This window comes from Trachemys scripta, chromosome 1, assembly GCF_013100865.1.
Source record: "Trachemys scripta elegans isolate TJP31775 chromosome 1, CAS_Tse_1.0, whole genome shotgun sequence".
NCBI lineage: Eukaryota > Metazoa > Chordata > Testudines > Emydidae > Trachemys > Trachemys scripta.
Window position 1 is genome coordinate 236,823,165 of NC_048298.1, and position 72,089 is coordinate 236,895,253.

General features: G+C 41.0%; 2 protein-coding genes across 3 annotated transcripts; one reads left to right on the forward strand and one right to left on the reverse strand.

Moving 5' to 3' along the window:
* Nucleotides 1-1,158: 1,158 nt before the first annotated feature.
* On the reverse strand, nt 1,159-48,360 carry SEPTIN10 (septin 10). Of its 2 annotated transcripts, XM_034758091.1 has the most exons (11): nt 48,224-48,360; nt 39,742-39,859; nt 38,367-38,562; nt 35,288-35,474; nt 20,923-21,084; nt 20,033-20,129; nt 19,266-19,434; nt 13,701-13,769; nt 9,871-10,003; nt 3,264-3,454; nt 1,159-1,922 (listed from the first exon to the last, which is right to left on the reverse strand). In XM_034758091.1, the coding sequence occupies exons 1-11, from the start codon at nt 48,251-48,253 to the stop codon at nt 1,913-1,915; spliced, it is 1,362 nt and encodes a 453-aa protein (XP_034613982.1). In that variant the 5' UTR covers nt 48,254-48,360; the 3' UTR covers nt 1,159-1,912. The 2 variants fall into 2 exon arrangements, with proteins under 2 accessions (XP_034613982.1, XP_034613983.1); XM_034758092.1 differs by lacking the exon at nt 13,701-13,769.
* Nucleotides 48,361-48,510: 150 nt separating this feature from the next.
* SOWAHC (sosondowah ankyrin repeat domain family member C) lies at nt 48,511-51,695 on the forward strand. The gene has a single exon (XM_034758090.1). It carries the CDS (start codon nt 48,678-48,680, stop codon nt 50,379-50,381), a length of 1,704 nt encoding a protein of 567 aa, XP_034613981.1. The 5' UTR covers nt 48,511-48,677; the 3' UTR covers nt 50,382-51,695.
* The last annotated feature ends 20,394 nt before the right edge of the window (nt 51,696-72,089 follow it).

Sequence of the window (72,089 nt, forward strand, 5' to 3'; positions counted from 1 at the left end):
CTTCTTTATTACCCGTGACCTGTCCGTGACTTCTATTAAAAGTATACATGCCTTAAAATCTTAGCCTTAATGCATACAGTATGCATTGTGATGGGGGCATCAAAACAGCAACAATGAAACTAGAATGAATATCCTAGCAATCACTACATGAACAAAATAGTCCTTTCAGAAGGGCCCACTTAATGAGTATATACGGAATTATGGTAAATTAAAAAGTGTTCCACCTAAACTCTTATTTCCCACATGATGATTGTAAGAACAGTAATTGCTTTCTAATGCTTTGAACTCTATTGTACTGTTAGGCATGCAAGTACACAAACTAGAACTTATCCAGTACCTTATCTTTCAGGGTAAGTGCACACAAAGGCAGTTATGGACTTTTCCAAACTACATTTCATCTCCAATTATAATACTACTCCTTTCCATTATTCTCCTCCCCTCCTATCAGCTTATCTCATCTTTGTGTGCATCATTTCCTCGGTCTAAATAAACTCATAAGGGCCAGAGCTTGAGCACAGTAACAGTTTATGAACCAGTCTGATTTCTTGAGGCAATGCGTCAGAACTAAAATTTTATTTTGGCCAATAAATCATTTGTTTAAGAAAAATGTTTGAAAAAACTGCAACTGTATTACTTTTGTTTATTTTTAAGAGTAACGTGAATTCTTACCCTATGTGTCTAATACCAGCACACACAAAAGTAGGATTTAAAGCAATTTAGACACATTTCAGCAAGTACATTTTATTTCAGTGAAGTTATGTATTAATATTTTATTTAAAAAATAGTAATGTACAAGTCATCTTTAGAGAATTACATTGTCTATAGATTATTGCAGATAAATAGTTATTGGGGACTTTTAAAATATAAGAATTGTTTTAAACGTGCTTTAACCTAAAGATGCTGAAGTTAACAAAAGGGAAGTTTAGCCATCTGTTCTAGTTGTATGACAATTTTAACACTACAAAGCTATGGTTACTTTCCAACGTTTGTTTTTAAAAAACGATTCTTCAACCTATTCTGTAAGCCACTAAACAGTTTGTCTTTATGTAGTAAAGAGATACAAATAAAGTAAGGCTCCAATTCTGGAAACACTTATACACATGTTTAACTTACGCACGCAAGAAGTCTCATTGAAATAAATGGGACTAGCCATGTTTGTAAAGTTATTTATGTGTGTCTTTAATAGCCCAGTTTATTTCAAAAATGCCCAGCTTCTGAACCAGTGAATACATGTAAAGAGGCCAAAGACTGAAAAGCAGATGAAAGTGGATTAGATTATTTTTAATGACTTGGTCTTCAATTAGTAATGTCAACTACAAATATATTAGCATGCAGCACTGAAGACCATGATTCCTGTTCATTAGAAAGCTTAGATCACAAAATCAGGACAGTGTTTCTATAAAAAACAAACCATTGTCAGCAAAATTAATAAGTGGTTATTTGAGCAGATTTAAATATTTAATACATTTCAAAACACTTCAGAAGTTACATTAAATGCTGTTTAGTAAGGAAACATAACGTATCAAAATTACTTTCAAAAGGCTATAATATATATATATATATTCACTGAATACTTCTGTACTACAGTATTCATATTATGAATGAAAACTGTCTACGATAGAGATATTTTCTTTGGTACAATGCACTTAAGTGACTTGGCCATATGCTCCTAAAGTATAAGGGCATATCAACGTAGCTGCTTAATGGAAATGTTCATTAAATTATATTAATGTAACAGTAACTTACAATACTGTATGCATATTGACCACATACTTTTCTTCTTTAACTTGCAGTAGTAATGGCCATTTTCCAAATTCTTGTTTGGTAAGAAATACAGAAGAAAAAGAAAAAGTATAGGAAACCATAGCTGACTTGTATAATTTTTAACATTTGCTTGCCATAATCCTCTGTATTACATAAAGCTGGAAATGAAACAGAAAAATACATTAGTAAATACAGAGAAAATGAAAAACTTTATACTCAAGAATTATTCATAATGGTACAGTTAATAAATCCATTTTCATGTACAATTCTTACAGAAGAAGACATGAAGGGAAAAGAAAGTAGCTACATTGTTTATAAGATGCAATTTTGAGAGGGTGAAGTAGAAATAGAAAACTGATGTATACACAGAAAAGGTCAAGCCTGGTCTCGGTCCCGCATTCATGGAAATGTGTGTGCCCATATAACTTCTAAAATTACGCTTAGCAGTTGGCCAGTGACATGCAGCTGCGTATCAGGTCAAAATTGAATTTTCAGTTTCAATAAGACTGACACAAACAACAAAGCAAACAGTTATTTACAGTTAAATTGTAATCCACCATCAAGGAAAAAAATGATTAATTTTATGATGTTTTTGTCACACTCAAAGTTAAAACATATTTTGTGTGCATCAATTTTCTTTGTGAAAACACATTTGTTTTGATGAGTTATTTGGGAGTTCTGCTTTTTAAAGGATTCCTGTAACTCCACAATTTTTTCAAGTTTTCACAAGACAAAAGTCAACTGGCTCCAAAAGTGAAAAAATGTGGGCCATATTCAGGATACAGCACAATTGTATGACCATGTTACAAAATCCTGAAAATACTTGTTTGTAATGTATGTGATGATACAATCACAACTATGGCAGAGCAACTGGTTCCTCAGTGGAGTGGAGGTATTGGAGGATTGCAAGCCAATGAGTGCCATTGACCCAGCAAAGATTACTGGTTAGCACTGGCAAAGATCCACACTGGCTTCACTCTTTACTAGAAAATAGCATAGCATCTGATAATACAAAGAAGAAAAGAAGAAATGCAAGAAAAAAAAGTAGTAATCATAAAGATCAATTCTACAACTTTTGAAACTAACACATACCCTAAACCCATAAAACTCGACAATTGCATCCAATTGCTATTTCTGGAATTCCCTGTGTGAGATTCTGTCCCTTTCTAACTTCTCCCTCTCACTCTGTTCCTGCACGTTCACAATTTCATGATCTCTGACATCAAAGCACAGGAGTTCAAGCCGAAAACCTGGATCCCTTATTGAAAAAAAGAACTCTTATAGAATATACAGCAGCTCCTCAAATCAGTCAACATAGCTAAGTTATTTGAGACAATGACTCAAGCATTATTCATACTTTAATTCTCATCATATAAAAAATAACATATTTACACTGTTTACTAAAATGACTGAAGTTTGGTTATGAATAAATAACTCTGAAATGTGAAGACTTTTTTCTCTATTGATATCCTAGACAGACTGCTAGTATGAGCACTTACTTTTTACGGTCCTTGTCTTTTTTCAAACTAACGCTAGGTGTAGATGCAAATGCCTGTGCTTGAAGTAACTCAGTAGCAGCTTTCCTCTTATTGAATGCAATCATATCATCTTCCAGGAGTTTTCTTTTTTCCTCCAGCTTCATCCTCTCTTCTTGGTGAAGTCGCTTAAGATGTTCAAATTTAGCCTGCAGCTGTTAACCAAAGCACAAAAATTGTATTTCCAACTAGTGACACACGGTGGTAGCCTTGCCATAGGAAAACACTCACTAATACTCAAAGCAAACTTTGTAAGCTACATAGATAACTTGCATTTTGTTATCATTGCAGATTTCTTACATATATTGAGCTCTTAAAACACTGATTCATAAATCAAACATAGGGGCACCATAATCCTGTTAAAAAAAAAACTTAAAGAAACTTTCAGAGTACAATCACATATTTATATGCATTTGCATTTACAAAAAATGCTTAAACAACCATTTTTTCCCCAAACAACTTTTTAAAAAAAGGCATTTAGGATGACATGTATACAGATTTTAATTCGTATTAAAAATTAACAGGGAGACACATGGTTCAGCAATTCTTTTCCACCACTAACAGGGAGTAAATAAGCACCAAACCTTCTTATTCTGGATGATCGATTACTGCACTTAACATAATGCTGGAGCCTATAAATTGCAAGAACTAAATAGGGCACTAGATTTGAATCAGGAAATATTTTCTGTGGATCAAAAATTGAGGCATCCACAGGTAACATTTCCAAAACTGAAGAGAGGGCACCTTTATGGTTCAACAGAGGAGTATCCAATCATCACTGAGCTGAGTAAAGAAAAACAACAGCTTGATATAAACTGGAGTTGTGAAGCTCTTTGATATTGGAACCTCTGAGAAGAGGAAAAGATTAGTAGAGCATTCAAAAATTAGGAATTGTTGGGCAGAATATCCCTAAAACTAGATGATCAGAAAGCCATCAGATGGCTGTATATGTATGTAGCCCAGTGTCCATGACTACAATTTGAGTAGTTGGAGAAAAACTATTTGTTGTATTACAAGAGTTAATTATTTATCTGCAAGAATTGTTCTCTGAAGAAACACATTTTAGGCTTGTCTACACTAGCACTTTTGTCAGCAAAACTTTTGTTGGGAGGGGTGTGAAAAAAACCACACCCCTCACCAACATAAGTTTCACCGACAAAAGTGCTGGTGTGGACAGTGCTATGTCAGCAGCAGAGTGTCTCCCACCAACATATCTACCGCTGCTCATTGGGGATGGTTTAATTATGTTGGCGGGAGAGAGCTCTCCCACTGGCATAAAATGGCTACACAGGAGACCTTACAGTGGCGCAACTGTGCCACTATAAGGTCCAGAGTGTAGCCTTAGTTAGTTTCTCTTTGGATCTGTGCAGTTACAGATCCAAGTGAACCACTGCATGCTCAAAATCTCTGTTGAAGCTGTCCATATGGACTGCAGCACTTGGGAGATTAACAAGCAAGTAGTGATCCTGTAGGTCGGTCAGTCTGAGGAGTATTTAGAAGTAACTGCAAGACTACTGTCCTAAATTGGGCAGAATTCAGGTACAGAGAGTAATTCTGCATAAAGAGCTCCAAACACCAACCTTGCATATAAGAGAGATAAGGTAGGTGAGGTAATATCTTTGACTGGACCAACTTCTGTCAGTGGAAGGTACAAGTCCTCAGAGCTACACAGAGTTCTCCTTCAGGTTTGGGGAAGGAAGCAGTGTCTGAGAGTTTGTTTGCACTTACAAAACTGCAACTGTGCTGCTGTGGCACTTAGTGAAGACCCTACCTACACCAACAGGATAGCTTTTCCCATCATGTAGGTACTCCACCTCCCCGAGAAGTGGAGGTGGAGATACACCAGGAGGTAGGTTGGTATAACTGTGTCGCTAGGGATGTGCAGTCAATGGTTTCAGGTTTTTTCCCCTGTATTGAAGAATGTTCTCCTAGAATATTTTGGTGGCCCTTTCCAGAATGCAATCTACTTCTCTGGTGGAATGTCCTTGTTTAGGGAAGGTGGTTTTAAGTGTGTTTAGATGTGCAACCTGGACTTTCTCTTTGGAGCAAATACTGTGGTATTTGAGTGGCTGGCTATAGACAATACATTTTTTGGTGCGTCTGGGGTGGTTGCTGGATCTATGGAGATAAGTATGGTGATCCGTGGGTTTCTTGTACATAGAAGTTTGTAGGGTTCCATTGTTTAAGCTAATCATGGTGTCCAGGGAGTTGAGGCTGGTGTGGGAGTATTCTACGGAGAGTCTGATGGATAGGTGGTGGTTGTTAAAGTTGTGATGAAAATCTATGAGGAAGTTTAGGTCTTCTGTCCAGAGGATGAAACTATTATCAATGTATCTCAGATATATCACTAGTTTCATGGTGCATTTTTCCAGAAATTCTTCCTTGAAGTGACCCATGATGAGGCTGGCATATTGGGGAGCCAGCCCAGTACCAATGGCCATTCCCATAGTTTGGGCAAAGTGTTTGTTGTTAAATGTAAACTCAAAGCAGCACCAGACCCTACCAGAACAACAAACGCAAAACCTGAAGACATATCTTTTCACAGCTACAAAGATCAATACCTCCCATAAAACACCTTTCAAGATCCATGGGTTCTACACATGCTTATTACATGTAGTGTACATCACCCAGTGCATCAAATGCCCCAAGAATCACTATGCTTTCAAAAGAGTTCACACAGAAAAACAAAAAACAAACACCATATCACTGTGGGTGAACACTTTTCACAAAGCAATCAGTTCATATCTTATCTTTTAATACTTGTCCTCAAAGCTAACCTGCATAACATCTTAAAAATGAGAGAACATGGGAACTTAAATTCATACTCTGTTACACACCAAAAACCATTGACTTCACAGGGACTCTGCTTTTATGGCTTATTACAACAATTTGTAACACACCACATTGCCTGCTACCCACCCTTAATTGCCCACTTCAAACCCTTTATGCATAACAATCTAACCCCCAATTACCCACTTTATTTCAAGTGACCACTTCAAACATGGGTTACCCCTTCTGCTTAACAATATCTGTCCCAACTTGTATTTAGCTCAGACACTCTGCTTCCTTCCCCAGACCTGAAGAAGAGCTCTGTGTAGCTTGAGCAGTACCGGGTTGACCATGGCGCCGGGCCCACACTAAGAAGGGGCCCTGGTGTCTGGACCATGACCCCACCTCCCCTCCCCACTCTGTCTGTGCTCTGACTCAAGGTCCCACCCACCGCTCTCTCCTCTTCACCTCCCTCCCTCTTGCCTGACCCGTGGGTGTGGGGCCAGTGGCACAGCTGGGCTGGGTGGGCTCTCAGGGGTCATGTCCCAGGGGTCTGCTCCACTTGCAGGTGCAGCTCTGGCTCAGGCAGTCTCTGTTGCCCGCCACCTGTGGGGCCCTGCCCACCTCCCCAGACCGAACTGCCCAGGACTGGTGCAGGGACCAGGCCGGTCTCAGCCAGTGGGTGGGGGGCAGCGCAGTGGGCTGGGCTGGGCGGCTCCAGGCAAGTGGGTCCTGATGGAGCCCAGCCCAGGGAGGCTCTGGCCTGGCTGATTGTGCCATTCCCAAGGAGCCGGAGTGATCCCTGACTGGCCCCAGCTGTGCTGCAGGCTCAGCTATGCACAGACGGTCACTTCCCAGCGGCTGAGGCCGGAAGGCAGGCAGGGTGTCAGGGAGGGGGTCTCTGGGGGACCACTGGCAGTGGAGGGGGGTCTGTGTGGGATACTCCTGGGGGAATGAAAACCGGTCCCCCTGCAGATTTCTTTGCTTCCCTTTAGAAAATGACGAAGAAGCAAAGGGAAGCGGGGGGAGTGGGAGGCGGGGCAGCTGGGAATGCCCATGGGCTTAGTTTGGGTAGGGTTGCCAGGTATCAGATTTTCAACTGGAACACCTGGTCGAAAAGGGACCCCAGTGGCTCAGGTCAGCACTGCTGACTGGGCTGTTAAAAGTCCTGTCAGCGTAGCGGGGCTAAGGCAAGCTCCCTGCCTGCCATGGCTCTGCATGGCTCCCGGAAGCAGCGGCATGTCCGCCCTCCGGCTTCTAGGTGTAGGGACAGCCAGGGAGCTCCGCACACTGCCCCCACCCCAAGCAACGGCTCTGCAGAACCCCCTTACCCCCACCTGGATCTCTCCACACTAAGTCCCTCTGCACTTGGATCCTGCTGCCAGGCTGAGCCTGCCTGTCCACACCTGGTGTGTCTTGCGCAGAGGAGCAGGGCCCCAGAGTGTTTCTGGGGCAGGCCTGGCCCTTGCGTTGTGTCAGAGTCAGGTGCAGCCTCACTGCTGAGTCCCTGTCCCGGGATGGGGGGAGGCTGCAGGGTGATCTCCCACCTCCATGCAACCAGTGGCCTGTGCTCCCCACTGCCATGCTGGAACTTCCACATTTATTTATTGACAAAGAAAATTTGCAGAATTTTAAAATATTGTGCACAGAATTTTTTTATTTTTTGATGCAGAATTCCTTCATGGGGTGCTGTACAGCTGTGATGGTGGGACTGTGAGGGGGGTGCTGGGAAGTGGGGTGGTCTGGGGGGTTGCTGGGCATAGGGACCAGTGGGAGATCTCAGCGAGAGGGCGGTGGGCATAGGGATCTGTGGTGGAGGTCTCTGGGCGAGCGGGTGCTGGGCATAAAAGCGGGGCACTGGGCAGGGGGGTGGTATGGCACGGGCCCACCCCTGGGGGAAGGGGCATGCTGGCAACGCAGGGCTGGGCAGATCAGTGCGCATCTGGTGCCTGCAGGTTTGTAAACAGAGCCCTTGTGCTGGGCAGTGTGCAGCGGGGCAGATCCCACCATGCCATGCTCTGTCTCATTGCCCCCAACTGGCCCCTCCCTCTGTGGACCGACCCTTCTGCCCCCCTGCGCCATGCCCCACTGCTCCCATGGGAGCCCACAAATATGTTTGGCGCCAGGTCCGCAAAAAGTTAATCCAGCCCTGAGCTTGAAAACTTGTACTTTTCATCAAAAGAAGTTGGTTCAATAAAAGATTATCTCATCTACACTCTCTCTCTCATATCCTGATACCAACACACCTGCAACACTGCAAACTATCTTGCGTATATCAGAGAAGCAAACTGCAAAGGTATGTTGTAGAGGCTGCCTTAGACCTACCTGAATGTGCCCTGAAACCCATTGGTTGCTGAACACAATATATCATTCATATCCTGATCTGCTTGGGCAGTCCTATGCTGGGAAGGAGTTTATGATCCTAATCTTATCCAACACATCACAAGTAAAGTAGGGCAACTTGTGAATTAGTTTGATCCTATTTAAAAAATAAAATTAAGACCCTCTTGACATTCAAAGTGTGTAGCTGAATTCCTTTCAAATGCACCAGCATCGCAAGGAAAAATGCAAGGTTAATGGACCTGCGATGGAAATCAGAAACCACTTTAAGACAGGATTTGAGGTAAACATGTAGGCCCATCATATGGAATGTTAAATAAGGAGGCTGGGGAGAGGGGTAAGAAAATCATTTTGCTAGCACGGCTTGATGGAAGACAATCCTCTGAGGAATTTCTTGCACTGACAAATGCCTCAGCTCTCAAGAGATCCATCTACTTCATATCTTTATTAAGTAAGGATCTAGAAGCTCCAGTATAGATTTCTCATTAGCTACTACAACTACCAGAGAGAGCCTGGTAGTGGGTGAAAGTAAAAAGATATTCAAAATCCTTCTCAGGAATTTGATACATAGTGTATGCCTGCTTTAAAGTAGGTAGGAATTGAAGCTTGGGTTAACTCAAAGTCCCTACACAGCTCCAGAATACCCTTATTTATGGGGATAACCACACATTCAGCTGTTTGGGCTGAAGAATATTGAAAACCTGCAGGATTTCTATAGAAAACTTGCAATTTCTTTTGATTAATTTAAAAGATATGCCAAGATACTACTGCAATGGTGGACTTATAAATAATATAAACAGGATATTTACTAGTTTAGGCTTCATCCACCACTCCCTCCCGCACCCCCAATGCATCAAACAAATTATGTCCTTTTTTTAAAAGCACTCCACAATTTAGCTCCATCCCTTCTAACTCATTTTACTGCAACATTGACTCCCACTTTAATTCCACGAATAAGGTCTCAATCATCCACGTCTTCAACAAGCACTCCTGTGCTTCTTCCCATGCTAACCATGATGTATGGAAAATGCTCCCAATCAAAATCTGTAGTCACCACCTTATCTTCTTTCAGCTCCCGCCTCAAAACTCACTTCCGCCATAATGCATACAGAAAATTGCAATCTGATCATGGCTACGCCATGGTGAGCTGTGATCATTGCTACAGAATGGCTAAGAATGTGCAGACTGTTATGTTACCCTGTCTCCATCACTCTGTTCAAGCCCACTTGTGTTTCTCTTCTCCATCTGTCCAGTCCTTTAACTGTAAGCTCTTTGAGGAATGATATTGTCATTTATTATATTTCTGTACAGTGTCTGGGCACAATGGAACTCAACCTAGTTGTGTCTTTTTTAGCTCTAGTGCTATACAAAAGTTAATAATGAATAGGTATGATAGTAGTAGTGATTTTTCTAAAATATTCCAAACACCTGTAAATTAAAAAGAAAAGAGAGGCATACTTGCCTCTCGCTCAGCTTCTTTCAATATTGCTTCTTTCTCCTTGACTCTCTGCACAAACATCTGTCTCATCTCCTCCTCCTTCCGCTGCAATTCGCCAAAGAACTCATGCCGCTTAGCTTCATAGGTCTCCTGTAGACTGAAGTCCAGAGAATTTAGTCTCTATCATATTGTTTGTAAGATAAGGAAACATAAAGGAAGCATGTAAATACAGTTTGGCACATTACTTCAACAAGTTGTTCAGCTCATGTACAAATCTCTCGAATTTCTCATATGCAAGTAATAAACAACCTTAAATAGAAGCAACTACTCCCTATACCTTTGTAGTAAACATGCCTGGGTAGATTAAAAAAACTGACAAGAAGCCCTTTACTGATCTGATTTGAATCACTTCAAATTACAGCAGTTTAGGACTATTACAATTATTGAAACATGGAGTAGGAACACACTCAATCTCCAATTTGCAAAATGTAGAGTTTACAAGAAAAGGAGGTGGCAGGACACCCAAGATGTTGGAAAAGGATAGGAGTTCTCTCATACTTGGACAGACTGATTGTAATCAATGAAAACTTAGCGTCTCTGAAATGTTTCATCCGAGATGCTACTTTGCACATAACAGCTGTTAGATTGATTATGCCCCTATAAAAAAAGCTAACCTTGGGGAAATAAGTGAAGTAAGAAGGCTCAACCTGAATGAAGGGAAATAATGTGACCCTCAAACAAAATATATAGGATTCTTTATGTGATTTCAAAATTGAATATCCGGGATCGTCATGTGGCTAAAGGTGATATCTGATTTTACAAGTACTTTGATATCCACAATATAGGCTTATTTCTTGAAAAGTCTGAATTTCCTTAACAAAAACATTTTTGTTAGTATGGTTTTAAAAAAATTAGTTTCTTCACACAAGATAACACATTTGAAGCTTACCATACTGGTCTTTGAAATTAGTAAGAGGGTAACAACAAAAAAATAGTTGCTATCAAGCAAACACCTGGACACAAAACACAGAAGCAGGATATCAACAACAAAACTGTTAATCAGATCATGTTTTATTCCTGTACCCACACCTCAGTTCCCATCTTAAAAAAAGGATAACCTACCTATCTTTGAGAAATGTTTTGTCATGCTTGAATGAAAAATGCTCTTTCCAAAAAGTATCTGAATAAAAGTTTTGTAAGACAGCAAAGTCTACGATAATTGAGTTTGTGGGCCAGATCCTCAGCTGGTATAGATAAGTCCATTTATTTTACACCAGCTGAGAACCTGGGCCTGTCTCTTACAGGAAATAATGCTGATGAGTAGTTTAATAAAAGGATCTTTAAAGTATTAGAAATGATTAAGGATAAGATTGTGTCATGAAGGTCACGGATTCCATGACTTTCAGAGACCTCAGTGACATTTTCCTCTTCAGCTGTGTGCCCTGGGGCAGCGGGGCTGGAGCTGTCAGCTGCTGGGGGGCCCCGCAACTCTGAGCCACTGCAGGCAGCAGGGGCCCCGGATCTCTGAGCCGCCAGGGTGGCAGCTGGGGCCCTGGAGCAGTCAGCCACCATGGCAGTGGATCCTGGAATTCCCCTCTTCCACAGTGGGACTTAGACTCTCAATCCCCTCCCTGGGGCTTGGGCTTCAGTCACTCTCTATGCCAGACCCCCCCATTATTTTTAGTAAAATCACAGACAGGTTGCGGGCCTGCGTGAATTTTTGTTTATTGTCCACAACCTGTCAGTGTCTTTTACTAAAAATAACCATGACAAAGTCGTAATGTTGGCAATGATGTCCCTCTCTGTTCTGGTGTTACATGTGCCCTGTTTGCCTTCTTTAATATTATTGTTCTCTTTTCTAGCTGCATCTGGCATCTTTCCTCAGCTATCAAGAGCAAGGTTCATGGCTTCCTTCCAGGCTGCTGAAACACTGAATCAACATCTTTTTATTCATTAACTTATGTTCTTCCTTTTTGGCACATTAACAGATTTAAATCCTGTTCAGCTGTTACCACTCAAAGTAATTTTCAGTGTAAAAAGGTCTGAATCAGGAAAACTAAGAACTTGCTGATGTAGATGTCACAATAAACTGAAATAGTTTCACCTCTTGTTATTTGTACTTAATTCTATGACAGTGGCAGGAAAGCTCCCCAATCCTAAATATCAATCCATTTTGAGTCAACATAACAGGAAGTATGACATCACCGGTGCTGACAGTCTATTCACTCCATTTCTTTCTTTCATCCTTCTATGAAAGTTGTGTTGCTGAATGTTTCAATTATTAAATCAGATATAGTTCCTTCACTACTTTTTTTCCTCCACACATTCAGCACTTTGTTGCTTACTGCCTCACAGACTGTTGGGTGGTGGGACTGCAACATCCTTTCAGTAGGGTAATGGCAGAGGGGGTTGATTCACCTCTTCTTACTCTAAAGCTCTCCCCAATTCACAGGTAAGTGTTTGACACCATTGGTAAGTTAATCATTGTGACAACACTACTTTCCTTCCTCTTCTCCTCTCCCAATGTGGAATACAAGGATTGTAACAAAAGTAAGTTACTGTATCTCAGGATATGTCTACACTATGCGGTAAGTCGACCTACGCTACGCAACCCCAGCTACGTGAATAACGTAGCTGGAGTCGACGTACCTTAGGTCAAGTTACCGCAGGGTTTACACTTACCTTACTCTTCTTGTGGGGAGTAGAGTACAGGGGTTGACTGGAGAGCGATCTGCAGCTGATTTGGCAGGTCTTTACTAGACTCGCTAAATCGACTGCCGGTGGATCGACCTCAGAGCGTCCATCCCCGCTGTAGTGCAGATCTGCCCTAGGTACTGTGTGTTTTTTCAACCAAATGAATAGTCCATTTTTTAAAAAAAAGGTCATGGTAGCAACCATTTCAAGTCTCTAAGTATAAACCAGTTTAATAAAAGAAAAGGCTGTTGGGAAGATTAATGAATTTATATTTGTCAGATGTTTTGATACTATGCTATAATTTCAGTTCCTAGACAGATGATTGTTGTTGACCTGCAGCTGGGGTATTTTTTTGAGCACATTAAAAGTTTCAAATATAAGTCATCACTTGAAAAGCTCAGATTTAGTGCTGGAATGGTGAAAGGTCACCGCATCAATAATTTTATGAGACGAGACCAGGTCACTTCTTTAAAAATAAAAATCACCACAATACCTTAATGAGCAAGTTGTCGCTATCTTCTTTCAAATTAAAAGAAATAGAGAAATTAAGGCACCGTTCCTAGAAAGTCATTCACTTAGATATATGTTGAAAATTATATTTATAGGAATAGTTCCGCAGAGAAACATACTGGCTAAAATGGTACGCATCCATTAATTCACACAAAGAAGTCTGCCTTGAAGATACCAGATTTACCAAATAATCACTTATAAAAGCAGTTTTTTGTTCTTTTTTCAGTTTGTTTCTAAAATATAGTATTCTTTTGAAAATCACAATGACAAAAACAGAGCATGTAATAACTTAAACCCTCCCCACAATGTTTAATGTCAGCAGAACAATGACCTAAAATGTGCTTTATTTTAAGAGTGGTTTATATTTCATCAGAGTTTAAGTTGGCACTATACGTATCTAATTAATTGTGTATACTGTGGTCAGTTAAATGCTTTCCAAAATGTACACAACACTGGCTCTGACGTGCTTCGTATAATGCACTCCAGCTTTAAAATGAAAATCTAATACATGGATAGTATCACCCTTTCTGTAAGCGGGGTTGTTGGGGGAAGGGAGTTTGTGACAAAGGCATTTATGTACAAATAAGGTAAATAATTTTTAATATTTTACTAATACACTTCACATACTTCACTATAGCACTACTACCTACCTTTCTACAGAAGCGTGGCTGTGAGATATAGACTTTTTGCTATCTGTGTAACCCTTTAGTAGGGGGACCCTAAAAACAAAGGTGCAAATCAATCAAGTTTTGCTCATGTTCAATGAGCTTAATTTAAGCAGGCTTAGTAGGACACTTAATATTTCTTCTCACAAAGATCAAATGTACAAGTTGATAGAAATATAAAGAGAGTGATCCAAATAACCTACCTTAAGAGTGATTCAGGTAACTTACTCCTCAGATACATTCTATTAATAAAACCCTCCATTTGACAGAAAAGCTTTAGAACTCTTCAGTATCAAAACCCAACAGGAGTTAAGGCACTACAGTTAACAGTCTCAAGATTTAAATTCTGAAGATGATGGCAAGGTGTTTTCAGGGAGTTCTTTGACTGAGACTCACTATCTCAGAGGTTTCCTAAAGCTGACAATAACGGACTTTCAGAACGTACCTAGGCGTTTACCCGAATAAAGGTTTGAACAAGAGGCAACCTGTATCTAAATGACTGGTTTAAGGATGGGGTTTAAGATCCTTTTAGCGATAATGGCTGTCATGATTTTATTGTTTTTATTCTTTATATATACAAGCAGCATAGCATTTTAAGCATTTTAAAAGACGAGATATAGGAATTCCCATAGTGGATCAGACCTATGATCCATCCAGTCCAGTATCTCATCTATAAGAGTAACCAGCACCAGATACTTCAGGAGAAGGTGCAAGAAACCCCACAGTAGGCAGCTGAGAGAGAGTCTGGCCCCTATGACAGTCTAATCCTAATCCCTAGTAGTTAGAGATTGGTTTAAACCCTGACACAAGAGGTTTTATATCCCTTCCAACACTTCCTTTTTTAAACACTAACTGTAAACACCGTATCAGTGGTTTTCAAACTTTTTTCATTTGTGGACCCTAAAAAATTTCAAACGGAGGTGCAGACATCTTTGGAAATCTTAAAACAGTTTGCAGACATCCAGGGGTCTGCAGATCACAGGTTGAAAACCACTGATCTATACGGTTAGCAAGAACATCCAAACACTCTTTGAACCTCACTAATTTCTGACTTCAAAGACATCCTGTTTTAATGAGTTACACCATCTAAGCATTGCAGGGAAAAAATACGTCATTTTATCAGTTTTGATTTTGTCGGCTCTTAATGTCACTTTATTTCCCCCTGTTCTTATGTTATGGCCTGGGACAACAGAATCTACCAGTCAATCTTCTCTATACTTTTAGAATATCCCTTTTTATTCATCTTCTTTTTATGGTAAACAATCCCAATCTTTCTTCACACGAAGAACTTTTTCATGCTCCTAATCACTCTGTTGCCCTTCTCTGAAAACCCCTCAGAACAAGGACAAGTGCCTGCTCTGAAGAATTTAAAATGTAATCCGACACCATGGCTTAAAAAAGGATGATTAATCCAAGGAATAACTGGTTGCTCCAATTTTGGGCATTCTGTTCCCTTTAAAAGAAAATTGGCTGGGAAGCTTGTAAAACCCACATGTTGTGAATGTAGAAAAATAAAGAATAAAAAAAGATTAACTTCAATCCAAGAAAGTAAACAAACATCCATTTTACAAGCTGTATGTATCTTTCCCCACCTATGCAAACTAGTAGCGTATATTTTCAATGCTCCTGTGACAGTCAGTTTTCTTCCACCAGAGGATAAACATCTCCTAAGGAAAGAATTTAGGAAATATCCTGGAGTAGGCCCTAACACAGCATTGGGTCAGCGAGCAGTGGACTGCAGGAGGGATGCTTATTAGCTATCAGCTAGCCTCCTACCACCTGCCAACATAGGAACTAAAGGAAAGACTCAGGGAGGTACCAGCCTGGAGTCACTTCACTCTGGACTCTGCCTGCACACACTTCTATCTACAGCAGAGGAGAGAAGAGAGGAACAAACACTTCTGCTAGATCAGGATAGAGTATAATAAAATTCCACTCATAGATTTCCTACAAATTGATGAAGTACAGGTAATGATCATTTGTTAAAGGGTATGTCAGCGGGTAGTGATTGATCTATCGGGGATCGATTTATCGTGTCTAGTGTAGACGCGATAAATCGATCCACAATCACTCTGCCGTCGACTCCTGTACTCCACTGTGGCAAGAGGCGGAAGCAGAGTCGACGGGGGAGCAGCTGCAGTCGACCCCTCGCCGTGAGGACGCGAGGTAAGTCGACCTAAGATACGTCGACTTCAGCTACGCTATTCTCGTAGCTGAAGTTGCATATCTTAGGTCGATCCCCCCTATCCTCCCCCCATACTGTAGACCAGGCCTAAGTGGTAAATGGGCTTTAGGACAGTAATTTAACATTAAAGGTTCCAATAGCTCTGGTCAGTATACTTTCTGCATTAATGGCCATATATAAATGGGGGGCTGACTATCACAACTTTTACTCCAAGGAAATTGCAGGTGTTCTACACCTGTCAGAATCAGGCTCTGACTGATTATGATTGGAAGCAAACAGAAAGACACTCACCTTTAAGAAAAGCCTACGTAATTTAAGTTACATGATACAAGTAGTATCCTGGTAGATTTCTGGACTTTTAAATTGCAGCTTGCAGATCTACTCAATCTTCAAACAGCTACCATACAATTATCTCTCTCTCAACCTCTCCTCTCCTCCACTCTACTTTTAAATTCTAAATCCTTCAACAACTTGATTTCCAGACTGGTAACAGGTTGGCTATTTTCAGGGCTAGTAAACAAGTGTTCTAACCACATGACCAAACCAGTTACGTTTGACTTCAAGTGATGAACCAAACACCCTGCAAAGTGTTAGATGATAAATTCTAGTTTCTAAAACTGTATACCACACATCTCTGTTTAGATTAATGTTTGTTTAGTATACATCACTACACTTAGTAATACCCTTTTGCGATAGGGCCTCACATGTGAAGCTTATCTCATCATGAACCTATGTGATTCATCTGATCCCTCTTTTCATACAAGTATTCTTTTACAAGGCACATGTATAAGATTTGTTGGGTAGCCATCCTTAATTCAGATTAATACAATCTAAATTACAACTAGCTCCATTTAAATCCCGTGGGGATTAGGATATAGTGGTTTGTTAGAACTCCATTATAAACAAAAAAAGTCTGGAATGCAGCTACAAATAAATAACAGTTAACTGTTCTTATTACTAAGCAAACTCACAGAGGACATTAGATTAGGAGGACTACTATATTTATTGGCCTATTTAACCATGAAACATTGTTATCTTTGCTTTCCCAACCCTAATCCTGTTACACCCACTTGTACCTTAAGTATGTTTCTAACTTTTCAATTTGGAATTGGGACCATTTCTTTCCAGGTTTTCTGAGAGGACCTAGCATGCTTTGGGGCACAATAATAATTCCACTGCCTTACATGCAATGGACACTTATCAACATAGTTTTTCATACTAGACAATTTATGAAAACCAATTATGGTTTTCTCTGCCTATGACCTCATCAGCAGTCCTGACAATACAAGACCTATTGCTGTTGCCCTGCAAAAGGAACAGTTTTGGACTAACATTAAATTCAAAATGAATTATCAATCATTAATTAGTGGCAACTATATGAGGGTATGTATTTATTAAATCATCAAAATGACATACGTGCAATACCACAAAGCTCTTGATGGAGCAAAGCCAGCATATCATTCAAATATAGCAAAATTCTGATATTTTACACTGACTGAGAAACCAGTTGCAGATTATCAAATTTTGCAAGTGAACAAACAATTATAAAAAGTCAGGGAAACTGACTTCACTAGATGTACTTTGTTCATTTATTGAGTACAATTTAATTTTAATTATTTGTAGTAATACCTTACACTGCTAAATAGTAGTAAATGTACTATAGTATATTTTGTAAAAGTGTTGGCGTTTTAATAATTTTGCAACTCACTTTGTGAACACATTTTTGCTGAGAAGTGGCCAAGATGGTCATTTTTCTGAGAAATGACTGGATTTGCAGTTCAGTAAAGTGGGAATTATTGAGGTTCTACTGTACTGTCTCTGTGGGGCAGAGCCATCCTTTTCCCCATATTGCTGATGGATTTAATTCCAATTAGTAGACTTTCTGTAGTTTATTTTATGATTTGTGTAGTAGTTCCATCAAATACTTTATGGATAATGTTACATTATTGGGCAGGCTGTACATCAAATGAATCCTCTGAATTCTCTCTTCTCATTATAATGTTGTGTAAATTTTCCTTCAGACAAACCAAGTGCCTTCTCTTTTAGGCATCAATGTAATTCTCACTGTGATACAGAGCACAGGGAGAATTGCATGCAGATCCCGCTTGCCTATTTTTGTCACAATAAATCAGTTAGTTAATTCCTCTCTTTAAATTCTTTTACTGTACCTAAGAAGCTTTGTAGCTTCTTCTTGGAGATAAAGATGAAAACTGAGAATTTACGCAACTAGAAAAACTATTCTAAAACTAGTTGGAAAATGCGTTACTTTTTAGTATTAGTAATAACTGGGTAAAGATGGGCAGATATAATAATATCAAATAATGAGTCAGAGCATTAAAAAACATTTTTAAGTTCCAGGATATTTTGCTGTTTTTTAATGTATATTCCATCCAAGAGTTGGCCACCACTACTGCACAGCAGTAAATTGGCACTTCACAGATTTCCATTCTCAATAGAATTCGACTACTAATTATAGACTTGGAGGAGAGAAAAATTGGCAGTTCAGAAGTCTATTTCTGGAAGAATTCTAACACGCAATGTGCACGTACAAATGAAGCAGTCATACATGTAGAAAGAAGAGGCTACATAAATAAAAAAAGATCAGAAAGTTAGAAAAGATAGAAAAATTGGGAAATAGGAATTATGAGGATTTGCTGTGCAAAGTGCGATTATACAAAAAAAGCCTGTTTACAAGTAAGCGCTTTCTTTTTGCTTTTCATGAGAACTTTTGGAATCCACCCTTAATTCTATGGCAGGCTATTTGGAGATTTTCTGTGGCATGAACAAATTTCTAATCTTTATGGGTAAAGAAATGTAAAAAGTTAAAAGTAGTACCAGTGATTTTATAGGATAGAAGTTATTTATTCAATTATTTCTGACCATGGAGTCCAACCACACTACCACTTCTACATCAGATATCAATAACAGATGAGACAAAACAGCAAAGTTGGAAGTATAAGAAAAAGCCAGGTTATGCTGGAATTGGTTTCAACGGCAAGAAAAAAGAATAGAGAATAGTGTACATATATGTAGAAGAACATGGGCTGCCAAATGTGTTTTTGCAAGAAATAAATCAAAATCCTCAGTTTTGGAACAAAGCATCAGTGATCTATGAGAAATACAGAAATAGTCTGTACTCCTCTAAAATAGTCACATCACACATATAGTATACGGTGATGATGACTAGATAAAAATATTACAATTTCCATGTATTACTGATATTTCCTTCAGACAGCACTATTTGTTTCTAGTGGTGGGTTAAAGAATATAATTTTTCATCCTTTCCCTCAGACTATAAAGGATTAGGGATCATAATGCAGGGATGAATGAACTCAACATTCAAGCTAAAGGATTCACCCCCTTACCTGACTGGTTTGTTTTCAGGGCCTGTGTCTCTGAAGCCCATCTCTTCCAGTTTGCAGCGTCTATACAGCTCATAATGCCGTGCATGAGTCTGTTCTCTCAGGTCTTCCATATTTGTGCAAATAAGCATCTCACGAAGCTTTACAAAGTCACAGTGGTTCTCATTTTCCACTATTCAAGTAAATAATAATAGTAATATTGATCCATGATATACAAATGACTATACCGTAGAACAGTATTTTGAATAACCTTGGTATTTTCTATTCAATTGGTTGATTAAGTTTTTTGGGGGTAAAATGTCCCTAGTTTCTTTTACCCAGTTGCTGCCTCATGATTTGTGATACATAATTCAAGCATTAACTATAAACATTGTTTATCAGGCTCCATTATTTTTCTTTTCATGACTCCCTATTTGAATCTACAAAAGAAATTACTTTCTTTCTCCTCTGTTCTGATATAATAGCCTTGTAACATTTGGTAATGTCAGCTACACCTTTACAATGCAATAACATAACTAATCACCACATCCAGGATTTGATGGCCTGATTTTCAGAGTTGGTCAGCACTCATAAATCTCATTTGTGTTGATCGGACCTGGAAGATCAAGCCATGAATGTTTTGGATCAGTTAGCCTATCGATCTGGCATAAGAAGCCAGCATCAGCCCACTTAATATCAAAACATAAACATTTCTGCATCTTGAGTGGGTTTTAAAATGAAAACAACATTCACATACTTGTGAAAAATACTATTCAAAATTCAGATTTTACCTTGTACAATGCCCCAAGGGTACTGTCGAGCTTTCACCATTTTGTTTCCAATCTTCATTTCCTCCATACTCCCCACTACAGCAAATGGTAAATGTCCCTGTAAAATAATCAGAACAATTCAGTCTTATTTCCCAGTATCCTTACATACGAACTGGAAAACAACATTGAAAATTAAATCAGAGAAACAACAAGCATTTGGAGACAAATAAACATATTATAACTACCAGTCAGTTTCACATAGCGAATCCATTTAAAAAGAGCAATAGCTAGTCAAATCCTGGCCTGCTAGTGCACTAAAGGACTTTGGAGCTTCAGCGGAGGGCTGCACATGTCACAAGGACTCCTGGTTCTCAAATCCAATACAGTCTTCATAGATTGCTACAATAAATGGAGTTTGAGGTAGTTGTCCCTCATGCATCAATTTCTATTGGAAAAGGCCAGCGGACAGTTGCGCTATTTGGGATACAGTCTTCCTCAAAGCAGAACAGGCATCTTCAGCATCCACCAGTGACAAACATGAGGCCATTACAGGAAGTGCAGGGCTTGAGGCCTGAGATCTTGCTCATGCCACAAGCTCAGACAGCCATGAGGCAGGAAATGTTGCCTCAACACTGAATGACTGCTCCACAACCAAACCTGAAGTACTGCTAACTGGGAAGAAAGTTATTAGATTAACACATTTTGGGGGGGAGGGGACCCAGACTAGATGAGTGTTTCTAAATTTTTCCTTAAGTAGCTCATAAAAAGACAAATGTAAATATCCAAATGCTACAAATACAAAACCCTATTGCCTCAAGAAGTACATGCAAGAAAAAGCATGAAAAGTGGTAAAGAGGATACTTTAATACCAGAATATCAAACATTCTTTCAAATGTATGCAACATACTTACATTCATAGTGGCATTAATTTTAGAAATGGTTTCATCATCTGTTGGAAATTGGTATATCTGGACTCCATTGCTAACCAATTCACTCATGAGTTTGATTTTAAACTTCTGTAGTTCAGTTTTAGAAATGGTGTCTGCTTTGGCTATGACTGGTATAATGTTCACCTATTAAATAATATAAACAACATGAGATGTGTAAAGGCTTTGTTTTCAAGCCTGTACGTTTTATATGTTAAAATATTCAGTTTCCCATAATGTCTGAATTAATTTCTAACAAGCTTTCCAGTGACTCTTATGTGAATGGTTTCATTCAAAAGCCAACAAACTAATAATAAACACTGTGTACATTTCCAAAGTGAATACTTTGAACATCATAATCAAGCGGTAATGTATTACCTAATAATCCCACCAAGCCAGAGCTGATCAGAGAACAAAAGTGAGTAGAAGAAAGGTATTATAATCCCACTAGAAAGAAAGCAAACCTCCATCACCATTCAAAGATAACCATAAGGAAAAGAATAGCAACATACACACAGCTACCAGCTACAATATATATAATTTTACTAAGATACTAAATCCAAAGTTAAGAAAAAATTATATTAACACTGTGTACACTAGCTATTTTCTATGCCTATAAAACAGCAAATTTGCTGTTTTCTCCTTATTGGGACCCTAAAAGTCTGCTGTGCTGTTAGATTCAAATATTTAACTTTGCCCTGCTAGTATGTTGCACTGCCAACCACAAAACCTTTTTAGAGAGACAAGAAGAAGCACTCTGTGTGGCTCGAAAGCTTGTCTCTCACCAACTGAAGTTGGTCCAGTAGAGATATTACCTCACCCACGTTTTCTCTCTAATTTCCTAGGACCAATACAGCTACATCACCACATAAAACCTTGTCAATTTAATATTTAACTGATAGGAAAAGCATGAGATTTATACTGATGGTTGTGGAACATATTTTATATGGCAGAAAAAATTAAAAACCTTGATGTGGCAAAACTGAGAACTCAAAAGTTAAGAAATGCCAGAATTAAGGTTACCTGTGCATCCTTAATTTTTCCTCCCTATGCATATACATTATGATACAGTCTTTAAATACATGATCACATACCATTTCTTCCACAGGACCCCTGCCTCATTCAGTACATAGGATGGACCTGCTCTAGGGATGAATCTGGGTTGTGTAGTAAAGGAAGGTACTACCTGATTTGCCGAAGAAGCTGGAAGGTATGTAGACAATGAGGCAAGGGACTGAGGGAAGATAAAGGATTATCTTATAGTTAAGGCACTTGAACACTGCCCTGGAGAACTGGAGTCTATTGCTGCCTCTGCCACACAGTTCCTATGTAAGGCTGGTTGAGTCACTTAAACCAAATTTTTCACAAGAGGTCACTAAATGTTTCCCTCATTTTCTGAGACCCTGTGGTCTGATTTGGAGAAGTGCTGAGTGATCACAAGTACAACGGAAGTCAATGGGAACTGTGCTTTGAACACTTTTAAAGTGATATACAATGCTACGTATTCTGAATAATCAGATCCCAAGTGTCAGACTGGGTACCCAAAATTAGTGGATACTTTTTACCTTAATTTCTCTGCACCTCAGTTCCCCATCTCCAAAACAGGGATATAGTCCCTCATCTGACCTGGGTGTTGTGAAGATAAATTGTTTGTAAAGCACTCAAATATTATAGCGATGAGCACCATAGACAAGCCCAGGAGGAAATTAATAATGCTGGATTTACAGCAAGGTCTGAAAAGCTTGCGGTAAGTAAGGAGGCCTGGAGCCACACATTGAACAATGAGGAGAAAACAAAATATTGAATACTTACTCATTAAATGATCATTCTCTGTTCTGTGCACTGAATGAGACTATCCTAATTAGCATATGATATTGTTGTGATTTTGTCACAGAGATTGTGAAATCCTGGAAATGGCTGTAAAAAACACATTTGATTGGGCCCCCAGACTGAGTGATGTTAACGACCTGATGCACAGGGTCATGGTGAAATTCATGTCTGGTTCATGTGCCCTTCTACAGATGAAGACAGAGGATCAGACGAGCCAAATTTAAGTGGCACTATGACACCGTGCGCCAGGTCACAACCCCCAGAGCTGGGCCCACCCTTATAAGACAGGCGCTGCCACTTTGGGGTTAGCTTGCTCTCCAACACCCCCACTGGGTCATACTTTTTAGCAGCCCTATTATACCCTTGTACATGCTGATAAAGTGAAAACTATATTTTGTGATTTCTCCATGATTTACTGGTTTTTCCACACGCCTCTGCTGTGAAACTTACTAAAAACATTCCTGCCAAAATCAGTCTGAATCATAATACATATGCACAAGGGAGAACAAATTAAGACTGCACAGGCAACCTTAACTCTGGCATTTCCTAAGTTTTGAGAGCTTGACTTTGCAAACAATGTGCTTTTAACTTATGGTATTTTTGACATAATTTCTTATAAAAAAATTGGATAAACAAACTCCATCATGTGACATCACATTGAAACCCACATCAGCAAGTTTGGACTCTTTGGCTCCACCACACAGACCTCGGCCACTTGAGCTAATGGAGTAACCGAGAGCAACCGTAGGTTGTCATCTTCTATGTGGACCAGCACTAAATAGAGATGGGACATTTTGCCAGTCAGTTTCAAAGATGTTTGCTAACAGCATAGTAATGGTGAGACTCAGGAATCTTGGGTTCCATTCCAGGCTCAGGAGAACAGTGCACTAAATTGGGCACTGGCTCTTCTATCCATTCCCCCCAAATTTGGCCCTTCTGCCATGTACCATCCAATCTGTCCTTGTCTCTTTCCCACCTCTGGCTCTTCATCCCAGTCCCATTCTTCCCATCTAGCTAGTTCCAATCTCCATGCCTCAGATTTCTGATTCCATTCCCAGTCTCCTTGCCCAACAAGCCCTTGACTCTGGACTCTCCAACCCAGTTCCAGTCTCCCCCACACCAGTCTCCTTGCACAGAAAGTCCCAGTTCTCCTTCTCTCAGCTCCTCATCTCATCCCACCAGCCTGGAGTCACCCCGGCCCCCGGCTTGTAGTCCCAGTCTCTCTCCCTTAGCTCCTCCTCTGATCTCAGTGTCCACCTCACATTCTTGTCCCAGTTTCTTCAGCCATCCAGTCCCAGTTCTCCCCCTGGCTCAATCATATTTGCCCCCTTCCCCCCACTGGTTTCCAGTCTCCTCCTTCTTGTCCAGATAGTACCAGTCTGCCACCCAACTCCTTATCTGATCTCTGTCTTCCCAATGGTCCCCAGTCCCCACACACTCCCATTCCCCTTATAGACAACATCCATACTCCCTCTCAGGTCCCACCTCTTCTTTCTCTGCATTCACACGAGGTAATTTTCTCCTCCATGTTGCCTGGGAGCCAGCAAGGGGGTCAAGGAGAGCACAGGAGAGAGAGGCTCCCTGCTCTCAGTTTCTGGTCCCAGACCCAGCCCAGCCTGCAGCAGTCCAGAGCTGCAATTGCAAAGAAAGTACTGCTTAGCCGCAGGCTGCAGCATGACCAGCATAGATGGAATCTTTGGAGAATTTAGCTACCAAGTTCAAGCAAGTCTCTATTGAGCATGTGTAAACTATAATTTTTCAAAGCTTTATCACTTGGCTAAATTTGGGCAGATTTTCACAAGGAAAACAAAAAGCAAATTTTTGATACAAAAAACAACCCCATGCTAAATTTCAAGTCCCTGCTCCAAAGCATAGGGATGCTAGAGATTCTCAAAGAAAAGGTTGCCAGTATTTTTAACATGTGCTAAATGTAATTTTCCTTGGCCTCATTCTCAGAACCAGCTGACCCATTGTGACTAATGTTCTCTCTCTCTCTCTCTCTCTCTCTCTCTCTCTCACACACACATTCACACACATACACACACCCTGAAGCAGATGCCCAGCATGCAAAATTTCAGCCCACATCGTTAAAGTCTGGCAAAGGTAAAAGCATCCAAAAACAGTTTTATAATGGGAAGTGTAGGGCAACCTAATAAGTTGGAGCTATCAGCTCCATATTATTTACTTACACACACACACTTTTTAAAAAACACAGCAGGTATGGCTTTTGAAGGCCATTAATTTATAATGAGAGAGACAAGGTGGGTGAGGTAATATTTTTTATTGAACTAACTTCTGTTGATGAAAGAGACAAGCTTTTGAGTTCTGTGACGTGAAGAGCTCTGTGGAGCTCCAAAGCGTGTCTCTTTCACCAACAAAAGTTGGTCCAATAAAAAGTATTACCTCACCCATCTTGATATCCGTATATCCTGGGACCAACACAGCTACACCACCACTGCAAACATTAATTCATAATGTAAGAGTAGCAGGTATCTTTCACATTGTGGCAGTGGATGTAGTTAACCAGTTTGTTGGGCATTTGGCCCGACAATTAAGCCAGAACCACTCCATAACTGGTTCCCTATCCTGGCCTTGCTAAATAGAAAGTATTCCTTCTATGAGACAGGTCACCTCTTCCAATATGGAGTTGTCTTAAACCCTACTCAGCAAGACCTATGAGGGTTTGGAGGGCCCACAATACTTAGTAGTACAGAGAGCTAACCTCAGAATAGCTAAATACGTTCAATAATCATAGAATCATAGGACTGGTAGAAATCTTGAGAGGTCATCTAGTCCAGCCCCTCCCCCATGGCAGGACTAAGTATTATCTAGACCATCCCTGACAGGTGTTTGTCTAACCTGCTCTTAAAAATCTCCAATGATGGAGATTCCACAAACTCCCTAGGCACTTTATTCCAGTGCTTACGCACCCCAACAGGAAGTTTTTCCCAATGTCCAATCTCAATTCCCCTGCTCCAATTTAAGCCCATTGCTTCTTCTCCTATCCTCAGAGGTTAAGGAGAACAATTCTTCTCCCTACTTCTTGTAACAACCTTTTGCATACTTGAAAACTGTAATTATATCCCCCCCTCAATCTTCTCTTTTCCATATTAAGCAAACCCAATTTTTTCAATCTTCCCTCATAGATCATGTTTTCTAGACCTTTAATCATTTTTTTCACTCTTCTCTTGACTTCAATTTGTCCACAACGTTCCTGACGTGATGACCAGAACTGGACACAATATTCCAATTGAGGCCTAATCAGCACGGAGTGGAAGAATTATTTCTCGTGTCTTGCTTACAACATTCCTGCTAATACATCCCTGAATGATGTTCCCTTTTTTTGCAACAGCGTTACACTGTCGACTCATATTTAGCTTGTGACCCACTATGACCCCCAGATCCCTTTCCGCAGTACTCCTTCCTAGGCGGTCATTTCCTATTTTGTATGTGTGCAACCGATTGTTCCTTCCTAAGTGGAATACTTTACATTTGTCCTTATTGAATTTCATCCTATTTACTTCAGACCATTTCTCCAGATCATTTTGAATTTTAATCCTATCCACCAAAGCACTTGCAACCCCTCCCAGCTTGGTATCAGCTGCAAGCTTTATAATGTACTCTCTATACCATTATCTAAATCATTGATGAAGATATTGAACAGAACCAGACCCAGAAATGATCCCTGCAGGACCCCACTTGTTCCACCCTTCCAGCATGACTGTGAACCACTGATAACTACTTTCTGGGTACTGTTTTCTAACCAGTTTTGCACCCACCTTATAGTAGCTCCATCTAGGTTGCATTTCCCTAGTTTGTTTATGAGACGGTCATGTGAGACAGTATCAAAAGCTTTACTAAAGTCAAGATATGCCAAGTCTACCACTTCCCCCTATCCACAAGGCTTGTTACCCTGTCAAAGAAAGCTATCAGGTTGTTTGACAAGATTGGTTATTGACAAATCCATGCTGACTGTTACTTATTACCTTATTTTCTTCTAGATGTTTGCAAATTGATTGCTTAATTATTTGCTCCATTATCTTTCCGGGTACAGAAATTAAGCTGATTGGTCTGTAATTCCCCAGGTTGTCCTTATTTCCATTTTTATAGATTGGCATTATATTTGCCCTTTTCTAGTCTTCTAGAATCTCTCTCGTCTTCCATGACTTTTCAAAGATAATCACTAATGGCTCAGATATCTCCTCACTCAGCTCCTTGAGTATTCTAGGATGCATTTTGTCAGGCCCTGGTGACTTGAAGATATCTAATTTGTCTAAGTAATTTTTAACTTGTTCTTTCCCTATTTTAGCCTCTTCTGATCCTACCTCATTTTCACTGGCATTCACTATGTTAGAGATCCAATCACCACCAACTGTCTTGGTGAAAACCGAAACAAAGAAGTCATTAAGCACCTCTGCCATTTCCACACTTTCTGTTATTTTTCTCCCTCATTTTGTAACGGGCCTACCCTGTCCTTGGTCTTCCTCTTGCTTCTAATGTATTTATAGAATGTTTTCTTGTTACTCTTTATCTCTCTAGCTAGTTTGATGAATGACATATATCAAATATATCAAAGGACTGCAGCACATTGGACTACATTTGTAATGGTTATGTCCTGTTTTATTTTAAAACCCACCTTTCTCCTATATCAACAAGCAAACAATTATACATTTCACAAAAGCAAACAGCAGATGTTGAGTCAGATGTAGTTTTGTACTGTGAACTGTCCTTTCAAATCCTCTGATTACTTGTATACTGTGTGTTCATGTTCCTGCTGTTAGAAAGAATTTTAGCCTAAAATATTTTGTCTTTTGCAAAGCACGTGACTTTCCAGTGAAGCCCAGAGAAGTATTTAGCCCTGAGAAAGAATTATCCATTTTCCAGTTTCTTAACTTCACAAGTTTACACAAATGCTCATTTCTCCCCTACTAGTGATTGTTTTTATTGCCTTTAGGCACCAGCAAAAGGGGGAGCACATGCATAGATGAGCAAACGAACACACAAAGTTGATCAAACTTTGAGACTCCTCTTGAGATCTCCCACAAGGCTACATTGAAGATTGCTACGGAGCAATGGGATCAGCAATACCCCCAAGGCAGGTTCACAAAGAACTAGACTGATGGACTTGCATAGAAGCCCTCAGCAGTAACCCACCAGTATAATACAGCAGAACCAAGTTAAAAACAAACAACAGCAGCAAAGCACTCCTTAAAAAGAAGCTCATAAAAACTTAAAAGATCTGGACTTAGTCTATGAGAACAATTACCTGTTTCCATGGAGGTACATTACCCTAGCTACAAGAAAATGTCAGGAACATTTTATATTTCTTTTATCATCATTCTATCACATTTTTACCATAACTTAGTACCTAAGATAGCACTTTCTATCTTTGCAAACATTAATTTTCCTATGATCATTGAGACAAGAATTCCTCCAAAATAAAATGTGTGTAATGGACAGATGGTGCACACGCCTTGTACGTGACAAGGTAAGAGAAATCTATTTCGAAGTCCAAACTACTTTTTCAGAAGCTCATATACAATTGTTTTTTAATTCCACAGAAGACTGAAGATTTACTCCACAACAAGCAGGGAACACAAACCCACACTTCTTACCTTTGAATATACTAGAGATAGTGAAATCTCTCAATACAGGGAATTCATAAACTGATTATAGAATGCTTACATTGTCCACAAAAAACAACCTCAAACACAGAACGAGAGACTGAAAAGACAAAAGCTTCCTAAATTATTGTGAATCACTTCTATATATTACCAACTTTCCTAGGTAAAGATAAAGCAATATAACACTGCTGATATTGATAATCTAGGCTCTAAAATATCATATTAGAGAGGTTCCAGGTTGATTATTTTCTCCCTATAGCTTTAGGAATGAGATAAGCAGTTATAGTTTATGTCAGACTTTCTTTTAAATGCAGTTGCATTAAATAATCAGCATTGGTTCATTTCAACAAGTTTTAACAAAATAAAGGTGTCTCTAGCGCAGTGTTTCCCAAATTTGGGACGCCACTTGTGTAGGGAAATCCCCTGGTGGGCCGGGCCAGTTTGTTTACCTGCCGCGTCCGCAGGTCCGGCCGATCACGGCTCCCACTGGCCGCGGTTCGCTGCTCCAGACCAATGGGAGCTGCTAGAAGCGGCGCGGGCCGAGAGACGTACTGGCAGCCTCCCACCCAAAACCAAGGAACTGTTTGCACAATGTATGGTAGAGAATGACTGCTGATGAAGTAACTATAAGACTAACAAAACAATCAGCAGCACAGACTGCTATAATAGTTAAACAGGTCTACTTTAAACCATTATAAATACACTGCGTCCAAGGCTAAAGCAATAATACTCCAACATTAAGCATGTAACAGGATACATTTATATTTACCTTAATTTATCTGCTAAGGCAACACTTGTTTTTGTCAGGATTATCTAAACTCTATTATTTGCAATTTTAGTAGCTTTATTCAAAAATATATTTCTTGTAACCATACACGGGTACAAATTAATAAACGGCAATAAAGATACACCTCTACCCCAATATAACGTGACCCGATATAACACAAATTCTAATATAACGCGGTAAAGCAGCACTCTGGGGTGGGCGGGGCTGTGCGCTCCGGCAGATCAAAGCAAGTTCAATATAACGCGGTTTCACCTATAACGTGGTAAGATTTTTTGGCTCCCGAGGACAGCGTTATATCGGGGTAGAGGTGTACCTTAAAAGGCACGGTTCTGGACATCCAGAGATGTGTTACAGAATTATATTTTTAGTTACATCAGATCAATCCATATTTAATTAAGACTGTTTAACTGAAGGCTGTACCCCTTAAGTTTCCCATGTTCCCTGAGAAACTGTTCCATATTCCATCCACCCATTAAGTAAGGAACTTCCATGTCTTACAGGCCATAGCCAGCACTCAAAGACTGATGGGCTCTTTAAAATTTGAAAAGCAAAACAAAAAAATTAATCTAACCTTAGAGCTCACAATTTTCCAAAACTAACCGCAACTGTAGGTTTCTGGCTTAAGCGCCCTCACTGTTTGGTGCAAAATGCAGGGATTTCAATAATAAAGGATAATCTTCAAGGCATTAGCTTAATTGTTATCTTATGTAAAGTAGGACTTCGGAGTTACAAACACCAGAGTTACGAACTGACAGGTCAACCACACACCTCATTTGGAACTGGAAGTATGCAATCAGGCAGGAGAGACCAAAAACAAAAAAAAAAAGAAAGCAAATACTATACAGCACAGTACCGTGTTAAATGAAAACTACTAAAAAAAATAAAGGGAAAGTTTAAAAAAAAGATTTGACAAGGGAAGAAACTGTTTCTGTGCTTGTTTCATTTAAATTAAGATGGCCGCATTCTTCTTCTGCATAGTAAAGTTTCAAAGCTCAATGTTCAGTTGTAAACTTTTGTAAGAACCATAACATTTTGTTCAGAGTTATAAACATTTCAGCGTTACAACCTCCATTCCCGAGGTGTTCGTAACTCTGAGGTTCTACTGTAGGCTTGTTGGTACCAACTCGTTGCTTTCCCGCCTAATGTCTTACATCTCAAGTATGAAACGCAATGGTTTTATACTACCAAATATGTGTCTAGCTAATCAAATCAAAACTTCTAAAAAATCAAATGAAAGTAATTTTCATCATCTTCTCCTGGTTTTGTCTCTGCAATATCCATTTTTGTATGGTGAGTGTGCTGTTCCAAATGAAGCCTTTTTTTTAGTAATTGTGACAGAATGTACCCCTGTATTTCCACAGTACACACTATTGTAATAATCTTTGTACAAAATACACTTTGTAAGGTATCATTTGAAAACTCAATTTGCTGGTCATTATTGTCCCCTGGTAAAATATGTGAGACAACACTGTATGTGAAGTTTAAGATTCCACTGTACAGTGTTAACAACACATGTTCCAGCCAGAAGTTGGCAACCGGGTCTGTCCTAAACAAAGGAATGTGTGCTCTGCTTAATTTGCATTAAAGCAGTAAACAGAGTCATCAAGCAGGAAGGGAAACAAAGGAAGCTCAAACACATGAGGAAAAAAGAGCAAGGAACATTCTTCCCCAGACTTTAGCGGGCCGGACCACCACTTCCCACAGCTCCCATTGGCCGGGAACGGCGAACTGCAGCCACTGGGAGCTGCAGGGGGCCATGCCTGTGGACGGTCAACGTCTGCAAAATGCCTCACAGCTCGCAATCAGCTTACCCTAATGGGCTGCATGCGGCCCGCAGGTTGCCCACCACTGGTCTAGATTGTACTCAGGTAAGTCACAGTAATGTCTTGCACTAATGCCAAAGTATTTTTGATGAATTACATTCCTTACCTCCATGCATAATTCCAAAGACTTTCTTTGCCTTTTTACTTCTGCCACATATTTTGCAGGTGATTTTAAGTGTACTATATACAGTTACCTCCAAAACAGTGTTTGTGCTGAACCCTCAAATATATCATCTTTGCTTAATTTTAAGGAGCAAAATGTTCTGCTACACTGAACTCCATGAGTCCCTTATTCCCACAGTAAATCTGTTCTGAACATCCTGAAGACCAAACTTTCAAATACATTAAGTGAGAACAAGCCACATGTCATTTCTCTCACTTAACAGTGACCTGTCAATATTTTAGCAAAAATGAAGCAAAAATACATTTGTGTGCTGAATTGTCTCAAAGGGTGTGGTAATGGTGAATCATTCTGGGTGTAACTAATTTTAAACCACATTTCTTTCCTCTCAGTTCATTTTGGGTTTCCTGAACTTGAGTTGGGCTGCTCAACTCTTGTGACTCCCCTCACACTGTAGCTACCACTGGTAGAAATATGCACCCAACTCATAGAAGCTTACACATTTTAAAAAAAAAATTCAAAATGTTTGTAAGTCTATAAAATTGCCATAAAAAAGTATCACCAATTTCTTGACCTAAGTTTTTCTATCATTTTATAAAGTACTCCTAATGAATCAGAAGCTAAATTCATATAAGTGCTTGGTCAGAAATGCTCTGCTGGCATGAAAAAACAAAGAAAATATCTGATTCTTCAAAACTTTAGATAAACCATCTGAATATGAAGACAAGTGAAAACCTGGTTTGTAACATACCACATTATTACTTCTTACTTCAAATTACAAATGAGTGAATTTGCATGCTATGATCAGTACAAACAGCTAGAAAATTCATGTACACTTAAACTGTAGAGGTTCTGTGCCAAAAAGAGTACATAAATAAAAAAAAGTTTCCATCCACTTTATATTCAAATTTTTTTAATGGTATTTATTTCTAAATAAAATAAGAACTCATTAAAATACGTTGTTGATATAAAGTTCAAAGCCACTTACCAACTGCAAATATAATAGAATCAAGGACTGGAAGGGCCCTCTAGAGGTCATCTAGTCCATGCCCCTGCATGCATGGCAGGACTAAGTATTATCTAGAACATCCCTGACAGGTGTTTGTCTAATCTGCTTTTAAAAATCTCCAATGATGCAAATTCCACAACCTCCCTAGGCAATTTATTTCAGTGCTTAACCACACTGACAGTTATGAAGCTTTTCCTAATGTCCAACCTAGACCATCCTTGCTGCAATTTAAGCCCATTGCTTCTTGTCCTATCCTCAGAGGTTAAGGAGAACAATTTTTCCTCCCTCCTCCTTGTAACAACCTTTTAGGTGCATGAAAACTATTATGTCCCCATTCACTCTTCTCTTCTCCAATCTTCCTTCACAGGTCATGTTTTCTAGACCTTTAATCATTTTTGTTGCTCTCTGGACTTTCTCCAATTTGTCCACATCTTTTCTGAAATGTGGCACTCAGAACTGGACACAATACTCCACCTGAGGCCTAATCAGTGTGGAACAGAGCGGAAGAATTACTTCTTGCTTACAACAGTCCTGCTAATCCGTCCCAGAATGATGTTTGCTTTTTTTTCCAACAGCGTTACACTGTTGACTGATATTTAGCTTGTGATCCACTACAACCCACAGATCTCTTTCTGCAGTACTCCTTCCTAGGCAGTCATTTCCCATTTTGTGCAACTGATTGTTCCTTCCTAAGAGGAGTACTTTGCATTTGCCTTTATTGATTACTTGTTTAATGATTGAAACACACAAATCTCTTTTCATAGCTCACAAGACAGACTACTACATCATACATAGTACTTGCAAAGAAATCACAGCTATAGGAACACACACAAGGATGATTCATTTTACAGCATTTTTAGGTGTGCTGGCAGAGAGTTCCAAAGGCATCAGGCACTACTTTCAATCACCAATTTAATCCTTGGCGTGAACCATCCATCATATAATAGTTTGTATGAAAGATGATGTACTTTTTCAAGATCTATCTCAAAATGCTTTACAGATATAATGAAAGACTACTACTAGGAAAGGTGTGTTAGCATTGACTTTGTTTACATATTCCCACATTCTAAAGAAAAATATTTGGAATCAAAACTTGTTCTACTATACAAATTAAAAAAAAACGTCAACCCAGCTAGTTGAAAGCATTTAATGTTTAAAAAACTGTTAGTTTCTCTTACTACAGTAACTGCAGTTCTCCAAGATGATTGCTTGTACTGATATCCACTCTGTGATGAGCAATAATTCATCCTTAAACTCAAGTGGGGATTGAGAGGTCTCATTTGAACAATGACTGTAGGATTCTTCTACCAAATTGAAGATCTAATCTAGAAGCTAAATCCAGTAAGTAATTCTGTACAAAAGTACAGAGTGAATTCCAGGTAACAGTATTTCGTATTTCAGTGACAGAAACTGACATAAGCAGAAGAGGCCACCTTAGACCTGAATGAATGTGCTCCAATACCTATCATTTTAATAGTCACTAATTCATAGGAAGAAAGTATATAGAATCTAATTCACTTGGATAATCTGAGTGGAAACTAGCTAATTCCCAAAAATATCACTGTGTGCTACCAGGAATCCCAGTGGTTTATTGTACAGTTTAGTCCTGTTCAGATAGTGAATATCCTCTTCACTTCCAAACAATGTGGTCTGGTCTCTTTTTGCAGTGAATGGAGCATTAGGAAAAATACCAGTAGATAGAATGTTTGGTTTAAATTAAAATCAGAAACCACCTTTGATAGGAATTTGAGGAGGGCATGTTGTTACACCACCTTAAGAAATACCATATTCAGTGAATCAACCATTAGTGTCTGAATACCTAAGGTTGAACTGATGCAATTACCACGAGGTGAAATGCAAGGTGAAAAGGTGGTTCTATTAACTGGGCGAGCACGACATTTAAATCACATTATGGAATAGAAACCAAAGAGGTGGAAATATACAAGACAGACCTTTTAAAAATGTCTCCCCTGTAAAATGAAAAGAGTCCTGTGCCAGTGGGTAAAATGCCAAAGTCACTGGCAGGTATACTCTCACTGAGCTAAAGGTGAGCCCAGACTGTTTAAGGTGCAGCAGGCAACCCATAATAAAGGGAGTAGAAAACTAGCAAGGATTAGACACTGTCTGTCTTGCTCAAATGAAAAATCACTTTCATTTCATACAGGAGGGATTTCTAGTGGAAAGCCACACAAATCTGCTTTCCAACAGAGTTTTCTGGACATCTTCAGAGCAGTTCCAGTCCAAGCTGTTCAGTCAGCTAGCATCCTAGGCTGACAGACTCCCACATCTTGTATCTTGTCTTAAATAAGACTGAGTGTTCTTTGGGATAGGGACTGTCTTTTACAAAGTCTGTAGTGTTTAGCACAGTGGGGCTCCCAATCCTGATTAGTGTCTCCAGTCATTATAGTATTACAAAGAAACAACAATAGTAACAACAATCTTCTGAATCCCAGGCTGGTGAGCCCACATTGACCGCTAGGGCCAGCGAGCTAATGGGCCATAAGGATAAAACATATCTTGAAGAGGATCTACAGTGCTAAGACAAATAGGGGGTTTTGAGGGAGAGGGATTCCAGAGCGAATCACAGACTCTATTCCAGATGGCAGGGGTGTTATCCCTCAGGCATAATCTCCCCAGGATATGGATCAAGAGATACATGCAATAAGAACAGCAGCAAGAGTCACCAGCTAGGAGCTACAGAAAAAGAAAAGGAAACACACCAGATGCAAAAGAGTTGCAGAAGAGGCTAGTGCTATGGAACCTGTCCCAGTTTATGATCAGGCTACATGGAAGCAATTGACTTCCAGGAATACTGCTCTGGTGAATTAGACACTAAAGGAATCCAAGGTAGAAGGGCCCTGTCACCAAAGAGACAGATTTTGTCCAAAGAAATCTGCCACAGAATTTTTCATTTTTGTTAAGATGTTTTTTCAGTTTTGCCTAATGCAGAAGTCTCCCTCATCCCTTTCAATGAGCAAACAAAAAAAGCTATGAGTGACATGATATTTCTTGACAACATAATATGTTGACTTTACTTTAAAAAGTTACAGTATTAACAAGACCACAAATAAAGAATTGTAAGAGAGAGGCAAGATGTTGCAAAAAATAGGAATCTTTACAAATTCATTCATTTAAACTGGTTTCAAACAATCTTACCTTGCTGTCAAGATTCTTCATGGTTAACAAATCAAGCGTTTTAAGGGAATGGCCTGTAGGTGAAATAAAATAGAGGCAGACATGGATGCGAGTGTCATGGTAGTTGTATAAGGAGCGTTTAATTTTCAGTTCTTCCTGGAGGTAGGCCTCAAATTGTGCATCTATGTAATCCACTATTGGCTGATAGCTGGGGGAAAAAATGTGGTGTGTTAGCAACCAAAGATTAATTTCTCTCAGATAGAGTGGGACTAAAAAAGGGAATCCGTGTTATGCAGAAAAATATACAACTACTTACTCCTTGAGGAATTCTGTGCCACTGAGCAATGCAGAATTTTCAGAAATTAACGTTGTGCATGCAGAATTTCCTTTCCCCCACAGAAATAGGCTGCAGTGCTGCTAGCTATCACTAGGGGCCATTGGACTCAGCAGAGGCCAGCTTGCACATAGAAGACATTACTGATGAGAGGGAACTAGAGAGTTCCTGGCAGCTGCAGTTCCCAGAATGCCCTGAGGGAAAGAGAGGGCAGTGCACAGGAAACTCAACACAAGCCTGGGACGGATCATCAGGCTGTTTCTCCCTCTGGATCCCTGGGCTGCAGGTGGGCTGGGAGTGGGAGGGGAGGGGGGTAGTGAGTATCTGGCCCCCCAACTGGGCTGGGGAGGGAGGGAGGAAAGGGGGCAGAGAAAGAGCAACTGGGTTATCATAGGAATTTCTTTTACCTCCCGAGGGAATTTGTGTGTGTCTCTGTATTGTTCCAGACATACCCGCTGACAGGTATTTTGAAATAAATTACCAAAATAATTGAAACTGGCTTGATTATGTAACGTTATTTTGACAAATAAAATTGTGCTCTGACATGTTAAATCTCAGTCTCATATGTTTGGCATGCAGAATTTTGCGGAATTTTAAAATATTGTGTGCAGAATTTTTAATTTTTTGGTGCAGAATTCCCCCAGGAGTATATCGCTTTACATATCAACTACATACACTGGAAGCTCAAGAAGTCATATACTAAAACAGGATATTAAATGTATGGCTAATGATCAAACTGTCTACGCAATGTAAAACTAAAGTTACTGAATACTAGTTTGAGAAACTAATGCAGCACAGGATGGGTTAAAGATAGTTAAATTTTTCTCTATTGGTGATGAAAAGCAGAGTGTATCAGCTATGCTTTTTACTGAAATCCCTAAGTGATCCATTTCATGGACTTCTGTAATTTCTGTAGTCTCACAACTCAATCTTGGAAATAACAGACTATCACTATAAATAGCATGTGACTGATACAGTCCATAATTATGATATTTTCACATCTTTTGGAGATCAGTATTGTGTTTTGGGGAGCTTTATTACTGGTAAATGTGTGTAAGAGAGCAGGAAATTATTCTCTAAAGAATGAGAATCTGATTTGTATTTTAACTACATTTTAAAGATTCTTTTCCCTGTTTTGTATGATCCAAAGAGGACCATCTTCAAAACATGTTATTGTATACATAAGAGCAGCAGGTCCTGAGTATCTGTTGCTGCATACAAGGTAGACGAAATCATGGGAGGCGAAATTTCAAAGGCACTGGTTACATGGAAAGTGAATCTGAAAGAGGTAGAAGACAGCCTTGCTTGCAATATGAAATATTTCACTGCGTATCATTAACACCAGTACCTGAGATTTTTCTTTATCATCTAGATATGCATCCAAAGATGTGGGCTGTAGCCCACAAAAGCTTATGCTCAAATAAATTTGTTAGTCTCTAAGGTGCCACAAGTACTCCTGTTCTTTATCATCTAAACATTGTTCATCAAAGAATTGGGCAAGAATAGGCAAGTCACTAGCAAGAACTCTCTTTCGTTAGTATCCCATGCTATAATGATAATTAAAGCTGCGAGTTTGTCATGGAGGTCACAGATTCCGTGACCTCCTTGACTGCACAGAGCTGCCTGGCCACACCTCTGCCTAGAACCTTAGCGAGGGGGATGTCACCGCTTCCGGGGAGCCCCCCAGGTAAAGCGCCGCTCAGAACCCGCCTCATGCTGTCCTATGCTCCAACCCTCTGCCCTCTTCCACACTCAAACTCTGCTGCTGCTGGGGGCAAGGAGGCGGTGCGGAGACAGGTACGGAGCCTACTTGCCCTCCCCCCCATGCCCCTCCCCCAGCAGGGTTCCTGGGCCGCGCATCGCTGCCCACACCCCCCTCCATCACCAGTGGGGATCCAGGCCGCGTACCGCCCCCCATCCCCTACCCCACTAGCACCCAAGCGAACCTCCCCCAGCACCCGTGGCTCCCCAGGACACCCCAAGTTTTAGTCAGGGGTATATAGTAAAAGTAATGGACAGGTCACGGGCCGTGAATTTTTGTTTACTGCCCGTGACCAGTCCATGACTTAAACGTAGCTTTAATGTTAATTTATGTTCTGGAAGTGAATGCACAACCTTCATCCATGCCCAACACTACTTGGGTCTTAAATAATGTAAATTATTATTAAAAATGCTTCATAGTACTGGTCATTCCAATAAAAGTCTGAAGAAAATCAGTTCAATAATTATGAATATTTAAATTCATCAAACTTAATTGACGGAAGAGAAAACTCTCAATTCACTAGCTGTGTAATGCTTCATCTTCTAAATAGGCTGTTCAACTTCAAATATACCTACATTTAAAAAATCCAGATGATTTTTCTTCCAACTTACACTCTTTTTTAGATCCCACTGAAACTTAAAAGCACAACTCTGTTGAGAACATATTGTACTGTAACTTACTATCTGTATAATTATATGAAAGTTCAAAAAATGCCCAGCACTATTATATATTTTATTGATATAATTTGAAACACATTATAAAGGCATATGCACATGAGGGCAGAGTAAACGTTGATTTCTCAAATAACTTGTCTGACAAGAAGAAAATACAATCCATTAATTATGTGGAAAAATGTATAATTAAATATCTGGAGTACATATGTAATTTGTACCTCACATTTTTCTTAATCACATACCTAACTTGAAAAGTCTACTCAGACTCCACAGTTCAAGACCAAGGTTATTTTGCATAATGAAATTCTTACCACGTGAGGAAACACTAACCTATCTTCTTTGTTTATCTGGTCACCAAATCCCACTGTATTTACAATGGTCAGTTTCAATCGAACATTGCTTTCCTGGAGTTCATACGTCTGAGCTCTGAGTCTTACATTCGGTTGAAAATGTGTTGATACGCGGTCATCAAAACTGGTGTTAAACAAAGTATCTATCAAGGTTGATTTTCCAATTCCAGTCTCCCCTAAAAAATTTAAAGAAAAAGTAAGAAGTTTGCATTTGCATATATTTGTACAAAGCATAATAGGTATTAATATAGTTATTGCCCCATTAAAAGAGTTTAAAGAGAAATTACCTGTAAATTGGCTTCTCCAAACATATGAGCAATTCCTCTTTTTGACCCTTAGAAGCACCAGTAAATGTGTTTTGTACAAAAAAATTAATTGCCAGTACCTCATTATCTTGAATGGTCCCTCAAACCTTCAATGGTCCACACACACCTACTAGTACTCCAAAGGGAAAACAACAATAAAACACACCTTTGAGCACTAAGGGCATTCCTTTGTGCCTCTCACTAGAATCTTAAAATCCAAGAATAGGATTAGTATCTTATAAATGAGGAATAAAGATTGTTTAGCATGCTTACATGGGCCTGCCGTGGTGGCCTAGGCACCAGCATTCCAAAAATCAGTGGGGGACAGGGGAAGAGAGAAAACCTTAACACCAAGAAAACTTTACTATTTCATTAAGTCAGTATTAAAACCACAGCTATCCATCTTCACTATTTTACACAAGTTTTAAGATTAGCTATTCCATGCATATAGGGAGGTCTGTTCTTCAACCACATCAGCTAATAGACAGAGAGGAAGTGAAGGACAATTATGAGTTGGTGTGGATTATTTATACCCTTGCTCAGTTCAGTGTTGGGTTTTAGGAAGATGCATGGTTATGTGTCTGGCTGGTACATCTAAAGAACTCCAATACATTCAGCCAGAAAATTAATTAGTATAAAAAGGCTTCAAGGTCTCCTACTGATAGACCTGGGAGTGGCTTGGGTTCTATTATCTGAAATACTTTACCTATGGGGAAGAGTTGGATGTAGACCATAAGTTTTAAAGAATCCTAGAAGTTGCTCATGAAACAACACTTAAGGCATCCTCAAGCCTGATCATGAAAGTACTGTGCAACAAAGATAATCAAAACGATGGTGGCGAATAAAGAGAGGCATATTATGGATCATGTTAAAAAGGCAAACACACCTTAAGATCACATTGGATCAATACTGCAGTCATTTCCTGATGGGAGGTAACAGTAACCTTGTCAGCTACTTTTTTTTTGTATTAATATTTGTGCCAAAAGATAGTTTATGGTCAAATACTTAATATTCACTGCTGTCAATAATAAAAAAAAGTATATTACTTACCAATACAAAGAATGTTGAAGCAGAAGCCCTGGTTGACGGATTTGTTAACCAACTGATCTGGTAAGCTATCAAAACCAACATGGCCAGACAAAGATAAGGGTCGACAATTATCATTTTGCTGTGGAAAAATGAATATTTAAGAAAATGTGTTGCCAAACAATTAACAGTGATATACAAGGAGATCTACTAGTAAACTACAACTCTTCTTTAGGTCTGGTAAGTGACTAAAGAAAACATTAACAGTTTGCAAAGTCTGTCAGTGGAGCAATAAGTATCAACTCATTTAGTGAAATGATGGCATAAATAATTAAGTTTTACTGTAGCCAGCTAATTTGCCATCGAAGCCATTGAAGTGAATGGGACTACTCACGTGATTAAAGTTAAGCACATGCTTAAGTGACTTGTGAGATCAGAGCCTATAAACAAAAGAAAGCACACTAGTCTAATGGAAATGGAAACTTGTGAATAAAGGCTATCCCAACTGATTTACCTCTACAAAGAAAGAAAAAAAATCAGAGGAGAATATAAGGGACAGCAGGAATTCAAAATAGAGACTGAAAACTTGAGGAAAGGTACACACAGATAAAAACCTATTCTAAGTGTGTGAGCGGTGAGAATTTTTTAATGTGTAAAGTTATCCATACATCGCAACTATAATGGATATCATTACATATGCAGTTAGAGTACCAGAAGCGTATAGTTCTTTTTAAATTATTTAATAATGAATTGGTACATAGATACACTGGTGATGGGTATATGAGAAATGCCTAACAAATAGTCTAAAATAAAAGGGAACAACATTATTTTTCCACATATTAACTGTAGAACCTGAAAGGCAATTTAAAAAAGAACCATTCAGCATAAACAGATGGGCAAAACCATGATTAGCCACAGATCCATGTTATTCTGTGTTCCTATGTTTCCAATCATCAAACCACTATCAATTCCCTGAGCCTTCTAATACAGCCAGCATCCTAAGACTTAACGTTAACCTGGGTTTACATTCTAGCCTTTCCCTACTTCACTAAGGTTGGGGGATTTTTATTTAAATTTAGAAGCTCAGGGAAAAGTGTCATCCTTTACACTGAATATGTTTCGACATACTTCAGTCATGTCTTTTGACGTTAGTTTAGCACTCATCATGAAACTATGCTGAATCTTTCTAGTGCGCATCTCTTATAATAATTTAAATATTTATTCATTCTCTTATTGATTTTCATGTGTGAGGCTAAAGGGTAGTGTCATTCCTGTATTAGACTGATAGTGCTGGAAAAATATACACAGACAAAAACAATTTAAGGAGAAAACACTACATGTTAGGACTATTGAACATGGTGATTCTAAAATTAACACGGTATTGACTGAAAACAAGTTCAAATATAGTCACAATCTGAAAAAGAGAAAATGACAAAATACCTCAGAAAAGGCACTCCAATGTGTGGGAGCCAATATAAAAAAAGAGACAGAGATGGTTGTGGTTGAAACAAACAAATGGGACCTGGAGTCCCTGATGGAGCAGGGGGGACAACAGGCAACATAAAAGACAAGATTATACAAGCCACAAAGGTGAACACAAGAACAGCACTTCTGTCTAACAAAACTGAAGATACAACCTGGTATATGACCAAAAAACAAGCTATATTATTTCTTCATAACACCAACAATTAAGATTTGAGACACACAGAGGATGTTAGAGTCTCAGCATAATTGTAGAGCGATACCACGGCCTTTCATATCCTAGTCATTGGCCTAAATCTCGACTATATTAGTTGTGTCCTAAATTACTATGCAACTGTTAGCTATGTTGCATAAGTCACTAGCAGTCTCAGTGGAAAAATGTCGACAAAAACATAATAACAAATGGCACCAATCCATCTATGTCAGGATTTGAATCCATCAACAGGATTGTATAGAGAAAGCTACTGATGGACTTTCTGTACTTGCTCAGTGGAAAAATACAGGAGCTGGTCTCTATAGCTGTCAATCTGGTACCTTTGACTTTAAAAAATAAAAAAAATTAAAAGTATTCCATATGATGAATTTAATTTCCAAGTTTGTTGACAATGAAAATGACTGAATAGAACAAATTTTCACTGCAAAGCGGATAATGGCACTGAAATATAGTAAACATGTGCAACAACAGGATGCCTTTTTACGATTAATTTCCTAAATATAACCATACTTCACTAAACAACAAAAACTTTGACTATAGCAGTGTTATGTAGTTCATATCAAAAGTCCAACTTGGCTTATTTCCTTGGGTCCTTGAACTTTTGCCAAATCAGCTACTTTTAGATGTGTGTTTTGGTCAGGAAACTGAGTGGCTCAACTTCTGCCAAAGATATTTATATCATTTTCAAAATTTCTTCAGATACATGAATTCTTAGAACAGCAGCAGATTTAAGACTGTAACTATATGGGTACAAGATATTTACTATATTTCTTATCTTCACTCAGCACATAAATTATGAATGGAAATTAGATTTTCATATTAGAGTATAAAACCACAACAAGGTACAAAATCTCATTTTAGATGTGAGATATGAGAATGAGTAACTTGTAAAACAGATTTCAGAACCATTATATGGACAAATTTAACTAATACAATATTTGCACGGATGCGTACAGTTATCTGAAGACTCGAGCATTTATGCATTTATTTTCACAACTTCCTTGTGCAATAGAAAAGTCTTCATGTTACAGATGGGTCACAGATGGCATTAATTGATTTGTATAAACTCCAAGAGAAAGAGTGAAAGAGACAGGAAATGAACCTGGATCTCCCAAGTTCCAGCCTAGTCCCTTATCCACAAGATCATCAGATCTTCTTCTTTCTAGCAGAACACTCTTTAAATAGCATCAGCTGCTGAAGGTGCAAAATCAGCAATGGATCAAGAATGCATCAGAAAATTCTGCTACGATGTTATCAGTTTCAGTTGTGAATAAACAGACTTTACATTAATTTTTTTTTAATTCTTTAAAATTGAAAAACAGTAGAGATTTTGTTCTCCTGTGCGGGTATTTAGAAGGATCTTTTGAGCAGGTCCAACTGCAATACCAAACATGTATTCTTCCTCCCACTTTCTTGTCCACACACAGGCCCGCTGCTGACTCTTTGGTTTCAGTTTCATTGCAGCTATTAATGGTATACATTCTCTTTGGACTTGTCTAAACACAAAATTTGTACTGCTTTAACTATACCATTATATTTAAAGTAGTACACACCCTCCCCAGTGTGGACACAGTTATACCGATATAAAAAGATGCTTTACACCAAAATACTGGAGTTTATTCCCATACTGAAAGGGGAAGAAGATATACTAGTATATGTAGCTTTAGAGAAGTATAACCCGAAATCACACCAAGGGGGTTGTATTGCTACAACTACTTCCATTTAAAAAAAAAAAAAAGCACACCCCTAGCCCAAATAATCATACTGGTAAAAAAAAAAATGTGTGTAGACCAAGCCATTCTCTGTCTAAAGTAGGAATGTAACTAATGTCTTCAAACATAACCTAACATTTTAAAACATTTGTTGGTTGGGCTTTTTGGTGTAGCTTAGGCCATGACCAAACAAATACTGCTACTCTTCCTCATCTGTGGAAAAGGATCTGGCAAAGAGATGCAAAAGGAGATCGAGATCTCTCTATGCCTCCTTGAGCAATAGGAAGCAGATCGGCTCCTAGATGCTCTGGATGGAGGTCACCAGTATGCCCCATAGAGAAAAGATGGTGCATTATATTGGTAAGGCTGGTTCTGACAGGGTTGACCTGGCCATTGCCATGCCGGAGGTGGATACACTTGGGCTCTTGAGAGTCTCTGGTCTGTAGAGAAACTCTCACCTGGGTGATCTGAGAGATGAAAGGCTTCCTGCTGGATGGAGAAGAGAAGGTGTGTCCTAGTGATGGAGATGAAGAATAAACATCATTGAGAGGCAGCGCTGAGGACTGAGGAGACCTCAGAACTGAGAGTTCAGAAACACACACCAGTACCAAGTGTAGAAACACTGGTGCCAATGGTGGTGCTTGGGACATAGTTATCTTCTCCAACATAGAATCAGCCACTACCGACAAGGATTCCATCGATGATGCCAGTGTCAGTACTAGCACCAATGCCAGCATGGATGTCAGTGTTTGGAAGCATACCTAATTACTGAGCATGGCGTGTGCTTGTCTGGTGCTGAGCCAGAGACTGAACTCACATCACTTGTCCGTTTGATGAGTGGGCTTAGTGGGCTTGTTCCCTGAAAAGCAAAGATTTGGGCCTCTATTTATGGGAAGAAAGGCACTGATGCCGGAAGCCATGCGCATCCCAGTGTTTAGATTTTCCTTGCTTCAGCAAGGAGACGGTAGCAGTCTTCCATGTAAGGGTGGTAATTGGTATCGGGGCACTCCTTGATGCCGGATCCCTACTTGACAATGCAGAGCATTTTTTACAGGTACCAACCTTGGGTGTTGCATGCCGCCTGGCAGGGGTACTAGCTGATGTCTGATCAGTTTTGTATATTGATCTTGACCCCTTGGGGTCTCACGCATAGGGTGTTTCCCCCCGGCTCCGCCCAGGCCCCGTCCCCACTCCACCCCTTTCCTCAAGGCCCCACCCCTGCCCTGCTTCTTCCCACCCCTGCTCCACTCCCGCCCTGTCTCTTGCCGCCCAGTTCCGTCCCTTCCCCCGAGCGTGCTGTGAACCTCGCTCCTCCCCCCCCCAGCGCCTCCTGACGCCACAAAAGAGCTGATCTGCAGCAGGTAGTAGGCGCTGGGAGGGAGGGGGATGCGCTGATCGATGGGGCCCGCTGGTGGGTAGGAGGCGCTGGGAAGAGGGGGAGGTTCTGGTAGGGACGCTGCCGGTGGGTGCTCCCGCCCCAGAGTTCCCACGGAATCGGCACCTATGGTCTCATGTTCTTCTCATAAATTGCTTGAAGAGATATAGCTTCAGTTGAATGTCTCTGGACTGCCTCATTCTTATTGAGCAGTCTTGCACACAGCTTCTCCGAGACAAAACAGAGAGTAGCTGTGGCTGTCAGTGAATGGAATTAATCCATTCAAGATTGAGAGGAGTTGAAATCCAAGGGCTTTGAAACTACCATTTGGCATGTGCAGAGAGCAGAGACACAAATAAAATTTAAGGGGGGGGGAACTACTTTAAAGGGAGCTAACCCTAACTACCTAATTTGCAACTGAAGTAAATTCCACTAAGGGTAGTGGGTGGACACTACTTGTTCTGTCTTGTTCCCATGAGTAGTAAGAAGGAACAGAGGGATGGTTGTGATCACTCTGTACTTTCTGCCCTCAGCAGGAGCACATGGAGACAGCTGCAAGTCTAATGGACACTGCCATTAAACAGATTTTGATCTCATACAACACGTGGCATATGTGTACCTATAGTGGGACCCACACAGACACAGACTCCAAGAAGAACTCTGAGGTATTTGATCAACCCTATAATTAGTTTGGGGGGTTCTTCAGAGTCTTAACTCCATTATCACCTGGTTTCCCAATGGGTGAAAAAAGTTAGCAGTCAAGTAGAATGGGACATAACGCACCTACAAGCAGACTAACTTATAAAATTGTAAAATGGCAGTGTTACGGACTTAACTGCTTTAGAACATTGCTGGGCAAATGTCTTTTCTGAACAAAATTGTAGTATGTGAGCTATGAAAACATCAGTTTTTGGTTACTACTCAACTATATCATACAAGTATTTATAGCAAGGGGCAGGAATGCAGTTATTTAAATTGTATGTTATACTTACAATTAAACTAAACCCTAATATTAAGACTAATAAGTTAACTACAACGTATCGTTCAAATCCTAATAACTTCTAAACAACAAGCTTTTCCACTATTCTGAACAGCACTGAAGACAAGTTTCTATTCTAAAGAAGAACTGTAGCAATACCTGCTGCAGGATTGTTCATATTCAGCTATTCTAGTTTGTTTTCTTTCAGGTATAGTTACAGTACTTTACACACTTCCATCATCAGAAGTCTTACAATTCTATTAATATTATGTATTGGTAATTTATACAATTCCTTTGTTGAATCTGTATGAAATTCTCCTAGAAATTTTACGTTTGTTTTTCTGTGAAGATTGAATGCCAACCCCATTCAATTAAAATTGTCTGGAGCACTTTAATACTACTATTTGTTAATTTGAGAAATTAGACTATTTGTCTCCACTTCCCTCTACCTATAACAACTACAATCCAATCTAAAATTGCCATCCTGTGTTTCCAAACTACCCATGAACTTGTCCCCTCCCAATGCTCCCTCCAAATTTATATTGGTCCCCTCCCTGCTATTCTCCTGTGTAATGTTGTTTGCTTCTGCTGCCCTATCTAGAATTCTCTTGCCTCTCCAAATCTGTAAGCCTACTGATAAATTCTAAATCCCCATCACATTTCATTTTTGCTGATACTGCATTTTTTCAAATCTTCTCTCACGGTAGTTAACTCACAAGAATGCTCTCTGACATATTTATTTTTCAAATGTCAACTCTTCATTTATGCTAGTCTTTTGCAGTTTTTCCTTTCTGCTCATATAAAAGAGCCATGAGTCCAGGCTGTGAAACTTTTGTTCTCTAGTTTACTCCCTCTGTAATTCTTTACATACAGAATGCTATATACAACATGCAATATAAAATTGTACTATATTGTACTAAATGATATAAAGGCTACAAAACTTATTTAAAGCATAATTAAATATTCATAAAATGGAACGCAATGGGCTACTTCTTTTGGATGAAACGAAGCAGCGTTCAGCACTGGATCTAGGGGCAAGTCTGGAAAGTGAAGGAAAAGAGACATTGCACTTCTCTGATTGGGAGTAATCAAGGCACAATTCTCCCAAAACGCTGCTCTAATCTATGTCACTACAATGGCCCCCAGGGACTATCCACCAGCCAAGGATCATCAGCATTCAGCACTTTGGCCACACACCTTTCAGAATGCCTCATACGACAGAAAAGAACAAGAACAGCCAACTAAATTCCACCCAGGGAGTCCTCTAAACAAGACAAATCCCCAGCTGGTTATTTAGGCCACTTTTGTGTCCCTCATGTATCTAACAAAGCAACACCCGAGATGGAACAGGGCAGAAGATGTGTCTTTATGTCATGAGCTGCTCAAATTATTCACTACATCAAAAATAAAAGTGAATCTGAGCCAAGTTTTGGATTGGATTTGTGTATCTGAAGAACAAGAAAGAAGTGGAAAGTTGACAAGATTTGCCAGGATGCAGAGCAAGGTTTTCCTTGAAGTATGCAAACACATAACCAAGACTGTTTAGATTTTTTCTTTTTAAATATGCAGCAACTCTCAGCCATTTTGAGCAAGACAAAGCCTCAGAATTGGATCGTCTAGTAATAATTTTAGAACGCTGACAGAGCCCGCAAACTGTAGTCAACAGACATGCACGTGTATGCACCTTGTACACAGGTTCAGTACATGATTACGGCATGATACTTATTTCTGTTCACAATTTTACCTATAAACTGAGGGTAAATTAACAAATTTGCTCATTATTAGAAATTATTCAAGGAATTTCTTATTCAAACATATGTCTGTGCATTGTTTGTGAGCTACAGTTCGTAACCATTAGAGTATTTGCTATCCATAACTAGAAATTTATGCTGCATGATTGGTAATCTGAATCGCATGGGATTGGTTCCTATGTCTGGATGGCTCCCAAATTGACAGTTTTCAAGATGGCCACTTGAATACTTCTGAAGTACTTACATATTTTAACAAGTATTCATAACTCTACCTTGCCGTTAGCATTCTTACAAAAACACCGCCTGGACAAACCTAAAAGCAGTCACAAGCGAGAGCTGTTGTAAGCACAGTTGAAGCACATTCAGGGTTTTTATGTGGATCAATGTTGATAAGATTTTTTTCTCATCTCGACTTGCTAACACCAAATGTAAGGTTCCACCTCAGGCTGGAGCTGCGTGAAAAGGGAGACTCCGAACGAGTAAAAGCGAAGCCAATGAATCACTGAACGCTGAGGAATGCGCTTCCATCCTTCGATCTGCTCGTAACGTGGAATGACAGGTCCGCGGGCACAGCCCCTGAGCCTTCTCCGACTTTGAAAACCAAGCACCGGTTTGAATGGGGGCGTCGCCCGCTCCGTGCGCCTCTAGCTCCCAGCTGAAAGGCAACCCCCCGACACTGCCCCATCCCCCCCGCCGCCCCTCAGCGCGGGGCGCCGCCTCTCGTGGCGCGCTCACCACACACGAGTCTTCCTCGGGGGCATTTTACAAGCTGGTCGCGGGTGACAATGGGGGGAGCAGTGAGAGGGAGGCCGGGGGCTGTGGCGGGCGGTGACTGGGGGGGGGAGGCTGGGGCCGGCACGTCCCCCCCCATGAGGCGCTCGGTGCGGGGGGAGGGGGCCGGCCCCGGCCCGGCAGAGGAAGTTTTTAGGGTGCGGTCGGAGGATGCGGAGAGAAGAGGCGAGAAAGTTTCACGCGCCCCCGCGCGGGACTCACCAGCTGCCGAGCGACCTCGGAGGAAGCCATGACACCGGGCGGCCGCCGCGGGAGGGGGAGGGGAGAGGCGCGCGGGAAGCTCCAGGCGTTTGGAATGTAACCGGCAGCTAGAGGGTCCGCGCGGGGGCGGGGCCAAGCAAACGGGCGGGGAGGGGCTGGGGCGGGGGGCGGCGGGACGCGGGGGGCGGCCCGAAGGGCGGGGCCGCGCGGTAATCGCTTCGCACCCCTGCCCCGGGGCGATCCCCGCACGCGGCGGGCTGGAGTCTCGGACGTGACGTGAGCGGGCGGGCGGTCCCCGACCCACCTCCCCCGCCTGTATAATGGGCCGCGAGCCGCCGCACTGATTGAGCCGCTGCCGCATTAGCAAAGGGCGGGGAGCGCTCCGCCGCCGAGCCCTGAGCCGCCACAGGAGGCGGCCGCGGCGATGTTGGGGCCGCGCTGAGCGTGGGGTGCGATGGCCGAGGAGCCGGCACTGAGCCCGGAGTCGGTGCTGCGGTTCCTGGCGGCGCGGGGCGGGCGGGCGCCGAACGCGGAGCTGCTGGAGCATTTCCGGGGCTGGCTGAGCCCCCCGGAGCCGGAGCGCCGCGCCCGGGCCCGCCAGCGCTTCAAGGAGCTGGTCAACGCCGTGGCCACCGTGCGCCTGGAGCCCGGCTCCGGCGCCAAGTACGTGCAGCTGCGGCGGCGCTACCGGCCCGCGGGGACCCCGGCTGCGGACAAGCAGGACTCGCCGCCCGCTGACCAGCCCCTCGAACCCGGCGGCAGCCAGGCCGCCGCCCCCCTCGATCCCCCAGCGGCGTCCGGGCCCGAGCCGCTGCCTGACATCGCGGACACCGCCCCCGTAGATCCCCCAGCGGCGCCGGAGCTGCTGCCCAGCATCGCGGTGACCCCTGAGGAGGAGGCGGACTCGGTACAGCGGAGCCGGGACTCCTCGCCTTGCCCCGAGGGGCAGCCGGGGGAGATCGCGCCAGCTGCCTTGGGGAAGCCGGGCCCCGAGGATGGGGCGCTTCGGGAGAAGGGCCCGCAACAGCTGCCCCAGGCGGGGAGCAGGAGTGACTTGCCCCGGCTGGGCCAGGTGCCCCCGGGCGGCGGCAGGAAGAGGAGCTCGCGGCACAATGTGGCCCGGGGGCTGCAGCCGGGGCACGGCGCGGAGGAGCCGCTTGCCCCTGCCCGGCTTGCCGAGGAGGAGGGGGCCGAGGCCGGTTCCGGCTCTCCCTGCTCCCCGGGTAGCTCCGGCGGGGGTGCCACCCCTAGGTCCAGCCGTAAGAACTTCCGCGAGTTGATGATGGGCAGCTCCCCCCAGCTGAAACGAAGTTTCTTCCCCGGGGCCCCCCGAGCCCGCGGGGTGGACTCGGACAGCGCCTCGCTGGCCTCCTCCTCCGCCGAGGAAGAGAGCGGCGGGGGGAGCTCGGTGGCGCTGGACCCCCTGGAGCACGCCTGGATGCTGTCAGCCGCGGACGGCAGGTGGGAGAGCCTGGAGGGGTTGCTGAGCAGCGAGCCGGGGCTGCTCTCCAAGCGCGACTTCATCACCGGCTTCACTTGCCTGCACTGGGCCGCCAAGCACGGGCGCCACGAGCTGCTCGCCATGCTCGTCAATTTCGCTCACAAGCAGCGGCTGCCCATCAACATCAACGCGCGCACCAGCGGCGGGTATACGGCGCTGCACCTGGCGGCCATGCACGGCCATCTGGAAGTGGTCAAGCTGCTTGTGGGGGCCTACGACGCAGACGTGGATGTCAGGGACTACAGTGGGCGCAAGGCCTCCAACTACCTGAGCCAGAGCACCACGGAGGAGATGCGGATCCTGGTGGGGGCCCTGCAGGAGGAGGGCGAGGGCGCCGCGGGCAATGAGAGCGGGCGCTGGAGACTCTCCAAGGTGCTCCCCTCCAACCTCATTACCTACAAACTCTCCCACCACCACCAGGGTGAGGAGACTGAGCCCAGCGAAGGGGCAGCGGCCCTGGGCAAGGGCAAGGAGATGAGTAGGAAAGCCTCAACTAGCGGCAGGATGAAACCACGGCTCAACAAAATCCGATTTCGCACCCAGATTATCCACACCACCCCCTCTTTCCGAGGGGAGGCTGAGGAGGAGGAGGAGCAGGAGGAGAAGCCACTGAGAACGTCCTTCAAACTCAGACCCAAATCCAATGTTTTCGGTTAAGCAGAGAAATAAGCAGTATTTAAATCAGGTGTGTAACATGCTCCTGAACCCATTGAGCATGTAGTGCAGAAGAGAGGTGGTGTTTGCAGGCCTGTGTGAGTGACAGTCCCTCATCCAGACTCATGCATTCTCCGGAGATAAAGCAAAATGTCTTGTTTTAACTCCTGAGTTTCATGAAGTGTAAATATCTGCAGGGCTCTTGGGATGTAGCAGTTTCCAGGAAATAGCTGCTTCAAGCCAAGCAATGGGGGGCTTCACATACTTAAGAGCTGTTTCCTTAAAAGTACAGCCAGGGGCAGTGGGTCTGTAAAGAAGTGCTGGGTGTGTAAAATCTGCAGGCCCCTTCTTTTTAGAAGCTAAGCATCAGGGTCTGGTGTATTTATACTTTTGGTTTTAAAGTGAGTTGGAGGGGAGACATGAGAATCCAAAACTTTACATTTCACTACTAGATTATCAACTGGTACTATATATTACTCTTCATGGACAGCTAACTATTTAAGTAGAATTTCTTAAATACATTCATGTATTTTTTTTTAAAGTCTCTCTTTTTCTAATGGCAATACCACAGGATTAAATAGAGTTAAGTACAATACGTGGCTGGTGTGTTGAAACTGCTCTGCTGACTGTCAGGATGTCTGTAGACATTTGGGCTCCGGTCCTCAAAGACTTAAGATCAGTCTTAACTTTACCTGTTCAAATCACATAATTCAAATATGGAAGTCAATGGGATGAGTTACAAAGGGTATAGTTAAGCTTGGTGTAAGTCTTTGCTGCTTAATTGAGGTACTACTGAACTCTAATAGAATTGGAATGCTAATGCAGAATATAGTAGCATGAATGAAAGGTCTTTTATACATTGAATAACTACTAATTAAGTTCTGTATCCAAGCAATTTTTCTTTTATAATCACTGTGAACTCTCAAATACTACATCTAGTATCATTTGAGTTATTGATCTTTGATCTGTCGCCAACACTACACTAGAGTAATAGCAACATATTTTCAGTTGATATAATTATTTTTATTCATGTAAAACTAGGTAATTATGCCACACATCTCCTCCAAGAAAATCACTTTTCCTTAAAAAGGAGTATAGATGCTGTTGTATGAGAGCTTCATAAAACCAATAAGATATTGAAATGCTATAGTACTGTTCTATGCATTCAATAATTGTGTGCTGTAGTATCTACTGGCTCCTTCAGTGTAGTATATGCAGAAATGCTTACAAACTATGGTAGGGTGAAGGACCTAGGAACTCTTTTCTAAGGCCATCTCTGTCCCTGTTTGTTTAGTGTATTGAGTAAAAGCTGCTTAATGAGAGTTTGGTTTTTTTTTTTTTTAAAGTAGTGTGGCAACATTCAGATTTTGATTTTTAATCAGTTTTACTAGAGAGTCAGATCTCTCTAGTTTGAAACTTCAGAATCCTTCCTGTCTCTAAAAAAAACAAAACCCAAACAAATGCACTGGAAATTCTCAAAGTAATTGTTTGAGAAATTCTCAATCTCAGACAAGTCTATTCTAAACTTGTTCTATACAGTCTTCAGAACTTTATTGGTTTCTCTGCTGTTCAGGTCAGTAATTCCTGCAAATCTTGGAAGGCATACTTAGTTAAAATAGCCTTTCTTCAAAAAGAGAGGCATTGTGCTGGTCCTACATCATGGATGCAGCTGGCCATTGAATCATCTGTGCATAAATGTCAAAATACTGCCAATGAAAAATGTTTAAGTTACACTATCTTGTATGTGCATATTTGTAAAATCTTATCAAGAGTATGTGACTTTAGAAATGCATAAAATCTAAATCTGAGGCACTAGTTAACTTCATGCTGCAAGGGCTAGAAATCAGTATATTGGGGGAGTTGCTCCTGAAAGATCTGTGCTTTCTCCTGTTGACAGCTTTCTGCATTTTGGTAGCAATAGCATGAGTGCCTACAATAGATAAATAAGGTAGATGTGGGGGAGGACTTTGCCACAGATCACTTTCCAGATTTTGCATGACTGTTGACCTTAGTAAGCTATGATAGTCACATAGGTAGGCAATTGATACTATGCCAAACTGTTATTAGAAAAACTGACCTTGATGAGCAGTTTAATCTATTTTACACATTATTTAGGTTCAGGTCATTGTTTTTGTTCAGAAACACTAAAAATCATGGGGAGGTGTTAACTTTATAATCTATAAGAGATAATGTAAAATTCCATTTGCCTTCACTTATAGTTGTACACTACAAACATGGGTATATTCAGTCCTGAAAAGCACTTTCATTCATATGTATATGGGGCAGGGCTAACAGTCTTCCCTCAGCCCTTTCTGCCAGTATATAACTTGGTGCAACAAGAACTGGGTGTTTCAAAGGGGGAAGTGCACTTGAGAACTAGGTACTTGCTGCTTAAACTTTCTGCAGTGCAGAAATAAAATCTTTCTACTAGATTTTCTGTAAAGCAAGCTGAAGGTTTGTTACATTTACAAGCTTCTAGCTTGAGGCTCCTTGAGTACTATATTTCTAAGTGGGGACACATTTCATGCTACTACCTATTTCCAAATCTCGACTTTATTAACCATTAGTGTAGCAGTTATGAAGCTTTGTGTATCTTTCATTTTGACTGAGTCAGGTGTTGAGCTTTTCACGTGTAGATCTGATAGAGAATTGCACAAAAAATATAGAATCTTTAATTGGTATTCTCTTGTGGGAAATACTGTAGACTGTTGAGATCTTGGACTACTGCAGCACTCTTCAAATTGTGTTCCAATTTGTCCATTGAAATGTATCTTAATATCTGCAAAAAAAGGTAGAAACTCACTATTAACTGGGAGAACCAGTAAAAATTACTGAAATTTGCAGTTGGTAAATGTGCATCACCATGTAATTCAGTTTTAGTTTTAATTTGATACTTCACAACACACTAGTAAATGGCTGTAATATGTCTAAAAAAAAGTAATGAAGTCTTAGTGGTATAAGACCTCCCCACAACACTAAAAAAATCTGAGTTGTGGTGGCACACATGGTTAGTACACTATGGTGAATTAAAGTGCAAAATTAGCAAGGTTCTACTGTAATTATTCCAAATGGCTAGCTAATCAAATTTCTGCTTGTGCTATGGGACTAAAGACTTCTATTTCACCCCTTGGCTTTCACATTCCACTCCCCCCCACCACCATCCCGCTCCTTTTATTTGAGCTAAAACAAGTTTCTCTGTGGGGAAGGAGGTTACTCTTGATACCTTTGTTTCAGGATATTCATAGTCAACTGGTACTCTTAAATGTATGTATTTGAATTAGCAAATATATTGCTGAAGAAGATGTGAATTGAACTAAAACAACTTGTATGGTACAAAAAACTGGAGCATTTACTAGTGGGTTTTTTATGGTACTCTTGAAATATTGAATGTTTTATCCTTTATTCAGTTTTTATGATGGTGTGATGCAGCAAGCCTGTAACTTAACCATTTGATCACTTGTATCTTTGCCTGAAATATTAGAGGTCTGGATGCCTGTCAGTTTTTAATACAAGGGGTTTTTTTTATGGGTGTCCTTCTGAATGGATATTTGAGCTAAGAATCTGCAAAAGTCACTTTCATTTTACTGAAATAAACAAATGCAAGTGAGTTGTGTTTTTTGCTTTAACTTATTTGTGTATCAGATTGCTAATTTCAAATTGGTCTGTAGAACCAGTACTCTTTTTTTTTTTTTTTTTTTTTTTTTTTTTTCTGCTTTTAATCACCAAAATAACTGATGGGATATAACTCTTGAAGCACTAGCAAGTGGGGTGGGAGGGCGGGAATACAGTCTGTTCTTTGTAAGACGGTAACAATTTTTGCTGGCTATTAAGTACTCTTGAGTAGTTCACTTTAAAGTTAATCAGGTGCCCTTGAAGTTATCCACAGTAGATAGGACTGGCCTTTTAAACAAAAGGCAACCTCATTTAACTGTTGCCCTGAACCTGCTGTTTTTGTGCAATCAAAACTGACTTTGGAAGGATAAATATACCTAAATAGTAGTCCTGACAGTCTCCTAGAACACAATACCAAAGTAATAGACCAAAGCTTGTTCACTAAGCCTTTCCAACACATTCGTTAATAGGAAGTACATTCTGTTCACATATGAGACTGCGGTTTTCAGTTTGTGTAAACTTTTTCTATCACTATGGATAAGCCTGTGTATGCACATATAATCATACTACTAGTAACTGCCATGTCTACCCCATTTGCTGATTTTTAGGGCTCTAGTGGAGATGAAGGAGCAATGCTGATTACTGTACATACCATCTCTATTTCTAGCTCACTCTTCTTTGCTGTTTTTCCTTCTCCCCATAATGGGTCCTGATAGCGGTGAGACAATTGGCAGGCTTGCTGCCTAGCCACTTTCTTCCTTTCACTCTCACACATGAGGGGTGAAGACTACTCTTGTAGTGCGATGGGTACAGCTGTTCTCCCATTGAAAGATAAACGAGATGTGATCAGCTGATCTGATCTTGCCAGGAGGCCTTAACCTACCCTTTTGTTACAGTTATTGGGTTGGAGGAGAAGCAGGTGAGGCCACAGCACAAAAGTGTTAGTAGTTTTTGTAGAAAACTCTTGCTGGGTGAAGCTACTTTGCCCATCTCTAGTTCCCACTACCTGCACAACTGTTGGCCCTGCCAATCCATCTGTTGTCCTGAACAGACACTTTAACAAGTCCAATAGTGTGACTTTAAGCGATAGCTGTAAATCTGATGCTCCTGGGAGTTAAATGACAAAGATTAGGAAACTAAATGTCACAAAGATTAGGTTAAATACATCAAGATGCTTTCCTTTTCTCTATCCTTGCCATGTAATCAACAGATGGTATTCCTTACCCTTGGATGTACTGGTGAATCTACCTGATTAGAATGCAAGCGTCACAGTGCTTTTATAGGAACAGTGTGGTTTCCTTAGGAGAAGGGGAAATAAATGCAATTAAACTTAATTATGGGGATTTATTGCTGATAGCTCTATTTGGGGAAATATTCTTGACCTTGGGGCATATTTGCAGACCACTTTGTTTTACTTTTGCCTTTGCTTGGAAAAGTTGAGTAGGGTCATCTTTTAGGGTTGTCTCACCAGATCAATTGATGGAGGGGAGGAAGGACAAGAGTAGGCCCCAGTTTGTGTTTCTGTCAAACATGGTCTGTTGTATAAATTAAGGGGTTAATCTGGGAAATGTTCTGGAGACTAAACTGACCAACTTCTGCTTCTAACTTGCATTAGATTTGATGATGTCCCAAGGTAAAGATTAAAGTAGACCCTGTTTACCAAGCCCTTTTGTCTTAAACATAGCATCTGAAACTAATTGTTTTCACTCCTGCAGAAGACTGATTTTAATACAGAGAGAGATCTAACTTGCTGAATACTGATACAAAAAAATTAAATAGTATGTTTGCAAATATTGTGGAAGGTACAATACTTGTTAGACCACTTTTATATCTGTTTATCCTTTCACTTAATTCCTACTTTAATATAAATGAACTAATAAATACAAAGAAGATTCTTAGTAAGTCCAATTCAAATCTAATTTTATTTCTCTTGCCAGCATCTTTCAGTACAGCCAACCATACTGCAGAAGTCTAAACAATTAATTCTTCTGTATTTGGTGTGGTCATAGTTGTTACATGATATTGTTACATTAAATGTATTACAATGAAGATCTGGGTCACAAACGGCTTTCTGAAAAGTCCAACAAACCAGTGTAATGTTCCTTTTTGCTTGCTACAGCATCTTAAAATAAATGTGTATAACCATTTTTGTGCATGCAAATATCAACTAAATAAGTAACCTGTTTTATCTAGGACCACTTATGATACAGAATTTTTAAAAGTTGCTATTAAGCTACAGCTGACACTGAATGGATGCTTTGTCTAGCACAGTTAAGGCTAAAAAAAACCCTCTAACAATGTCTATTTAAAAAAAAAAAAAAAACATACTACACCTAAGCTTTTGAAATGTAACATGCCACATCTTGCTGCAGCATCTCTTCCAACCTTTTTGGAGTAAATAGTTTTTTATCTTGTACATGCTTTTCTATGTTTCTAGTCCGGTAAAGAACTCAGAACACATTAAAAGTTTGCAGTTGACTCTTTGTGAGTTAATGGCTAGAGAACTGGAATGGACTCAAGACCTGGGTTTTATTCCTGGCTCTCAAGCTGGGTGGCCCTGGGCAAGTCACTTCACCTCTCTTAGATTTCCCATCTGTAAAATAGGATTAATGACAAGGGTTCTCAAAGTGGGGGTCAGGACCCCTCAGGGGCTTGCAAGGTTATTACATGGGGGGAGGGGTCACAAGTGGTCATCCTCCATCCCAAACCCCACTTTGCCTCCAGCATTTATAATGGTGTTAAATTAAAAACGCTTTTTGTATATTTATAAGGGGGATCGCACTCCGAGGCTTGCTATGTGAAAGGGATCACCAGTACAAAAAGTTTGAGAGCCACTAATTAATGAGCTCCCTTGTAAATCTCAAAAGCACTTTACTAATGAAAAGTGCTATGTAAGAGCCACCTATTGCAACTTTTCCTTCAGTCTGCATTGTGATCTTCATAGTCTGATGGGCATGAATTGTTTGATTTTTTTTTTTTTTAAGTTGGCATTTCCTTAACTCTTAAAGGTTTGTGGTATATCCCTTAACTACCCTTCAATACCGTTTTTGTCTTAGATCTGTGGTTTTCTCAGTTCTCCGAAGGCGCGGTCTATGTGTATTGAACAAATATAAAAAATTAACAGGTTTTAGGAGGTAGAAATACAAACGGATGTTTCAGATCATAAAATCTCAGCATTAATAATATTTAAAACAAACTTATGTTCCTGAGAAGTTTATGGGGAGAATGCAGGGCACTGCACATTGGTGGAGCAGTAACAGTAATGTTTGGCCCTAGAAGACCTGTCTCTCTAGCAATACAATTTATCTCAAAATGGCCAGCAACTGCAATTTCAGCTTTTGTCTGACTCTTCAGGGTCAGAGGGACATGGGCCTGGTCTCAGTTTCTCTTTGTGTGTTTTTAAAAAAAAAAAAAAAAAAAAAAAACTTCAAACCCACCCTCTCACCTGGGGTGACTATCTCTCTAATGACATCTCTCTCTTCTCACTGTGTACGCAAAGATGAACTAAGGTCATTGGCACTTCATGAGACTAAAGCTTTCCTTTAAATATTTCAGACATCAAATAGGTTAGGGTTTTTTCCATTTCAGAAATTGACTTTAATTGCACTTTAGAGACTCTTATTCTTAATTAAAATACAACTCCTTCAGGGCCTGAACTCCATGTCTGAAAACTAGGTACTGAGGCTTTAGTTAACAAGTCTTACCGAAACTGATTCAGCTTACAGAAAGATTTCTCCAAGCTAGCAGCTGCTTTTTTTGGGGGGGGGGGGCAGAGTATTTTCAAGTGATGAGAACTAGTGTTCAAACTAGTACAAATATTTAAATGTGAGTGTTCTCCCTTGCAAAGGGTATTCATATTTCATAGAGACCTTCCTCAACAATTTAATGAAAATATGGCCACTTACTGTGTCTTTTGCTTCTGTGCTTGGAGTACAAAGAACTAACAATTCTATGTTTTAACTGTAAAAATCTCAGTAGATAGGGTAATTTTACACCACATACAAGGAATTAGTGTTAAAGGTGTAACATGGACATACAGATAAACTTCCGCTCTTTGTATTAGACATATGGGTTGGATTTTCTAGTCGGTGTTTCCCCACAGCTTGAAGGGGTAATGTTTTCACTCCGTAGGGAAGTAGGTATATGCAAAAGTGGGAGGAGTCACCCCACTGCCACCTGGAAGGCTGCCATCATTACTAAATTTTTCTGAGTGAGAGCAGTAACAATAAATCCTCTCTGGGCTCCCTTAGAGCCTGCCTAGGAACAGTGTGGACTTTGAATCTATTCTTCTCCCTGGCCTCTGCCCCAGCAGAAGAAAGTAATTTACCATTACACCTCTGTACTAGGCAGACTTTTCCTGGGAGAGTGAATCAGGCTCAGCTGTGATGTTGGGCCTCTTTTCCTCATCTGGCTTAGTATATTCAGTGTTGCTTCAGAAGGTGGTCGGTTGGCTGACTGAACAAATGATTAGCTGAATATAACCTGGTTTGACCTAATATGGCTTTTTGTATCAAAAGCATTGAATTAGACACAAATTGGCAGCAGTCAGTATATGGTGCTTATTACCATCTTTTTTTCCTATCAATTTCTTCCCTTAAGGTTAATTGAACTTTCCTCACGTATGTAAACTAGAACAATTTTTTTCTTCCGAAACGAAGCTTGCTTGCCCAATTGGTTTCTTCAGGCTTTTCCCCCTGAAAGCTGTTGTAAGACCTCAGTCATTTTCTGTAGTGCTGCTCCTAAAATAAACAGGAGTACTTGTGGCACCTTAGAGACTAACAAATATATTTGAGCATAAGCTTTCGTGGGCTTTAACCCTTCTGCTGATAGCTCATCTCAATTGATTGGCCTCTTACAGTTCATATGGCTACTTCCACCTTTTCATGTTCTCTGTATGTATAAATATCTTCTTGCTGTATGTTTCCATTTATGCATCCGAAGAAGTGGGCTGTAGTCCACGAAAGCTTATGCTCAAATATATTTGTTAGTCTCTAAGGTGCTACAAGTAGTCTGTATCCACAAAAAGAACAGGAATAACACAGCTGCTACTCTGAAACCGCTCCTAAAATCGTGAGAGAACAGCAGACTCAGCTTCTAGCCCTATGCTTTACAGTGATCAAGAACATACCATGGCACTTTGGTCACTCCTTTAGATTTTTCTTGTACAGCCCTGTGTCACACTGTCTTGAGTGGCTCATGATCAAGAATGCCTACCTCAGGGCTGATGGTCAAAAACAGGGTAGACACCCCAAACTGTGGATGTGTTCTATAATTACATTTCACCAAATGTGAATTCCTGGCTCACTATACCAGTCTTACAATATTGCCAACCCCAAATGTTCTAAAAATCAGGCTCACCAAAAATCACGAGATTATGTAAAAACAAAAGATTTGGTGTTTTTTATTTACCTTCTGCTTTTTGAACTCTTAGGGTGCACTTGGTCACATTGTGAAGCTTTCTCCACAGCCACAGGGGCTAGAAATTTAAAGAAAAAGGAAGAATGAAGGCTGAAATCATCACACATCCCCTTGACTCCAGGAGCAGGGACTCTAAGGAAAACAATTATCATGAGACTCATGACAAAATCATGAGTGGCATGGGGCCAGGATTCATCACTGAATTTGGCCCGCTGGGTGGATCATTAGCTTCCCTGGCCCAGGCTGGGTACTAACTGGGAGTGCAATGTGAATGCTGATGCTCGCCCTCCTCTTCCCCTCCCCCCACCCCAGACCAATCACTTACCCCAGGTTTATTGCTACCCTAGATCTTACACCTGTAATAAACTATTTAAAGGTTTATGAGCTAGAAAAAAGAAATGAGTTATTTATAGGTTAAAACAAGCTGACATCTACACACAACTGAATTACTATCTAAATCCTAAGAGTGACAGAGATCTGTCAATTCAAAGTGTCTTTCAGGGTAGACCAGGAGGCAGCCTCTGGGGATCTCCTGTTTCAGTTCAGAGCAGTGTGGCCCTGTCAGAGTTCAAACAGCCAAAACAATGGACAATTTTTCCTGTGACTTTGTTTTATTTCCTTCATTCAGCTTCCAAGTACACAGGTTGAGCTTTCTTGCAGGTAGCATTTCTCAGGGGTGGATAGGGCTATTAACCAATCCTTTGTCTTGCAATATTCCTTGATAGTCCTGCTGGATATGTGGTGGGACAGGGAAGAGCAGATGATTCTAATGCCTGAGTTCACAAATTCAGAGCAAACATTTTCAAAGTTATAAAGCAAAACTTACATACATCCTTATAGCATGGAATACAGCCGTTACAAGTAAGGTTCATGCATGCAGCAATTTACAAGCATTTCACAGAGTCTAAAAACTACATATGTTATAAGATTAATCTCTATTTTTGTCCAAAACTAACATACAGGTGAACTGCTCTGATCTCCAGCTATGAGTTTATCAGTTTTTAGCTAATGTTGGCAGCCTAGGCATCTAGTGTGTCAGCATCATACCAAGCAACTTCCTTCTCCTCCAACTTGCTGCTTAAATGATTTGACTTCTGCAAAACCTGCCACTGGTGTACAATTTCTGCTTCATGCCCAAACTTTTGTTATTTATGAACTATTAAGTGCTCTAAACTGAGTGCAAAGGGGCAGTTATGCTATGCCTCTACTGCTCATTGTTGCATGGTGGGGGGGGGTGAGTTGGAATGTACAACTTTTTTTCATTAGCTAATCTATTATTTTTATGTTGACAGTGATAAGGGGGGAGGACAAATAGGAAGCAAATGAGCAGAGAAACAACCCAGAAATATTACAACAAAATGAATCATATGTAACCCACACTAACAGTCTGGCTCTCTATCTCTACTAGTGACTGAACCTCAGATGTTTACCAGGTGACTGAATTAATGGAGCTGAATCTTTCAACTCAGGTAATAGAGGCTTGCGGTTTAGATCCAGATGTCCTGGGTTCAATCCCTGTTATCAGCGACTTACCTAGGTGTGTCATGTTACATCTACATCATGATAAAAAGAAGAAAGCTTGGAATATCTAATTTATATACTATGTAGAGAATTTCAGGAAAGTCACCAAATTATTTCCTGTAAGTAATTTTCCTATCAAAAAAAAAAAAAATGTGTATGCAAGAAGTAAGAGGGTGAGGTAAGGGGAGGGAGTGGAGAGTTTAAAAAAAAAAAAAAAAAAATTAGGCCTGGGTGTTTCTTCCAATCTACAGGCAATTGGGATACTTTTTTTCTCTTGCCCCAGTATGATTTTAAATTGAATAGATGAATTCCTAAAGCCAGGGAGCCACATTCATCCCAGGTATAAATCCATGTTAATAGAGTTAGGATGAATTTGTCCTAAGATTTAGATGGAAACTACAGCCAGATCATTTGTTTTATTAAGCAAAGGATGAGCTCATGAGTCATTTCAATATAATTACCATAAATCAGTGCTCAGAGCCAACTGTCAATGTTTACATTACAATATTTTATATGAGAAATGAATACTGTATATGATTCTGTTGATGCTTAGACAATCACTTATTTTAGCCTATTATGATACTGGAAATACTAAAGCTAATGTTTTCAAATTTGGGTGCCTTATTTGGGCACTTAAATTGGCGTTCTAATTGTCTTAGTCATAGAGTTTAAGGAAGAAGGGACCACTAGATGATCTAATCTGACACCCCCCTGCACACACATTACAGGCCACTAAACCCCCAACCAGTTACCCCTGAATTAGACTAAAGTATTACAGCCCTCTAGAAACTAAACTATTATATGGAAGCTGCATGTCTTACGTACCTCTGAAAATTAGGCTACTTCATTGGAGGTATCTAACCTTAAGCCCAAATTTGGGAAGACTTGGCTTAAGATCATACAAAAATAGCAAGCTATGACTTTAAACATGACCAACAGTTTTAACAGCATCCTTCCTTCCATACCCTTCAAAACTGAATTCCTAAGGGCTTGGCTACACTTGCAAGTTAGAGCACATTAAATCAGCCCTGGGTGCCCTAACTCCTGAGGTGTCCACACTGAAGGCACTTAGAGTTCCTGGACTCTGCAGCTGGAGCGCTCCTGGTAATCCACTTCCACGAGAAGCATAGAGCTTGCTGCACCCTGACTGAAATGTCTGGGTGTCAGTGTGGACAATGTGTTGCATTACTGCGCTGTGATTGGCCTCCAGAAACGTCAAATGGCCACTCTGGTCATTGTTTTGAACTCTGATGCAGGCATGCAGATATTCCCTTTCAAAGCTCCATTTCTGACAGCCAGCATGCTTATCTGCTCTGGGACAAAGCAAACCATTACTGTGGAATGCTCCTGCTGCCGAGGTGTGGGTGGGGGGGTGGGCGGGGAGAGCGAGAGAGAGATGGGGGAGGGTTGATGTCAGGGTTTCTTCCTGCTGCTGTCTGAACTTACAAGACAGCATGCTGACACACACTCTGCCCCCCAAAACACACTGTCTCTCCCCCCACATACACACAACACACTCCCTGTCACACTCCACCCCCCCAATTTGAAAAGCACGCTGCAGCCACTTGCACACTAAGTTAGCTACCATAATGCACTGCTCTCTGTGGCCTTGCAAGAGCTGCTAATGTGGCCACACCATTGCACTTGCAGCTGACAGTGTAAACACACGGCAGCGCTTTCCCTGCTGTGGTCTCCGAGGGCTGGTTTAAGTCCCGGCGCTCTACGTCTGCAAGTATAGCCATGCCCTAAGTGAAGTGAGAAGTGAGCCTCCCAGCCTGGGTCATGGGACCTGGGGTTACGGGGGTCATGCTAGCACTCTAAAAATAGCTGTGTAGAGAGCACTTTGATGTGCAGCTCAGGCTCTGAAGCCCCCTAGGCTGCAGATCCCGAACTCCAGTCGAAGCTGCAACGTCAAAGCGCTGTTTACACAGCCCTTTTTAGAGCCCCACAACCCCAAGGCTGTTGACAGAGGCTGAAAAGCTTGCTGCTGGGCCATTTAGACATACTCTTAGGTGTCCTAATCAAGACTGGGGCTCTGCTGTGCTCAGTACTCTACAAATGCCAGGGAAGACACCATCCCCCAACCCAGAGTTTTGTAGATGAGACAAGCAGTGATACAGATTATGTAAGAGAAATGTCAAAGGTGTGTAACTATTTTTCTCCATTCCCCCTCACCATACACCATCCCTGTCCTGATGCCCCTGGCAATTTGTTAGTCTCAAACATCCTCCTCTGTTGGCCTCTCCACAGAAATAGCTTCAGGCCCAATAAGGGGGAGGAGGAATTAGTTAAGACTTGCCAAAAATGTCTGTGGTAAAGTAGACATGATAAGGTAAAGTGAATTACCCAGAGTATTATAGGACATGCTCCACCTGTGATTCCTGTTCTTGTCAGTGGGAGTTCTCACTCTTTCTCTAACACATGCACACGCATGCACATACACACTGTTGTGATGCTGTAAAACAAAGCAGCAAGTTCCTAGCATGCAGTCCTATGAGTAGACTTATTTTTGTTAAACCGAACAGTCCCTTTACAAAAGTCTACCACTTAAATACTTCAGCTTTGTCTAGACTGGAATTTAAAGGTATTTTGTTAAGCCATGTCTACACTAGCACTTATGTCAGCAAACTTTTGTCGCTCAGAGGGGGTGAAAAAACACCCCCCAAGCGACATAAGTTTTACCGGCGTAAGTGTAGTGTGCACAGCACTATGTTGGGGAGAGACGCTCTCCCACCAACATAGCTACCGCCGCTCGTTGAGCTGGTTTTATTCTGTCGACAGGAGAGTTCTCTCCAATTAGCATAACACGGCTACACGAGCACTCTTACAGCAGCACAGCTATATCAGTACAACTGTGCCCCTATAAGCTTGTAAGTGTAAACATAGCCTTAGCTAGCACATTCTAGCTAACATATTATAAAGGTCTAGAGTGAGCAAGGCAGTATATTCTTTAACATATACTAAACTAGTTGAATTAAAGCTCAGCAGAAAGCCCAGGCTTCAACTCAACCAGCTAGCAAGTATGAAAATCTACTCAGTCTTGTCTACACTGACCAGGGGTTCTCAGGACAAATTTTTTGGTGCCCTCAGAGTGCGGCCACCAACTCCTGCTGGTGGCCGCTTTCACACTTTTTCCTAAAATACTTAATTAACTTTAGGAAAAACAAATAAATATCATAGAATCATAGAATATCAGGGTTGGAAGGGACCTCAGGAGGTCATCTAGTCCAACCCCCTGCTCAAAGCAAGACCAACTCCAACTAAATCATCCCAGAGAGGGCTTTGTCAAGCCTGACCTTAAAAACCTCTAAGGAAGGAGATTCCACCACCTCCCTAGGTAACCCATTCCAGTGCTTCACCACCCTCCTAGTGAAAAAGTTTTTCCTAATATCCAACCTAAACCTCCCCCACTGCAATTTGAGACCATTACTCCTTGTTCTGTCATCTGCTACCACTGAGAACAGTCTAGATCCATCCTCTTTGGAACCCCCTTTCAGGTAGTTGAAAGCAGCTATCAAATCCCCCCCATTCTTCTCTTCTGCAGACTAAACAATCCCAGTTCCCTCAGCCTCTCCTCGTAAGTCATGTGCTCCAGCCCCCTACTCATTTTTGTTGCCCTCCGCTGGACTCTTTCCAATTTTTCCACATCCTTCTTGTAGTGTGGGGCCCAAAACTGGACACAGTACTCCAGATGAGGCCTCACCAATGTCGAATAGAGGGGAATGATCACATCCCTCAATCTGCTGGCAATGCCCCTACTTATACAGCCCAAAATGCCGTTAGCCTTCTTGGCAACAAGGGCACACTGTTGACTCATATCCAGCTTCTCGTCCACTGTAACCCCTAGGTCCTTTTCTGCAGAACTGCTGCCTAGCCATTCGGTCCCTAGTCTGTAGCAGTGCATGGGATTCTTCTGTCCTAAGTGCAGGACTCTGCACTTGTCCTTGTTGAACCTCATCAGATTTCTTTTGGCCCAATCCTCTAATTTGTCTAGGTCCCTCTGTATCCTATCCCTACCCTCCAGCGTATCTACCACTCCTCCCAGTTTCGTGTCATCTGCAAACTTGCTGAGAGTGCAGTCCACGCCATCCTCCAGATCATTAATGAATATGCACATAGACACGTCCAAATCATTGTAATTTATTTATTGCTAGCTAGTAAATCTGTTGTGAAAAGTGATATTAACAAACATATAAATATCACTTTTCATAGCAGACTTACTCAGCCTCGGCAAGCCTGGGGACAAATTAAGCCCTGGATGGGGGGCCAAGGGAGGCAGCGGGGGGCTAGACCCTAAAGCCCCACCACCAGAGTCAAGGCCTGCTGCCATGCAGCTGGAGCCCAGGACTGGAGCCTGGGACTGGAGCCTGAAGCCCCGCACCCAGAGCCTGCCACCCCACCACCCCAGGGCTGAACCCCAAAGCCTGAGCCCCATCACCCCTGGGAAGGTGGAGAACCCACTGGGTGCCTGCTCCTCCAGCTTTGTGCCCCAATTGTCTCCAGAGGGTGGCAGGGCCCAACACCTGCTGGCAACCCAGGCAACCCAACACCAAGGCATGGCATCCAGACACAGACTGGCTAACCTAGTGAGGAGGGCTTTAAACTAGGTTCGACGGGGACAGGTGAGCAAAGTCCACAGGTAAGTGGGGAACATGGAGACTGGGGAGATGGGTCGGAAACGAGAGGGAGTGTGGGCTATATTGGCAGAGAGAAAGGAGAGTCAGGACAAAACTGGGAGGAAAGATCAAACCAGTATCTTAGATGCCTATATACAAATGCGAGAAGTATGGGGAATAAGCAGGAAGAACTGGAAGTGCTAATAAATAAATACAACTATGACATTGTTGGCATCACTGAAACTTGGTGGGATAATGCACATGATTGGAATGTTGGTGTGGATGGGTACAGCTTGCTCAGGAAGGATAGACAGGGGAAAAAGGGAGGAGGTGTTGCCTTATATATTAAAAATGTACACACTTGGACTGAGGTAGAGATGGACATAGGAGACGGAAGTGTTGAGAGTCTCTGGGTTAGGCTAAAAGGGGCAAAAAACAAGGGAGATGTCATGCTAGGAGTCTACTACAGGCCACCTAACCAGGTGGAAGAGGTGGATGAGGCTTTTTTCAAGCAACTAACAAAATCATCCAAAGCCCAAGATTTGGTGGTGATGGGGGACTTCAACTATCTGGATATATCTTGGGAAAATAACACAGCGGGGCACAGACTATCCAACAAATTCTTGGACTGCATTGGAGACAACTTTTTATTTCAGAAGGTTGAAAAAGCTACTAGGGGGGAAGCTGTTCTAGACTTGATTTTAACAAATAGGGAGGAACTTGTTGAGAATGTGAAAGTAGAAGGCAGCCTGGGTGAAAGTGATCATGAAATCATAGAGTTTGCAATTCTAAGGAAGGGTAGAAGGGAGAACAGCAAAATAGAGACAATGGATTTCAGGAAGGCAGATTTTGGGAAGCTCCGAGAGCTGATAGGTAAGGTCCCATGGGAATCAAGACTGAGGGGAAAAACAACTGAAGAGAGTTGGCAGTTTTTCAAAGGGACACTATTAAGGGCCCAAAAGCAAGCTATTCCGCTGGTTAGGAAAGATAGAAAATGTGGCAAAAGACCACCTTGGCTTAACCACGAGATCTTGCACGATCTAAAAAATAAAAAGGAGTCATATAAAAAATGGAAACTAGGACAGATTACAAAGGATGAATATAGGCAAACAACACAGGAACGCAGGGGCAAGATTAGAAAGGCAAAGGCACAAAATGAGCTCAAACTAGCTACGGGAATAAAAGGAAACAAGAAGACTTTTTATCAATACATTAGAAGCAAGAGGAAGACCAAAGACAGGGTAGGCCCACTGCTTAGTGAAGAGGGAGAAACAGTAACAGGAAACTTGGAAATGGCAGAGATGCTTAATGACTTCTTTGTTTCGGTCTTCACCGAGAAGTCTGAAGGAATGCCTAACATAGTGAATACTAATGGGAAGGGGGTAGGTTTAGCGGATAAAATAAAAAAAGAACAAGTTAAAAATCACTTAGAAAAGTTAGATGCCTGCAAGTCACCGGGGCCTGATGAAATGCATCCTAGAATACTCAAGGAGCTAATAGAGGAGGTATCTGAGCCTCTAGCTATTATCTTTGGAAAGTCATGGGAGACGGGAGAGATTCCAGAAGACTGGAAAAGGGCAAATATAGTGCCCCATCTATAAAAAGGGAAATAAAAACAACCCAGGAAACTACAGAACAGTTAGTTTAACTTCTGTGCCAGGGAAGATAATGGAGCAAGTAATTAAGGAAATCATCTGCAAACACTTGGAAGGTGGTAAGGTGATAGGGAACAGCCAGCATGGATTTGTGAAGAACAAATCATGTCAAACCAATATGATAGCTTTCTTTGATAGGATAACGAGCCTTGTGGATAAGGGTGAAGCGGTGGATGTGGTATACCTAGACTTTAGTAAGGCATTTGATACGGTCTCGCATGATATTCTTATCGATAAACTAGGCAAATACAAATTAGATGGGGCTACTATAAGGTGGGTGCATAACTGGCTGGATAACCGTACTCAGAGAGTTGTTATTAATGGTTCCCAATCCTGCTGGAAAGGCATAACGAGTGGGGTACCGCAGGGGTCTGTTTTGGGACCGGCTCTATTCAATATCTTCATCAATGACTTAGATATTGGCATAGAAAGTACGCTTATTAAGTTTGCGGATGATACCAAACTGGGAGGGATTGCAACTACTTTGGAGGACAGGGTCATAATTCAAAATGATCTGGACAAATTGGAGAAATGGTCTGAGTTAAACAGGATGAAGTTTAACGAAGACAAATGCAAAGTGCTCCACTTAGGAAGGAAAAATCAATTTCACACATACAGAATGGGAAAAGACTGTCTAGGTAGGAGTACGGCAGAAAGGGATCTAGGGGTTATAGTGGACCACAAGCTAAATATGAGTCAACAGTGTGATGCTGTTGCAAAAAAAAGCAAACATGATTCTGGGATGTATTAACAGGTGTGTTGTGAGCAAGACACGAGAAGTCATTCTTCCGCTCTACTCTGCTCTGGTTAGGCCTCAGCTGGAGTATTGTGTCCAGTTCTGGCCGCCGCATTTTAAAAAAATGTGGAGAAATTGGAAAGGGTCCAGAGAAGAGCAACAAGAATGATTAAAGGTCTTGAGAACATGACCTATGAAGGAAGGCTGAAAGAATTGGGTTTGTTTAGTTTGGAAAAGAGAAGACTGAGAGGGGACATGATAGCAGTTTACAGGTATCTAAAAGGGTGTCATAAGGAGGAGGGAGAGAACTTGTTCACCTTAGCCTCTAAGGATAGAACCAGAAACAATGGGTTTAAACTGCAGCAAGGGAGGTCTAGGTTGGACATTAGGAAAAAGATCCTAACTGTCAGGGTGGTTAAACACTGGAACAAATTGCCTAGGGAGGTTGTGGAATCTCCGTCTTTGGAGATATTTAAGAGTAGGTTAGATAAATGTCTATCAGGGATGGTCTAGACCGTATTTGGTCCTGCCATGCGGGCAGGGGACTGGACTCGATGACCTCTCGAGGTCCCTTCCAGTCCTATAATCTATGAATCCAGGAGCAACAGGGAGGGGAAGTGGCCACTACTTTGCCCCCTCCTCCCCCCAGCCCAGGAGGCTGTGGCCACAAGAAAAGTCCCTGGTGGCCGCATGTGAGAAACACTGCACTAGACGTTTAGGACATGTTATCTAACACATTCAAACAACTCACCTTTAAATCTTGATTTTGATAAAACTTTAAATTCTACAGTGACAGCACTATAGAAAGGCTAAATCGCTGTGTCTAACACACTACTACTTACAAAAACACACAGTTGGGGAAAAAAGATCTTTGAATCTTTAACACCACCTCCATTCCTTCAATTAAGGGCTAAGACAACTCCAAATCCACATCTTTGCATCCTTCAACTGAGACTTCAGCAAAAAGCGAGGACGTATAACACTTGAAATTCCTTATTTTCTACATAAGAAGGGGAGGCAGGAGTCAGTAGATGGGGGACATATTTACAAGTGCAAATAAGTATACAAGCTCAAATTTGTTCCCTTCTGTAGATTGCCTTTTAGAAGGGACAGCCTAGGTTGTAAAGATACCATCTCAGCTATCTTAAAGATAGAATGTTTTAGAAAACTTCTTCATTGTGTTATTGTCAATAGTATTGCTTATTTTTAAATCTACCACTTTCTGAGTGAGATTTTATTGTAAAGGGTATATGTGATCACTAGAAGTAAAGTGACCCTAAACCAAATCCTTTTTCTGAAGGTTGGAAAAGTTCAATTACTTTTTTTTATTATTATTATTCCATTTTCACATGCCTCTGTACCTCCAGTTATTCCAGGACTGGAACCAGAAGTGTTGAAATATTATGAAACAGTCTGTTCTTGTGGTACTCCTGACTTGACCAAAAGAGGGAAGTACCAGGCATCTGAGAGCGAGAGAGATTTCCATGAGATTTCCAGCCCTATTTTAACAATCAATTTGAACAAGTTTTAGATAAGTATCCAAACTTTAGGATGCTTATACAAACTGAAACCAAGATGTTGAGGTTAACTTGTCATTGGTTAACTACGTCATTGGTAGATTCCGGGATCATTTCAATAATAATTTGCCAAGACAGCAGGGAGGAGAAAGAGATTTTGAGATGAAGTAGTGTTGTCTAGCAATTAGAACAGAGAATGGGACATCTGGACCTATGGAATCTATTACCAGCTCTTCCACTGGTTTGCCAACAACAAAAAGAAGAATTTGGCCTAAAGCAAGGTTAATACAACATTTTAATGTATTTTTGTTCATCTCTTTTCTGTTCTATGTTATACAGTTTCTTATACTGCCCTCATCACTGTAGTATCTGAGTGCGCTAAGTGATGTGACCAATATCTGTCACATGTGTGTAATACTCTCTCACCTTTTCCCCTTGAGGAGAATTGTGGGTGTTTTGTTTTGGGAGGATTTTGTCATTTGTTTTTTATTCTGACAATTGAAATTCACTTTTAGTTACATAGGCTAATGCTTCCTCATGCACTAGTAAACAATCTCAGTAATATGACCACTCATTACAGTGCTTTGTCTTTAGATCTGTGAGAAGAAATGGCCAATTTTGTTGTGTGGATTGTAAAATGCACAGACTGTGAGGTTCCATTGTAGTAGTAACAGTACAGTGCCCTTCTAGGGGGAGGGATAGCTCAGTGGTTTGAGCATTGGTCTGCTAAACTCAGGGTTGTGAGTTCAATCCTTGAGGGGGCTACTTAGGGATCTGGGGCAAAATCAGTACTTGGTCCTGCTAGTAAAGGCAGGGGGCTGGACTTAATGACCTTTCAAGGTCCCTTCCAGTTCTAGGAGATAGGATATCTCCATTCTATGGCACCTTCCATGTGAGGTCTCAAAATGCTTAAAGAACATTAATGAATTGCTTCTAACCTGTCACTTGGGGTGGTAAATATTATTACACCCATTTTGCCCCTCACTTCTGTTCGAAGAAACCGAGGCCCAGAGAAATTAAACATTTTGTCCAAATTAACACAGGAAGGCTGTGATTGAGCAGAATATAACCCGGGTTTCCTGATTGCCAATCCTGTACTTTAACTACAAAACAATTTGTCCTGCCAAATTATGTATTATTCAAACCTACATCCTTAAAAATGAGATTCGTGTGGGACTGTAATACAGGGTATTTGCTAATTTTAGAGCCTTTCCATAATATATATAAAAATTATCAGTTTCTCCACTCCCATGAATGATAATACTGCGTTGGCTATAAGCATCTTTGTTTTTTTTCCTCTCACATTGTGGCTTAGAATGACAATGTGACAATTCACAAATCAGTGGGTGACAGTAAATGTCACGGTTAACACTAGCTGGAATTGTAAAAGGTCATTTTTTTGTGTGTGTTAAAAACATGCTGGCTAAATTCTGCATCTAGCAGAAGGCATTTATAAGTTCTATTGTTTAAATCATTATTTCTTTCATTATGCAGTGATTCTGTGTCTGATTATTTACAGAAGCATAGGAAGCCAATTGATCGAATTAAGCTCAAAATGCAAATTCCTAGTATTACAGAAGGAGGAGGATAAAATGTTCAGTGATTTTTGGGTTGCAAATTGTCACAAGTTAGTCATGTTCACTTCGCTGATGAATCTTCTGATTAACTGTATCCTCATCTCTTTTTTCCTTACTTGCATCTGCTGCGGGAGCAGTCTCAGAGTGAACTATTTTCCTGATACATATCTACATCTGTATCTCTCTTTTATCTGTAGTAATAATTGGATCTTGAAATATTTTGAGGTGCAATTTTAGTAGAATGTCAAAGCTCGTAAATTTTCTGCAAGTGCTAGAAACCAAGATGTACAAGGAACACAATGTGATTCTGCAATTTTATCTTATTTATCCTTGAGACATCAGGATGTATTATCCTCATGTCACAGGTGGGGAAACTAAGGCACAGGGAGGTTAAGTGACTTGCCCAGAGTCATAGAGGAAATGTGTGGCACAGCCAGGAAGATCTCCTGAATCTCAGGCCAGAGCTTTAGCAACAGACCATCCTTCCTCTCAATCAATTCATAGGAGGGGTGTTTTCAATCTTTTTCAGAGTGTGGATCACATCCTATTAGAGATTGCCTTATGGACCACCATCATTTCTGTTCGTAGTGGCACAGCAGACCTGTAGCAACTATACATATGAAAAAGTAATATTAGAAAAGTATTTGACGCACCTGTGTTTTCTTTTAATGTGGTTGAGTAGCTGGAAACTGAGCCAGATTTTACTTCAGTGGAGCTAAGTCAATTTACATGTGACGAGCACCATGTCACTAGCTAGCTCTCTGTTGACCACCAGCAAATGCGCCAGGGGCCACAGTTTGAGAACTGCTGTCTTAGGACAAAAGGTATCTTGCTACCATTCTATAAGAGAGCACTTAGTTGTTGGGGAGCTGTAGAATGAAACAATGGCACTGTTAATAAGAAATTCACCGAACATTTGTTAATAAGGAAGTCATAATTTAACCAAAGATAAAATACCTTAAATGTCTACCCTTCAGTCTTCCACTCATTCATGTTACCCTGGAGCTCATTGGTAAAATTTAGAATCTCTCTAATGAGACAACTGAAGAGTGTGTGATT

Excerpts from the sequence above, each read along its gene's own strand:
- SEPTIN10 (XM_034758091.1), bottom strand. The coding sequence starts at position 48,253 with ATGGCTTCCTCCGAGGTCGCTCGGCAGCTG. Across the intron at positions 35,475-38,366 it reads CAGATAAACAAAGAAGATAG|CTATCAGCCAATAGTGGATT; the intron begins GTTAGTGTTTCC and ends TTTTTCCCCCAG. Across the intron at positions 20,130-20,922 it reads AAATTAATGCCACTATGAAT|GGACATTTACCATTTGCTGT; the intron begins GTAAGTATGTTG and ends ATTATTTTACAG.
- SOWAHC (XM_034758090.1), top strand. The coding sequence starts at position 48,678 with ATGGCCGAGGAGCCGGCACTGAGCCCGGAGTCGGTGCTGCGGTTCCTG.